Source organism: Manacus candei, unplaced genomic scaffold (assembly GCF_025592945.1).
Source record: "Manacus candei isolate 608988 ecotype Guabito, Panama unplaced genomic scaffold, ASM2559294v1 h1tg000065l, whole genome shotgun sequence".
Lineage (NCBI taxonomy): Eukaryota > Metazoa > Chordata > Aves > Passeriformes > Pipridae > Manacus > Manacus candei.
In genome coordinates this window covers 6845816-6917904 of record NW_026138113.1, presented here as the reverse complement: position 1 = coordinate 6917904, position 72089 = coordinate 6845816, and the positions used below count along the sequence as shown (strand labels likewise).

At 39.4% G+C, this 72089-nt stretch overlaps 1 protein-coding gene across 1 annotated transcript; it reads right to left on the bottom strand.

Moving 5' to 3' along the window:
• Positions 1–22859: 22859 nt before the first annotated feature.
• Positions 22860–55672, bottom strand: MMP2 (matrix metallopeptidase 2). The gene is made up of 13 exons (XM_051805868.1): positions 55339–55672; positions 51637–51863; positions 50116–50264; positions 47886–48014; positions 46113–46286; positions 40274–40447; positions 38279–38452; positions 37053–37208; positions 35146–35299; positions 29924–30060; positions 27993–28152; positions 24590–24699; positions 22860–23874 (listed from the first exon to the last, which is right to left on the bottom strand). Exons 1-13 carry the CDS (start codon positions 55480–55482, stop codon positions 23771–23773), a joined length of 1992 nt encoding a protein of 663 aa, XP_051661828.1. The 5' UTR covers positions 55483–55672; the 3' UTR covers positions 22860–23770.
• Between the last annotated feature and the right edge of the window lie 16417 nt (positions 55673–72089).

The window sequence follows — 72089 nt, the reverse complement described above, 5'->3', positions numbered from 1 at the left end:
CTCACTGAACCCTTGCCTATAATGGAAGCTTGATGAGTGTAGGATTTCCCTTGGCTGGTTTCCACGCTCTCCCTCTGATTGCCTGTCCTTGCAACCAGCACTGTCCTCTCTAAAACCAGAGAGCTGTGTAAGAACCAGATCAGCACAATTGTCACAGAGAGTAAGGCTAGGGAGTGCTCCAAAGGAGAAAGATCAATTCTACCTCCATCACTCTTGATAGATGATTGTACAAGCTCTTTTTAAAACCCCATGACTTCCCTAGCTGATCCATTCCAGCACTTCTCAAGTAATGCCTTTCTCTGTTATAAACAGACACAGCCTTTTTAAAAGTGTATGCAGCTTTATAGTTTTTAACATAAATTATATATATACAATTTAGAACAGACTAAGACCTTTGCCTCATCATAGCTGCCTTTGGGACAGTTTACTCTCTTCCTGTGTTTTGTAAAAATATACTCCAAATTATCTTCTTATCATAATGATTTTAATGTTTATAGTAATTTCAAAGTAATTCCATTAGATATCAACTCTGTAAAATGTGGGGTAGGCAAAATCATATACTGCAGAATATGAAATCTTTGCAAACTTTTTTTAACTCTTCCATCAGTAATTCCGAATCTGAACGAGAAGCTAAAAGAAGTTGCCCTTTTTAACATTTACCTATTCAGTTTTTCTGATTAGGGCTGGTTTTTTACTTTTAAAAAGCACACATACAAAGGCATTTTTGATATAGAAATTGAAAACCTGCTTGTGTTTGACTTGCTCCCTGCTGGCGTCTGACAAAAATCCGCCATCTCCTGGCACAGCCGTGTAGTGCTGCTGCACGCAGCAGGTAGGGCAGCACTGGAGTTTTCATTTAACGTTAAACAGAACTGAAACACCCCGAAATCTAACCTTTCTCCTGGGTATTCCTAAATATTTTCTATTACAGACATTACTTTCTCCGTCTCTTTCCCTTCTTCCCTAAATATTAGACTTTCTGTGTTAGTGTTATATCCCTTATATTGATACACATAAGGTTCACAGTGTTTGCCTGGTAAGTTTTCAGTTTGAGAGTTGTTTCTAGCTGTTTTTAACAGAGAGAAGTTGCTGTCCCCAGGCTGTTAAGCATCCCAGCCCACAGGAGCAGGTCAAGTAGTCCTAGCATGCTGCACCAAAGAAGGAAACCTCATGCTGAGAGTTCCCTGAAGCTTATTCTGCTTAATTCCTTTCCCTGGGCACTGCTTAATGGACATGAGGCAAGTAAAATCAGAGGCAAGATCCTAATCACTTCATTTAGCAAATCATGCCTGATAACGACCTCCGCAAAGGGAAGCACTTCAGTAAGTGCTTGGCTTGCACGGTGTTACAGTCTCAGTGGAGTAAGCAGGACTTGGTTAAATTTTCGGTCCTAGACAGGCAGACAGATTGCTGAGCCAGCTCTGTTAACAACTCATGAGAAAATAGCATTGGCTCTTGCTGATGCTGAGTGAAAATAAAGGTAGGATTATCTCAGGGAGTCCATTGGGTATGTCCCCTTGGAGAATCCTCCTTCCTCACCTGAGCTGGCTGCAGAACTAGACAACTTGACAAGAATTTCTGTTCTGCTCCTCTGAAAGCTCTTGACTGATGATGGGGGATCTCCAACTCCCAGTGCTCTCAAACTGGCACCTTACCTGATTATTGAATCCACTTGAAAACAAAAGAAAAAAGTAGACTTACAAGAAAAAGAGAGACTCCAGTGATTTGTGTGAGAATGAGATATAAAATTAACCGTTGTTTTTTTTTTCCTTTGAACTGAACCCAGGAGCCTCAGTAAAGTTTACCCTTTTTAAAGCATTAATTAGGGAGCTGACTGTACATAAAGATAAAACAGAACTCTTAAAAAAGTCTCCAGGGACTCCAAAAAACCCAGGTTTGTCTACATGAGGCAAAAGGATTTTAATTAGCAGCAACTGAATTGAAGTGAACTGATATGAGCAACAAAAAGAGAATTTATCCCACAATGTATTCAGAGAACATAATTGAATGTTCATTAGCTAAAAGTTATATACTGACTGTTAATGAGCAGAAATGAATATGTATTATTTCTTATTAAGCTGGAAATGTATGGAACTAATTGCATTTAAATATAGCAGCTATAAAGCTGTGTTTATTAAGAGTCACTACTAAGAACAGGAAAGACATAGGTGAATTTGTATTCTTTACTGCAGTATCATTTTAAATATTTATTATGCTAAGTGGTATTAATACATAGCTTTTCAGGGAAATGGTTATTATGTTGTGCTAGAAGGACTCAGTGATGCCTTCGTTTGGGCAGGATTTATGCTTTATTTATTATAAATTAGGGAAGGCAGCACATTCAAGACAGAAACTCTTGGATTCCTCTAAGACAGTGTTATTCTTGCTTCTCAGAGTGAGGGTCCTCTGTTACTCATGATCAAATGGCACTTGGCTTCTTGATATTATGTCTTGATACTAATCTCAGGAGAGAGTTTTGGTAAGGTTTCCTTGTTGCAGATGTACAGGAGAGAGCCACCTTGTTATTAGATGTGGTAACAGAACAGAATGAATTTGTGTTAACACAGTCAATATTCTGTGCACACACCCAGGAAGGGCCCGAGCCAGCCTGGGTAATCCTATGGGTCTGTCACAGGCTGAGCCTGAGAGGAAACTGGTGGGGGATTGTGGGCACTCTGTCTGATGAGGGAACATAGAGAAGTGTGTGGGAGTGAGCAATAGCAGAGTTATTTAGGTTGGAAACGTTCCCTTTAGATCATTTAGTTGGTTAAAGGGTGCATGAAGAAGGGCAAAGCAGAGGGAAGGGATGATGTAGCTGCCCAGACTTAGTTTTGTCAGATGGGGGGGGGTGGCTTTGCCTGAATATTTTATGACTTTTACCATGATTTCAGTGGTCTCTTGGGAAAGGAGAGGGATGGTAGACAGAGAAGGAGAAGGGAAGGAGCAGCAACACCCTGAGTGGGTGCAGAGCAGAAGGGAAGAAAGAAATGCCACAAAGAGGAAGATCCTTAAAAATAACTCAGTAGAGGTCCAATGGCTTCCCAGTGCTGAGTTAGCCTGTTTTCTTCTGGAGCTGCAGTGGACTGCTGGACCAAGGCACCTCCTGACTGCGAACTTCACAAAAAAAATTTGCACTTAGGCCCACGATTATTTATTGCAGCTGAAAGGCCATATGTTCTGCATGGCAAAACCCGATGTTTTCATCCTCCTGCTCACTTTGACTTTGAAGGATGTTTTGGGGTTGCAGCCAGGGAGGGTTAGCACACCTTCGAGCTAGTCTATGCCGTTTGACATCAGTGCTTTAGGCAGTGATTTTGTGGAATTTAGATTGCTGTCTTCCTGTTTAAATGGAAAAAGATCTTGCTTGGTCTGATTCGATTTGAATTCTTTTCTGTTTTGCAATTTATCCTTTTCTGATAAAATTATTATAGATTATTGCAGTAATCAGTGGTCCTACCTTTAGTAAGGATTTCTGTTTATTAGTTGCACAGATGTGTTTTTACTACGGGATTCATTAGTAGCAGCAACAATTGCTGCTTTCATTCTTGGAAAGGTTGCAACTTTTTCCCTATTCACAAGAGGGCGATAAATCCCCAGTCATCTTTATCCAGCTTCTATTAAGTGATCAGTACCTCGCTGCAAAATGTCATGAAGAGCAGCTCGCTGCCAGAAAGCTGATATATATATATATATATACTGATCTCTATAAAATATTGTGACACCTTTTGTTTTGGTTTATGGGAAGTTTAGGCTATGCTCTGTTCACTTCATCCCTCTGTAGATCCTCCTGTTGGTAGAAACTAGTTCTGGAAAAGTTATTTGTAATATCCCCCATTCACACTACAAGTGCAAGTGTTTTCTTTATGGTACACAAACAATTATTAAATTTAGATGAACGTCAAGTGAATTTTAAAAAAAAAAAAGGCGATTTTTAACATACCATTCAGGAGGATTTCCCATAGCCTAAAGGTTGCTGACTATGTTTATTTCTTCCTCATAGTGAAACCTTCTTTGGTAATCAGAATCTTCTATTTCTTAACTTTAATCCTTTGCCTGAGTTAAAGTATCTTTTCTCTTGAACCTCCTCTTTAAGTACTATGTTATTTCATCTAAATACAGGCCTTTTTATGATGATAATATCAATATGGAAAGCTGTTATTAGCACTGTAATTTCTCTATATGTGTAGACAATTTTGTAGTTTATTAGTACGCTATTATATTTTCAATATTTAGATTTATTCACTTTCACATCCATTGTCTTAAGTAGTTTCTGTTTTACATTGTATAATGAGAATAATCTCAGGAGTTTTACATGGAATAAGAAATAAGGGAAAAAAATAAAACAACTGGTTCAGTGTACTAAATTATTTTATGTCTCTGTTGATGTTATCTGAGTTCGTTCCAGCTCCTGTGTTTGAAGGAGCTGGATTTCTTCCAACTCTAAAGTTTCATGACCCAGCCCATGCAATTTTTAAGCTGTCAGTATTAGAACAAATTCTTAATAATTTACATTCTGAAGAATGATTTCACTCTGTGTTGTGATATGAAAAATAAATAAATGCTGAAAGTGTCTAGCAACTCACTAAGGCATTTGCTCAAGGTGTAATACAGTGTCCAGCTGAGTTTAAGAGCCTCAAATGATGTAACTTTCAACGTATCCCTTAAATAATAAGACAAGTCCATGACTCCTGAGTTCCCTTCTGCAATCTGAGTGGAGTTCTGGGGCTGTCTCAGATAGCTGAGACAAAAACACCTTTATATGGTCTTTCAACAACTTCAGCTGTCTTTGGTTGCAGCGACTCAGTCTTGCCTGGCCCTTTGCCCAGTCACTGATCAGCTCAGGCCTGCGGTGTGGGGGAGCTGTTGGAAAGCAGGGCTGCCAATAGCTTATTTATTTTGATATTATCTCGCCTGTAACAACCTTCACAATTCACCTCCACCTCCTCCTCACCGCCCGTGTCTGCAGGGGCTGCACCAGTGCAAGGGCAGCGTTGTCCTTGGCTGTAGCACCAGTTCTTCTGTGCCACTGGCAGCTGTAATGCATGACTGGGCAAGAGGTGGAGCTTGGAAGAGATGCAGATGGGAGTTTTGGGAAAAAAACCTTTATTCTATTTCAGTGAAATTAGAGTCTGCCCCATTCCTTTCCTAATCACCAGACGAGGTCAATGGCCTCGTCACTGGTTTTTCTCAGCTCCAGAGCCAGTGTTTTAATGGGTGTCTTGCCACAGTCATTAATTCCTAAGTTGGAAGCACAACTTTAAACACGAGCTCCTTCACAGAGGTTCTCTCAGTACAGTCAGGCATTTTGGCTATTTTAGTAAAGACCAAAATTATATAACTAACCCATGTGACTGTGTCTGTTGGTTTACTATCAGCTTTCCTCTGGACAGCAGCAGAGTTCTGTGTGCCCCATTAAAGTCTCCTCACTGCCTTGGCAGATGCAGCCCCAGCTCTGCTGTGTGTAGGTGGGTATGAAAGTCTTAACAAGGCACATTCAATTGTAAATATGATATGCTTCACAGTAATGTATAACTCATGTCTTTCCAGCTAAGGAAAACAAACTCCTCTTACCACAACTATGTGCCCTCTAGAACTCCATCCCACATGTCAGAAAGATACGTGAGTCATATTTTTGTCATATTATTTTAAATTTTAAGTACACCACTTAAAAGGGAGAGTAAGTGTGCAGACGGGCCAATTCTTTTTATATATTTTCAAGAAATAAAGAGGAGTTGAGAACGAACAAGCAAGAGCCAGTGAAGCATTTCCAACAGACTCACTAACTGTGACTCACTCTAAAGTGGAAGGCATGCAATAAGCCTTTTCTATCTAACAACTGTAGGAAGATGTTCTCCAACTTTAGATGATTTTTTTTTTTTTTTAAGTTTATGGGCTTCTTGCAGTGGCTAGGAAAGAAAACCATCAAGAACTTGCTTTAGCAGTAGAAAACTGAAGATTCATTGGTGTCACTGACTGAACAAAACCAGTGGGAAGCCCGGGACACAGCATGTGTTGCACCAAACCATGAAGTCCATTTTACCCTATGCATTGATGTGAGTCTGGACACAACCAAAGACTGTCCATTCTGTGGTGTTAACAGCTGTCTGCTTTGCTCAAATCAGTTTCTGGATGCCTTTTTTGTTGCTAACACTGAGGCCATCCTGATGCCGTTAATGTGACAGGTGTGGCTTGTTAGACTATAATGAGAGCAACAACATTCAGGTGGGTGAGCTCAGCAAAGCTGATATAATCTGCCCCGAGCCACTCTGTCTTTCAAATGCTGCAGGTTTGTTGCCAGTGGTGAGCACGTTGGATAACTTAAAGCAAGAACTGTTCTGGCATTCAGGATCCATGAAGATCATGGCAGTCTCTCTTCTGCACAGGTACTCACAGATAAGGTTGATGTGACATAGGGACCATCCTAGAATATTGCTATGGAGCACATAGCAGAGATCTCTCATGAGCACTGGGGTACAGGTTAAAAGAAATGTTTTTCTAGAGGAAAAGGGCAGGAAGGGTGGAAACAATGACAGTCTTGCAGAAAAGGAGTGGGTACTAGGAAACAGGCTTGATATAACTTGGCAGTTTTCAGAGATGTGCTGCTAGTTGTGCATGAAGAATAAACATTCTGCTTTTTCTGCTGACTGTAGCCAAATTTTGTGGCCAATGGAAGCTCTGAGGAAGTGGGTGCGTGTAACAGAGACGTTTCAGATGCTCATTACAGGTGCTTTGTTCAAGTGTTTCACTCTTTATTTCAAGAAATGTGCTGTAGGATTAGGAACACTGCTTAAGCTCTACCCAGCTGGCTTGGAGAAGCTTTTGGAAACTGATATGTGAGGTTCAACAGACTGGGAATGGGCCTTGAACAGTAAAACAACTTCTTTTTCTTCTGTGGAATCAGATCACAGATGTGGATGTTAAGAAAGGATTATAGAGCTGTAGCTCAGTTCTCACGAGGAGAAATGGTGATTAGTCACAGGGCTGTTGCACAGTTGTGAGCTTACTTTCCAGCAGAGGGGCATGGACCCTCAGGGGCCGAGGGTTGGAATGTCACCCATGTTCCACTGGGCAAGAGACAGCAACTCTGTGCTGGTTTTCCAGTCTGGTTTTCCAGTCTCTTACTGGAGGGATTGGAGGGCATAATCACACGTAAAATGTATTGAAACAGAAAGTGCTATCTCAGTGCAAAGTGGTTTTATCTCCTGCTGCACACCCAAAGGATTTACTTTTGAGGTGGAGACACATTTCTTAATGCCTATGATGTGTACTGAAACAATAAAGCCTTGGGTTAGTGGTGTTGGAACCTTGTTCTTATTGAGGTCAGTGGCAATTCCCATATTGATTTCAGGAGAAAGAAGATCAGGCTTCTTTATCAGGAACCATTAGGTAAACACAAGAGTTTCCAAGACTGAGGACCTGGGATTTTTGGAAGGCTAAATTGTGCCATGCCAGTTCTCACCCTGGTATTCCAATGGTACAGTCTAGACAATCCATGTCAACTAATGACTCAGGGATTTATTAACTTGAAATTTTTAGGAAACTGCTATCTTCATTTCTGTCTGCAAACAAAATATGCAGAGTAAAGAATGTCTGAATATCCTAGGCATTTTGGCAGAAAGTGAACATAGGATAAAATATGTTAATTGAACAGAGGACAGTAATTCAAAAGGATGTGTGCCATTAAAATGGATCACTTGATTCATGAACAAACATAAAAATAAATACAGAGCACCCCTGTTATGCAAACTGAAAAGTGACAGTAGATGGGGAGAAAACAACAGAAAAGAAAGAAATAGAAAAAACTACACACAAAAAAAACAAACAAAAAAAGACCTTGTGGAGATTTATCTTGACATAAATCTGCATGAAAATGTATTGATATTTGGGAGATACCTCTGACAGTTATGAACTTAAACAAGAAGCATAGCTTTTGCTCTGAAGAATTTCAGAGTGTGTAGATCTGCTAACAATTTATATATCAAAGCAGTCACCAAATGGGCTGGAGAGGCAAACCAAAAAATCATTTCCAGAAACTGCCATTATCAGAATTTAGAAGTAATGTTAATCTCAGTGTTGCTACAAAAGTGAATATTAATATCTATATTTTAAATAAAATGTGATTTTGATTTTGGTTTGGGGGCTTAGAACTCCTAGGAATGGATCTTGGAAAACTGTGCTGTAGCCATGTCAGCTAGAGTTTTTTGACGTATAAATGATAGAAATACGGAAAGTTTTCTAAACTACATGTACTATCTTGTTAAATCACAGTGCAGTGTTTCATCTGACCACTGAAGACCTCTACTGTAAGCAGAGCTAACAGACATGTGCACAGGTGACTTTCTTATTAAAAACCAGACTATTCCTCATTTATTTCTGGTGTTTTTCTAAAGGATTTGTGCTTCCAGATGATTTTATGCCTTTACATTCATTTCTTATTTTGGAAAGGAAGATCTTTTAATAATGTTTAGCATCAACCTCTCCCACCTGTGCAATTTACTGCTATGGTAAAAGTGCTGTTTCCCTGCAAAAGCTTATAACATGCTATATGAAATGTCAGGAATGATAAAGCAAAAGAAAGAACCTCTGAAAATGTGCTGCCATGAATATCTGAAATCTACTGAGCCACTGCTTTATTATACTTAAATTTCAATAAACACTTTTCTTAAGAGCTTGTGTTTCAGTAGGCAGGGAGACGTGTTTCCCGTGTAAATAACAGTGTTTGCCTTTTCTTTAAAAACTGTATTCCACCTCAGTGGTAAATCCTACAAGCAAGCTAAAACACAGCTTAGGCCATGAGGTATGGGACAAAATCTCTGAAACCTCTCTCTGTGCTTGTTGGATTGCTAGTTATGGTCTTAGAGCAAGAATACCTCAGAGAACCACTTTTCACAATGTTTTTACATGTGTTCAAGTTTCAAAAATAAGAGAGAAGGGAGGAAGCCAAAACCCACAAAAGGGTGCTAATAAGTTCATTTTGCCTCTTTCTTTTTTTATGTCTTGCCCCAGATTTTATAGCTTCACTCTTAACAGAGGTGGTATGGCACAGGATTTATTTCTGAGCACTTATCACTCCTTGGTAGAAAGCATTTGTGTTTTTCCATAAGAATGCTTTCTATTCACATCTTCCTCGATAGCATTTTTATCGACTTTACCCTGAGGCATCACTTAGAGCACTGCTCAGAGGTTGGCAAGGGTTGGTGTAACCACTAGTGCATTGAAGTTGGCTGCTGGAGGTGTTAATGCTTTGCTGGCACTTGTGTTTCAGAGCTGCTATCTCATGTCAAAGGACTTCCTTTCCTAAATGCAAGGCCAGTGCTGTCCTTGTCTGAAGTCTTCCTCAGTAACTCTCCTAACTCTCCTAGTCAACATTTTTGGTTTCCCAAGAAATGAAGCTTAGAGACTAGAAAGTTTGAAGATGTATCTCTAACTGTTTTTGTAAATGTTTGTGAATCTAACTGGTTTTCTTTGGTGGTTATTTCAACATGTTTCATTCTCATCTCTTGAGGGCCAATTTAGAACTGAGTGGGAAGCAAATAAAAAGTGTATATTTTAACAGGCCCAGTTTGTGACTCCATCCTTTGCAAAAGTCTCTTGAATAATATTTTCAGAATGAAAGGCAGAGCCTCCACTTCAGTTTTATATTCTGCTTATGCTTTTGTCCTGCTTTCTTCCACGTGTCATCTGAGAGCTTTTGTGTAGTTTTGTAGTTGTGTAGTTTTTTAGGCAAGACAACTGTTATCTGCCATGCGGAGCTCTCGCTTTCTCTCCTCCTTCTCTCCAAAGAGGAACATTGTAAATAACATTGTACTGTTATTTACAATAACAGTAGTGCTGCCTGTACTACACTGAGTGATGTGGTGATTGTTTAGTTTCACGTTGACTAGAAAAAGGGTGGAGCTGCAGTGTTCTTGAATCTGCTCATGGCTTATTTGGTGAGGGTGAACTGAGTCTCAAGCTGGTTTAGGAGATCTGTTTCTTTGTGGTTAAAGTTGGCAGTTACAATGCTTATCCATGGAAGCAAAGTTTCTTGCACAGGTCTAAGGCACATCTCCCCTGGAGATAATGTCATAGAAAGAAGTATTTTAATGAAGGAGGAATGGAAACATTGGAGAATTCTTTGGGGTTTCTTTTGAAATTTTGTCTTCCTGTTCTCTATCTCAAAGGTAAACATTCTGTCTTTGCATGAGTAAGCTGAATTGGATGTCAAGACCTCTGAATATGTTTGGATAGCTTGGAACCAACAGGCTATGTCATAGTATGGTTGAGCACAAAGTTTGTGGCTGAGTTTAAAAGCTTCTGAGGGGAGAATAAACATGTTTAAGGAACTTTGAGATAAAAGACCAGGGATTTTAGCATGCACAGTTGTATAACAGTGCTGCAGCTTGTTGTGCTTCATTACAGAGAAAAAGCACACAGTGGTCTAATCAAATGCCACTGAGCAGATCCTCGGTCCAGTATGGGCTGAAGTCTTATTGAACTAAAGAAAAAGCTAATTGCTGTTGTGGGCCACACTGTTGCACGCTGGATTGATTGACTTATGCATTTGGGAATGTTTTTTGTAACATTGAAAACATACTGCCACATGTGCAGAAGTTCCCATCATATTTTCTGGAGAGAAATCCAGTAAATAATTGTGTAATTTCTATCAATAAGGCTGAATGCTGGGTACCCTGACCTGGTCTTTCTGAAAGGGAGGCTGTATTCTGTTGTTCCTACACATTCTGCAAAGACAGTCATGACCCCAGCTAGATTCTTTAGAGCTGCTGGATTTTGGGCTAGCACTAGTAGTCTACCACTAGCTGCCCATAATTGCACCAAAATTAAGAAACTCCATAATTATGAGGAGTACAGTCATGCTTTCTTCTGCTCTGCCCTGCCTGTGGCTTCACTTCCAAGAGGGAAGGATTAGCAGATGCCTGTGGTTGCTCTGCCATCCTTCAGAGAAGGTGACATTCTGGATCTGGTGCCTCTTCTTATGCCAACTCTGCCTCCCCAGCTCCACAACAACCTCCCCAGCTTCCACAAGTGCCCCATGGGTTTATTAGTTCATGTTTATAATGTGCCTTGATCTAGAGAACGTGTTGTTGTTATTACTTAAAGATCTTGAACTACCTCTTGGTATAGAGATATGAGACTAATAGATTTTAATTACAAAAAGTGTGTATCTTGAGAATAACAATTCTATTGTCTGAGTTCCAGTGACTTTTTCTTTATGGTTTCCTGTTGCCATCCAGTTGACTTTTAAGACCATATGATTTTTAAGTGTTTTTTAAAAATTTAGAATGGAAGTTGCCTGACATTAAAATATTTAGATTTATTCTGATTTTGTTTTTAATTGCACACGGTGCTGCTTTGATTGAAAATATTTAGGCTGAGGAAACCCGTGCCAGTAGGCTGTATTTGTATTTGTGCTCAGCTCTTCAGGAAATTCCTTGTCTGTCTCTGCTTGGCTATAATGCATTTAATGAAAACAGCTTTTTGTTGTTTTTTTAGAGTAAATCTGGAAAGAAAATGGTGCTGACTTCCCAAATAATTATAAGAAAAAGAAAGGGGAAATCAATTTGTATGTAAGGTGTATTATTTCTCATTCATTGTATTGCTTTTTGTCAGAAGCCTTGGATGGGTTAGAAGTAGGTTTTGCTGGGGTAAAATGAACATGGATTGCTATGGAGTGATTGATAGTCTGTCTGGTTGAAAGTTATGCTTTACCCTGTCTGTCAGTCACATGCAATGCTGTAAGTTGATGAAAACAAGAGCTTCTTTTTCCTTTCTCTAATGAGCAGCCATTTCCTTAACTCTGAGTCTCACTGAACTTGACAAGTCCAGACCACATATGTGCCTTTGCATGAAAGGATGGGACACAGTAATGTTGTGGAAACATTTTTTAAAAAATGAAATTAAATATTAATAGTTGCATTATTTAGTTTGTCTAATTTAACTTCTGAAAATGTGAATTTAACCTTCTCAAATGGTTTGTTTCTAGGAAGACCAAGTAGTTATAGCTTCTGCTTAGGGCACCAGGGTTAGCCTGAGTTAGTAAATATTATAAAACAAAGTTTATCAATGAATTAAAGTGAAGCATGCTTTAAGAAACACATCTGCAGTCAATAATCTTGAAGTGTAAAGAGTGTTATGGACAAATTTGTTGAAAGCATGTTCTCTATTGGATGTGAAATTCTTGTGCATATGTATAAAGAGCATAATTCCTGGGCTCTGGAGGTCTGATACAGGGCTTTGGACAGACACTCAGCTACCAGGGTTTGTATGTTTGCACATAGTTCGTAAACAGCATGATTTGGAACCCAGTCATGTCCTGTGGTTTCCTCATATCCTTCATGTTGGATGAAAAATAAGCTGTCATTCATGGCATTGTGGAAACTGAACTACTTAAAAAGACAGTCACTGAATGTGGTAAATTTTCTGTTGTTTATAGCCCTTAAATCAAGGGTTGTTGCCTATCTAAAAGTGACTGTGATCGATGTGGTAATCAGTGGTTTGAAATTTGAGGGGACATTTAAGGAGATCAGGCTAAATTATCACAATGTTCCTTCAAGAGTAAAAGCTGCAAAAGCAATACTGAGCATATGCACAGTCAGAGTTTTATGTACCACATTTATGTTGAAATGAGTATCTACTGTTCTGAAGCACTGGGGGCAGGGGGAGCAGGAGGCCTTCACTTTAACCCTCCCTCTCCCAAACTCAGCATGAACACTGAGTTATTTTAAAGTGCCATGCAAATAGGAAGGAAGAAAAGAACATTCCTCCTTTATCCATAATGCAATGTTGTGTTTAATTCCAGGTCGATGTTTTTTTGCCAATAATAATAATATAATCTTGCATTTTGATAAACTGAAAGTGTGTTTATGAATAGCCACCAGTACTGTGACACAGATAAAACCTGTTCATGTTAATAGTACACACCCATCCCATCAGGGAAATGGAGAAGTCTTGCCAGTATATATTAGATTGTGATGGATATTAGACAGTAAGCGAGAATAGATTAATCTATATAAGCGTGAAGTATTTAGTAGTATTCTTCAGCTCCAGATAATAAAATGCCATCGAGGCACAGTTAAATTTCTGTTTATTGACAGGCATCTGCTGCAGTAAAGAGCCTGCCAGGAGCATGGTCTATGTTTTGAATTGATTTTATATCTTGATAACTCTCCATAGTTGTGTGAAACATGCCCAAGTGCTGGAATGGAATTCAGTAGTTCTGTCTCTGGTAATAATTTATCTGTTACCTTGCTTCTGATTATTCTTTTTTTGATGATCTGCCTTGAAAATAATAGCAAAAGGAAGACCTATGCTTTGCCCTTCTACTGACCAGGTAGTTTATCGCAGAGTTTTGAGCTGCTGAATATTTATTTTATACTGTCAATACTTTGTTAATGTTTCCATGATGCCTGAAGTTTTTATATCTACCTAACTACAGTAGCAGCTGTAACAGCTGTTTGGTCAAGAAGAATAATAATTTTTTGACTCAAAGTGTAACTTTGTGTTGCTGCCCCTCAGGTTTTGACAGTGAGTGGTGAGTAGGTAGGATGGCAGGGGGAGATGGGGTCAGGGCTGGCTTCCCAAGGGTGAAACAGAGCTGTAATCTCTGAAGATGAACCACATGGTCACTTAGCTCGGATATCTATTTACTCTACCACTTCCCTTGCTCTTTTTCTATGGCCATTCTCACTTGTGTTTTGGTTAATCCTGTGAAGTTACTGGCTGGTAGCTCTGTAGTATCACTGTTAATGTGAGACTGGATTGCACTGCCCTTCCTCCTCGGTTGCTCTCTGCAGTTGTGTGTTAGAGGTGTGAGTGTACAGCATCATCACTCCTAATTAGCAAGATTTCTCACTCTATCTCCTGTGTTCTCAAGCACATAAAGATATTCCATTCCATCACAGTATTTCCACTGTGATACCAGTGTTGTGCCATACCTTTAATTTATAGAGTCAAGGCCTGCCTAATTTCCAATTCTCTGGGCTGAGAACTTGACATGCCAAAACCTCTAGAAAAACTTACTTTGCAAAGGGAATTTTACAATTAAATAAACAGTTTCATGTGTTGAATTGCAGTGAGAATTGCAATGAGGTGACCTGTTCAAATTACATTCAGGTGGTATCAGTTTAAAGAACAAAGACTTTACCAATGTCTGGAAAAAACATAGATAATGGGTTGTAATATCCATGGTGTGTGTCTGAGATAGTGCTGAGACCTGGCCAGAGCAGAGACTCCCTGGCAGCACACTGTGCTGCTATAAAGATGGTATTTGCTCTTCAGACTGGCAGGAATTGCTGTGGGGGACTTACCTCCTACAATGAGGAAATGCCTTGAACTCGGCTCAATCCCTCCCCACCCTGTCCTGGCTGAAGATCGTGCGGCTTTGGATGACTTTTCTCCTTTGGCTTGAGGGGATGGTCACTAAAATGCAGAGCCTGAGGGACATGGAGAGGAGGGAGGGACAGACAAACTCAGGGAAAAATCTTCCCGTAAGTGAGTACCAAGTATGTATATATAGCACAGTGTATATGAGAGTTGTGGAACATGGTACAATAGTCCTCTCTCTCTGTAAAGAAATGCTTTTGTAAATGAATTTTCACACTCCCAACAAAATATGCTTTACCTCTGATATTTAAATACCCTTATCTTTTTGAATAGCTTGGTATTACCCCAAAATAACTGGCACTAAGAGAACAAAATCCTCCAAGCCTCCTGTTTGGCAGTCCCTTACCGTGCATCGAGGACTCGGAGAGATGCCGCTGTTTTCTGTGCTGCCCTCGGTGCAGGGGCTCGTTCCGGGGCCGTGGTTTCGGGGTGGGTTTGGGCACGGCAGGTCCGTGCAGGGAGTCCCTGCTGCCCGCAGGGGCCGCTGCCGGCCCGGCCACGGCTCCGGGGTCCGGCTGTGGGGGAAACGCACCGAGGGGGAGGAATTCCAGAATAACTCCTCAGATGTTTGCCTGTGACAGCCTGTCTGCTGACTTTGGAGCTAAAATCAAACTAGAAGCAATGCTGTGTCAACTGCAATAACTCTCCCTCGGTTTGCTTTAAACCCATCAATTATTGTAAAGCCACTTCTTGGCTCTGCAGAGGCTTTTCTCTCCTTGAACTTGAGGAACGCTTCTAGTTTACACCCACATTTCATAAATGCCCTTCTGAATAAGCTGCCTACCTTGGGATTGTATGTAGGGGTTTGGCAAGGATGCAGCCTAGTTCTAAACTTTAGGAGAAAGTAGGACTGTGGAAGGCTGAACTTTAATTGTCTTATTTCCACCACTATTTTTGCAGACTCCTTTGGCCTGTTCACAGCGTGCTGTGTGGTGTATCAGTTCATGACATAGTTATTCAGGTCATATTCCATTATTTAAGTATAATTCTTAAGAATTTTATCATTGGCAAGCAAGGGACCATATCTTATACGGAGATACAGGTGTTAAAATATTAAAGCAGTTTCTAGGAACTTTCTCTGCAGCAGTTGATTTTACTCATGTGTCTCCTCAACAAGAAAATGGAATAGAAATTCTGAATAGAATAGACATTCCAGATATACCTGCAAACAACAGTGCATTTCCCATTGGTCCATTTTGAGTGATTTCGAAAAACTTGAATGAATTTCCACAAAGAGTGTGAAATCCAAGAGGGCCTATTTTCTCATAAAATTTTGATTAGGAAATGTGGGAAGGTGGGTTCTCCTATGGGGCTGTATTATGCTGGTGAAGGCATATGTAGCTGTGAGTCTGGATTCTTTTATGGTTTTGAGAAACCTTTGCACTTACATAGCAAAATATAGTTAGTATTCACGGTACACTTGCAGACAAAGTCATTATCTTTAATTTTTTAAGTAGAGAAACCAGGGCCAGTTCAACACATGAAAAAAGGCTGAAGTTAATTTCAAAAATGAGCAACTAAATGGATGTTGTAATGTGTGTTTTTAAGCCCTTCAGGTTCCATAGAGCATAGCCTTTGCCAGCAGTGATTAAAATACTAATGAGAAAGAATGAAATATTCTGAAGAGAGATGAAGAAGGTGAATTAGGCTTGATGTTTACCTATAAAGTTTAAAAATGTGAGAAAGGACGTGTTCCCTTGACTCCAGGCCACTTCAACTTCATTAAAGAAAAATTACCAATAAATTCAGGACTTTCTGTATGTGATAACTTCTGAATAGACAGTTTTCTCACAAATACTTAAAGCTACCAGTGTGCTGCAGAAGCAGACTATATGTTAGCAATATTTATTATGATGTTACTTTTATTTTTCAGAGACCACATTCAGTTTTGCATTGCCAGAATTTCTGGAGCAGGACTTGTCAAGGACTAGAATTATTAAAAAAATATTTTCATTTTTCACACCCAGAGGCCTTGTGAGGTTTTAGAATCTACACAGCTTTCAATTGTAGCAACACTCTTTTCTGCGTTTTCAGGTACTTTTCACATTTGTGAATCTAGTTATGGCATTTCCCCCTGATTGAATCCAGGCTTAAATTCTGGAGTCACTTGTTCTGTCAATCAGTGTAAATGAGTTCTCTGAACTCACTTAGTGGGTGCAAATAGTTTTATTGAGTACTATCTGTAGGACTCTGTCTCCGGTGTATTTTGTCACACTTGGGTAAAGCATGCTGGGAAACTTATATTCTTAAGCTTTCCAAGAAGATCACAGGAGAAAAGCTCTCCATTGGGAAAGATAATTCTTTCAGTATCAGTCAGCAGTCTCACTCACTTGGTATTCCAGGTGCTTTTGGTCAAGCAACAGAATTGATTACACTTTTTTTTTTCTTCAGGTTGCCCATTATGTGGTTCCTTCTCGTCACTGTGGCTCTGTCCATAGTACAGAATTTGCACGCAAAAATGATGAGTGTATATAGAAAAAATACTTGAAATGTTCTTGTTTCCTGGAGTAGTTCTGACCTGATCCTTTACAGGATGACTACCTCCTCTCTGCTAATTTCTTTTGTTTTGATCCAAGTGTCTAATTCTTTATGTAAGAAACAAAGCTGAAAGAACAAGAGTAAGGAGGTGATAAAAGTGGAATGAAACCAAGACAAAATCTGTAAGGGGTGCAAGTGCTTTGATATGTTCTGCACTTCCTCAAAGGACTTGCCTGAAGAAAAAGCCCAAAGCAAAACCTGAAAGCAGGTGCCCTACCTTCTGGACTGGATACTTACTTCCTTTTAGCTTCAGGATGTTTGCAGATTGAAAAATACTGCATGAAAGTGAGAGGAAGTGGAAATTACCTGTTTGAGCATAGAATCAAGACAGATTGTATACACATAACCAGTGATAAAAGACAGGAAATTGAGGACCGAGACAGTGCTGTGCAGTGCTACATAGGAAGGCATCTAAATGTAAGAATGGATGAAAGGCATTATTCACAAAGCCCTGCAAATGAGGGTTCTTGAAGCCTTTTTGACAAGATCAGAAACAACAGAAAAGGGATTTCCAGTGTAGGTCCTCCCACTTCATACTTTTGAGCCGTTGAATGACAGAATTGTCAGTGGCCTTGAAAAGAACATTTTCTTAATGGAAAACCATGAAAATGCAAGAATTTAATGAGCCTTGCCAAGTATTCAACTAGTGAGAAATCGCTCCCCCTCCTTAGAGGGCTGGGTTCAGCAGTTAATACATTGACCAGGGAGAAAGCAGAGCACTTGTCTTCCTTTTGCGGGCAAGACTTGCCTCTTGTTAAATTGCTTTGACTTGATTTGCCTTATTCACCAGCCTGCTGCTCTCCTGGGGCAGTGAACTCTGCTGCCATGGGCTTCCCCTGAGCCAGAGCAAGGGAGTTGAAAGGGAGAGCAGTGGGGAGAGGCCATGGCCAGAATTGCCTGTTGTAAGTGCAAGCAGAGAAGAAATAACGTCTCCAGGGCTTAACTAACGGAATGATGTGACATTAGATGGGAGACCTATGGTTGGATTTCCTAATTCCTTGACTGGTGGTGATTAGAAACTTTGGGCAGTGGAGGTGCTGGGTCTGTGTCATTGCCTGGCACTCAACTGCAGAGTGTGAAGCTGCTTTCTAGTTTCAGCCCTTTTGGCAGCTGTGTTATGCTGTAATAGGCATAGAGAAGGCAGAGGAAAGCTATGAAACAGTCCAAGGTTGAAGCAGTGGTAAAGGCCCACTTGCAGGACTTATAACTTAATATTGTGAATTCCTGTCTTTTAGAAAGGGGAGACCACCTCCAAATAATTCCAGGGACGGACTGCCAAGCTCCAGGGTAATCTAAATTAAAACAATTATCCTCTTACAATTTTAGTTTATTTTGGCAATGCTAGCAAATTCTTAACAGCAGAGCAAGTTATTCTGAGAAGCCCCAGAGGAAAGCACTGGGCAGTAACAGACAGCTGAAAGCTCAACAGATTCTGTTTTGTCACCCTCTGGCTCATTGTGCAGAGCATCTGCACCAGGGTTAGCAAGGGGAATGCAGACCTGTAGTGACATGAGACCTTTTATTCTTGTGTCTTTTTTTCAGACTAGCTTGTTGCTTGTCTGGTAGAGTCTGAGCATCTGCATGGTGAATCCGGCTGAGGTTGAACTTCAGAAATGTCCTGGGAGTTTGGGGATTTCCAAAATGAGGTGAAGGAATGATCCAGTGATGGTATAGGCAGGCTGTGTGGATACAGCTCTCCCAGCCTTGGTCAGGCTGACCAACGTGGTAGTGGTGGCAGCAGCTGCTGTGACCTGTTGAATGGCCTCTTATTCAGCTATTGCAGCTGTGGAGACATTGTCTGAGCAATAAACCAAATTATTGGCTGTTATCTCCAGTAGTGCTGCCAAGGAAGAACACCCCTACAGATTGAATACTTGTACTTTTATCTCCTTGTGTTGTCCTTTGCTCAGACTGTGGCATATTTTATGGAGAAGGGAAAAACTGGTGTGATGTGTTGAGGTCAATTAGCATTCAGACAGGTGGACTAGATGATTGTTGTAGGTCCCTTGAAACTCAAATACTCTATTCTAATATCTATATTAAATCCTTAATATTAGATAAGATATTGTAATATAGCCATGAGCTATTTCTTTGTGTGCATATTTGCATGTACACTTGCAGGCATACATTAATACAGAATTTAAAAAGCTATCATGTGTACTTAAAATTATAGAAATTAATTTCATAGTTGAAGGCAGACCAAGACTAGAAGAGACCATTGGTCCACTTAATCCACTCCCTACTTGGTCCAGACCAGGAAGTTTCTTTTCCAAATATGCTGTATTAACACCAAAAATAAAATGTCTGATGAAGGATGTTTTACAAAAAGGCAGGGAGTTTTGGATGTGAAGACAGAAAAACCTCAACACAAACAAGCAAAACGAATGCCCTTCACTTCTTTTGGTAGCATGATATACAGATTTATTGTTTTTACCACTAATAAAGTGTGAATTTTTTCAGGTTCTGTTATCCTCTAGGCTACGGCTCTCGCCAAGTCTTTCTCCCTTAGATTAAGTTCTGAGATAATAACAGGGTTTCTTAATATTTGTCTTGATTAAGAAAAAAACTGGTCAGAGATATTATTAAAAAACACTTTTAAACTATGAGAATGAATGAATGTTTTTGAATTGTCTTGCTCACACTGAATATCATGTCCCTGGAAGAGCTGAGCCCATATTTTCTGCAGGTAAACACTTGCAGTTGGGATGGGGGAAGCCGTGTTCCCACCTTGCTGGCTAGTTGTGTGTGGAATCGTGGCTGTTTGTGTGCAAGTATAAATCTCAGAACTGGACAATTTACCTTAAGATGTGATTCTGTGTTAAAAGGCAATGCCAGAAGGAGTTGGATTTCAAACAGCAGGATGTGCCTCTGACAGGCTGGGTGTGCAGAAACCTTGCTGGCAGATTTCGAGATGCCTTCAGTTATACCCTGACTGTGCTATTTCTCTGACAGAGTCTCAGAGTTGTTGGTTTTGTTGTTTTAGGGAGTTGTTCTGGTTTTGTTTTTGTTCTTACTGGAGTTCCCAACCTGGAAATACCTTAATACTTTTGAGTGTCTTACATAACCCGTCTGTAAAAAGTCAGTTTCCCCTTGCACATACAAATGTCTGTGTTTGCAGTGATCCCACAGAGCCCAGTGCCTGCTCATTTGCTGGCTCCAGCTCTTTCAAAAGCAGAAGAATGTTCGTTCACCTAGTCTTTGCTGCTAAAAACATGCATGTCTGACTTCATAAATAGAAATAATTTCTCCAAAATGGGCCCAAAGGACCTACTTCCTCCTGATTTAAAAAACAGCACAGTTACAGTCAATTGCTTAAATTTATGGGTAACTGCTGCTTAGTAAAATCATGACAGAGTAGCAGGAAGAAAATGTATTTTTAACAAATACAGAGTGTTAGTGAGACACAAACTCTTAAGCATGATTCACAGTTCAGGCTGCTCTGTCTATTAAGTGTTTAAGCTATGGCATTTCATTATAGCCTTGGCTACTTTCTATGTATTGTGACAGAGGGGTTACTAAACCACTGCCCTTTGCTCTATGGACTGCAGCTGCCCTGCTGGGTGCCTGCAGCCTGTCCTGCTCATAACTGGTAGAAAATTTCTTTCAGTTCAAGTAGAAAGTGTATCTGAGCCCTCTCCTTGTTGCAACAAGCCCCTGTGCAGACTCAGGCATGTGAGCGACTCTACCCTGACATCCAGAAGTCCTAAGTGAACCTGACTTCAGTTTAACAAAACTCTAGAAGTAGAACAAGTTACATAAAAGTTTGATAGAGTTTTGTGCTGGGTTTTACATGGCCTTGAGATAAATAGTTATGCTTCTGGCCTTTGTTTCTTCTTGTGTAAAGAAGGTAGGTAAAAACCTTGCCTCGTTCTAAAAATGTCTTGGGACAAGCATGTTGAGGGCAGGGAAGGCAAGGGCAGTGGCCTCAGTGACAAGGGCACAGTCTCAAAGTGCCCAAGAGAGGTGAAAAGAGAGGCCTGGAGAGGGTAATCTGGTTTAGCCATAAGTCTAGAGATCAAAAAAGTCCACAGCATCGGGACAGACCCAAAGTTAAACAGGGAAGCACATCATGGGACATGGACAGGTACAGGCAGAGCTGCAGTGCTGCTCAGGAAAGGACTTTCCATCTCATGGTTAACTTATTACAAACAGGAAAGGGAGGGAGGTTTTACAAGTGGCTATCAGTAAGTGAAATTAGACCCAAAGTGTTTTTCAGGACGCATTCTGTGACTTAGTGCTTCACAGGTCAGATGTGAAAGGTTAATGAGAAGGGTCAGTATACTCCTACAGCTTGTCTGATGTATGTAGGTGATAACCTGGCAAATGTTACAGCTGATGAACAGAAACAGATGTATTTAAAAATGACCTGTGTTAATCTTTAAAAGTTGCCAGTCTGAAACTGAACTGTGCTTTGGTTTAAGGATAGAAAATTTATTTCTGGTTTTGTGCCAATGATTTAGTCATTGAAGAATGGGTTTACATAAGCAAGAACAAAAGGAGAAGCTGAGCAGAATTCCTTAAACCCACCAGATGTGCAGAGTTTTGTAGGATTATGGTGTTATTATTGCAGAACGTAGGATGGTAGATTTGCCAATGTTGCAAAACATGCGTAAGTTGTAGAGGAAAAGGAAACTATTTCAGTCATCAGTAGAAATGTGATTTAGCAAGTTCAGAGCTGAAAGGCCCAGTGCAAATGTTCCTCTAGTATTTCTATGTTTCAAAACCCTTGCATATTAAATACAGATGCTAGAGCATGCACTTTGGGGCAACATTGACACAAAAACATAACAATCTTTAAGGGATGGTTACTGAGGGGTCTTAAGACAGAGCTTAAATTATTGCAACACTCAAAAAGAATGCCTGGCAGTCATTAAAGCTAGCCAATATTTTCAACACTGGTACGGGAAGATGTTTATGGTCAGGACAGACCATACATCCCTGAAATGTCTCAATAGATCCTGCAATCCTGAGAAGGCTGCCAGATGTTTGTAAAAACTGCAACACTAACATTTTGCAATTACAGCTGCTTTGTTTTGTGCCTTATTTTGTTGGCTCTGGTGCGGGACTAATTGGGAAGGCGATTAATGGTTTCTGAAGAGAATGAGGATTCTGAGAAGGAGACAAGCCATCTTTTCTTTTGGCACAAGTAAAAGTAGTCCTGGTTCATCCAGGTGAGGATTGTCTGTAGTAACCAACAGCTCCCCAAAGGGGGAGTTACATCTGAATAGGATGCCATGGAAAGGTTATTTGGCGAGTGCAGCCACATTAGAAATTGGATCTTTTCAGAGTATCATAGTAAAAAACCCTCTGCTTAGAACAGGAAAGCACTGAGTGTAAACATGAAGTTGTAGAGGACGTGAGAAGAAAACAAATGGATCATTGGCTCAGATGTTGGTTCTAGGCAGTTCTGTGAATCATGGACTCAGTGTGAGAGGTCTGTTGAGAAGGACCTGGGCTGACCACTTGGATGATGCAGCCCAAGGAGGCTCATGAAGTGTGTCATGTGCATGGAGCTGGATAAGATCCTTGGCCAGATGGTGTCTGCTCTCATGGGCAGGATTAAGGGTTTACATCTCTCTTTCTCAAGCTTACATCCCTATAGGATACATGTACTATCATGTCTGTGATGTCTCTTCCTGCCTGGGTTGTGCTGAGGCAACCTGCTGATAAGCAGGAAGAGCATGGATAACAGACAGGCATTTGAACTGTTCAGAGAAGGCAGTGGCTCTGTGGAGACAGGGGGCCATATCATCTCTTCAATGTAAATTGCTGCAGTTGCATCTTAGGACTAACAGAGAAAACAGCCTAGGTTTCTAAAGAAACCCAGGAAGCAGTTTTATACCGAGGTCATGTTCCTTTCCTTTGACAGGTATTTTGCTTTAACATGCTACTACATTTCTAATTTCAAATGATACAAGGAAGCCTGCCCATGAGAAGTGTTGACAGTGTAATTTGATTTTATTTGTATTGTTGGCACTTCATGTGTGGGACATTCTTTCCTGGTTTATTTTTTAAATGAGAAACATTCCATCAAATTGTGAAAAGAACATTTTCTGTTGCCCAATGCATAAGCAAAAAAATCTAATTGACCAAACCCCCAACATTATGAAGAACAGAAAAATAAAACAAGTTAAACAATAATACTTGACTTCTATGTATAACGCATTGTCTTCAAAAATCTGAGTCGTTTCCATCCATATAAACAAGTTATATAGTAGTAACAAAGTGCATGAAGCAAATTGCTAAATTTAACTAAGGTATTAAAATAAAAAGTACTTTAAAACAATACTTTAACACAGTTTCTTGCCATGATTCCATCATGCATCAACACAAAGCAGATCCTGAGGCAACCTGTGCCTTTGACAGTCTTTCTGTATTATTATGTAAATAAATGGAAGTAATGATCAAACTCGCAAGAGGGTGAAAAACATCAAGACAAACCATCTATTTATAACAGAGTTGTACTTAAAAAAAAAATAAAAATCAAAGTGCACTGCTGGTACATCTCATTTGGGCCTATCTGGTATGTGTATAACAGAGGGGTGTGATCCAGTCTCCAGAGGTTTCAACGCTTTGTTTAAGCACCAAGGGAATACAGAACGGTGGCTGTTCTGTTAGTAGCACTACTATGACTAGCATGACAAAAATTGTACCAGAATATATACGTAAACATCTTTTGTATACTGAGGAGGCAAACACTCTTAAATTATCTGATGTGTACAGTACTGGTACTTAATGTTTTGGTGCCAGTACCAGACTGGTCCAGTAATTAGCATTCAGATCTATTTCTAATTACAGATAAGGCATATAACAAAAAAGTAAATATTTGGTTATTAATATCTCATAGGGCTCAGCAACCCAACCAGTCAGAACTTATCTTGCCAATTTTAACAATCTTCAAACTCTTGTCTTCCATTTGTAGATAGTACTGATCTTTGAAAAAGTAGGTGTATCCTGTGAAGATAAATAAAAAGGCATGATCAGATTATGGATTCTTGATCAAAGCTTTTTTATCTGTATGATTTGATGAATCTCAATGAACTAGAAGACTTATTTCTCAAAATATTTGCATGTAATTGTATTTGTATGATTAAAAAAAGATATATTTTTAATCTACATTAAAATTCCCCTCCTGTAGAAGAGAGGTCTTGTTAAATGGAGCCTTAGTCAAGTTACTACTTTGTAAGCCAGAATTTTCTTGGAGAAAATGTTTGTTGGCAAAATAAATGTTGAAAATGTCACTGAGCGGAGACTCATGTGATACCAGTGGTGCTTTCAGACATTTATGCATATCTGTGCAAAATATAAGGCCCCTTAAAACCAGGGCCAGGCTCTCAGCTGCAGTTGATAGGAAGTTAAAAACATTACAAAATAAAACGCAGTCATGGCTGTGACCAGGGAGATTATCATACTGAGTTCTGACTGTGCTAGAGCAGGGTGGTGCTCAGATGGTGTTGTGACAGTGTGCTGGTATGGAGCTATCAAAGAATTGGGAAATTTCCAAGCCATAGGGAATGGCTTGGTTGTGCTTTCTGGTGTTAGGACATCCTGTGCATCAGGCTCAATTTGGCTCCTACTCATGGACCACAAGAAATTAAGGTCTTCAATAAGTTTCACAGCAGACAAATAAGAGAGCTTGTTAGTGACTTAAATCCAAATCACAGCTTACCACTGTCAGCAAGACCCAGGACAGCATCGAGGTTATCTGGAACACCATTCCATGAGTCAGCAATGAACTTAGGGGATGCAAGCTCCATTTTCTTCTTTTCTTCGTTGTACCTGAGGGAAATTATGTCTCTACATTACAAATCTGTGTTTAATGTTAAAATGCAACATAATTTTTCAGGGAGTCCTCAGCAAATATGGCTCTATAAAACAATCAAACAGAAATATAACATCTGAGATTGCAACGTTGTTTCTATTTCTTTGTTATTATTCCTGGCTCCTTTTTAAAACCCTGTGAAATTTTACATCTTTCCTTTGAAAATGCAATTCCTGCTGAATTGAAAAGAAACTTTTTAGGGAAATTTTTTTTCGGAAATATAATTTGAAAATTCCAAACATAATTCTAGGAAAGGTAACTTTTTTCAGACAGCAGTCAACATCTAAAGATAGCAGATTTTAATGTGAAATGACTGTTTTTAAAATTTTATTTGAAATATGCTTGTAGTCCATGCAGTTGATAGATTGGTATTAAATTACTAATTACTTTCCCTAACATTCCATTGAAATCCCCTGTTATTTTCACATAGTCGCTCTCTCGGTGATGATTGATACACAAACACCAAGTTAAAAATATATGCTTTTCTGGAGGGGGACACACCCCCTCAAATCCACAATGGCTTTTGCAATGTATATTTTAAAGGAAAAAACCCTCAGCTGATGTAAATCCTTGTCAGTCCACGGCAGTGAGATGTAACTTGCCATGTGAGGGGGTCTGTCTGTACCCACATCCACAGATGATCAGTTGTTTCCTGCAGTCCCTGTGCTTTCCACTGCAGAATGCACAGATAGCTTTGGGCAAAGCCAGTCTTACACTCCCCCTAAAAAGTAATCCAGGATTTTCCCTTTCATATGTAGGTAGTAAATGTCCCAGGCATGCAAGACCATTGACAGGGAAGGTGGAAGGAGCAGGGCTGTTGCCTGGTTTCCCCATGTTTCTGGTTCTTAGGCGGGTCAGTGCTAAGCAAGAGTGGAGTTGTCCTGAGGAGCTGTGGTGTGGGATATAGTTTGGACCAAGCTTCCAGTGCATGTGAGGCCTCAGTCACCCCAGCAACACCTCTTCAGGAGCACTGGACTTCAGACAGATCATCTTTGACTAGTACTGCAGGGAGGGAAGCACTTATGTTCCCGATTTCTATTTATCCATGACTGTGGGTATCTCAAGTTACCTTTCCCTCGCTGCTGTATGGAACCACTTGGATTACATCCAAAGTTACACCAGTACAACTGAGCAGTAGATGGCCAAGATCAATTTAAGTTATTAATTTACATTCCTCACTATTTTATTCCGTGGATGTTTAAAGAAAATCTAGTACCTTGCTGGGTAGTTTTAAAACTTCATCTGTGGAATCTGAGCCAGCTCCTCTTCCCACCCCCACCCCCCCCTCACAAAACTTTGCTATGCTTAGCAGTCTTGTTATAATAACACTAAAATAGCTTGTGGCTGGAATGAGGGAGGGAGAAGGCTTCCAAAAAATCCATTTAAAGTAAGTGTGATAATGGCACAGGAAGGGCTATGGTATGTAACTATTTTGATTCCATGTGACAGAGTCCTTGTATAAAATGTAACAGCCACATACTTAAGGGTTAGAGTGTCTGTTAAACAGAGATGCATTTTTTCCCTGAAATGTTTGTCAACTGCTTGCTTTCTTCTTTACACAGATAGAAATCACTTCAGCTTATTTTGATTCCTTAACAATAAATTACGCATTCTGCAGCAACTGCAACGGATAAGGTACCAAGATAGAAATACTGCCTGTGATTAGAGTGATGAATTACTTGGAGGCCTTGCAGTACAGCTAATCAAAACAATAGCTTGCACAGAGGAGACCAGCAGCTTTGCTAACTCATAGTCTGTAGGTTTTAGCAGGAGCCTGAAGTGTTGCAAATGGCTGTATTAGTACTGCTTGCTAATGCTTAAATGATCTCTACAATACAACAATAAAAAATTAATAACATTCTTTAGCTTTTAAGTTCTTTTTCTTTTTTTTTTGATAATGGAGAAGATTACTGTCCTCAAAGTAATTGAAAGTTATGATCAAGTGTCAATTGTGAAAGGATATTTTATTTACTTACAGGAATCCACAGCCATTAGGATATAATGAAGACAGTCATTCAGTTTGATCATAACATGAAATTATTGTTCACATAAAATGGACTCAATTATAGTGAGACCTCCTCTGATATTTTAGATGGAGCATCTCTCAGAAGGAACTCATAGATTGGGGAATCTTTTAGGATTCTGGTGGTTGTTTCTGATGTTTAACTTGCTTCTCAATTGTCAGTTAATGAATGGGTCCACTTTCAGCTTGTTGTGTAATGTCTGCATTCCTGAAGTAAAGTCCTGTTCCTGGAACAGGCCTCTGACAGTGACCACAGGGTTAGTGTCTCTCTTTTGTTCTCATGGCATTTTGATAGTCAGCATGGAGGTAACTCACAAAGTTCCTCAGAGCACCAAAGTGCCTCTGCTTTTTAAGGTGATCTTTTGTGCCAGATCTCTCTGCCAATTATGATAATGAGATTCTATTAAATACAATTATACAATTAGTAGACTCTCCAGGTGTAACTGTAGGATACTTTTCTACCACAGTAATAGCCTTGAGACATTTTAAGGACATTCTTTCTTAATCTAAGAAGATAAGAGTGTGGTAGCAGGTCACCTGAGTTTCACAGGAAACATGAAAAGGATTTAGAGACTGTCAAGATGAATTTAAGTTAAGATTTTTCTCAAAGTACTAACAGATACACTTGTGGTTTGTTCAGATTCCCCCTGTGCCAAATACATTAGTAGAGCAAAGGTGTGAGTGACTGGTGGATCAGCTGCTGAAAGGATTTACAGTCAGCCCCAGCATGCTTTGCTAGTCACACTGCTGTTTCTTTTCAATACAGAGCCTCCAAGCCTGCTGGCTTACTGAAAGAATTTCAAAGGCAATCTGGTCAGTCTTTGGATTCAAGTGATTGGAGATCAGTGCATTTTTAAGAAATTCCTCTCAGAGTCTTCTCCCAGCATTTGTGAGCTGACAGGAAGGACAGCTTGCCCCTCTTAAGAGCCTGAGATCAGCATGGAGCAGTTGCTGGTACCTGGGGGCAGAGGGATGGGTTGGTAGTGGTGAGCAGCCTGACAGGCATTCCCAGCTACCGTCTTCCATTGCAAGCTGTTTTCTCAAACAGTTTGCTGCTGCTGCACTGAAACCCTTTCCTGCTGTCAGCTCTGTTCTGGCAGCCCTCATTTTGTATTCTCAGAGGATGAACCCCTGTGTTTGGTCCCTGCCTCCTGACCCTCAGCGTGCATTCAGCCCTAGAGACCAAACTCTGCCAACAGCATCCTACCACCACTCACTGCATCTTACTTCCAGTATCTGTCTCCAGCAAAGATGTATGTCCTCTTGTTTCTGCCCCAGTTAAAAGCTGCATCGACTCGTTGCACATCAGGGGGCAGTCCCAGGCTGGTGAGTTTCTTTGGATAGCCCCTGTCCAAGTTGCTGGCTGAATAAACCCAGTACTCATTTCCTAAGCAGGGGAGAAAACAAAGCAAACAAACACTGTTTGTTAGTCAGTAACAGAGGTGTATTTCTTCTTTTTTTACTTTGCTATGTGACTTTTTATTGCACTCACTGTATTACTAGTCTTTCTAGTACTTTACCATCTGTGAATCACTAGGTCACAGTGCAGGTGTACTATGATTACAACTGGTTCTGCTACTCAAGTGTTGCTTGCCTCAGAAAAGACATCACTTCAGTGTGCTCTTGCTTCCTCCCTTCTTAGCTGACTCATCTTCGAAGCAGACACTATCTTGGTACATTGGAATTATGCTAAAATAAATAGTTTATACTGGTAACTTTTTGTATTATTAAGATGGTCTGAAACCAGGCAGAGGCACCTGAGTTTCAGACGCAGCAGCTCATGTTCACCCTCTGTTTTGTTGAGCAGTTCGACTGAGTGATTATCAGGAAGTTTTTGCTCAGAGTTGCTGTTGTCCTTTGTCATGCAACAGTTTTTAATGTCTCTCCAAATATGTACTAGTGGAAGATGTAGTAGTGTTCTGTGTTCTTTACATGGAATTACAATTTACTTAGTAAATACCCTCGCTGGATTCACTGAAAACCACAGAAAGATTAATTCATGAAAGGACATTTTTTTGATTCTGTACTAGTGGGAAATAAATAAGTGAAGTATTAATATGAGAAAAGTGTAAAGAGTAGCATTTGAGATCCTCAGAAGTTATTATTTCGCCATTCAGGAGCAAAGGGTAGGTCTCACTAATAAATATTTTAAGATAGTTGTATTATTTTCAAACCAATCTTTGTTTTTTGTTAGTTCTTATTTATTTTTTAAAAAAGCAGTTTAGTTATGTTTGCCTGTAACTTATAAAGAAAGGGAGAGATTTAGATGGAATAAGGTTAAACACAATATATGCAATATTTAAAGTGTTTTGACTTGCCTGAAATAAAACATTTTTAAGATTTTTTTTTTTTCTCCTCCTTGTAAACTAAAGCAAATGGTCTTTGAGACATGTGGAATAGATTATCATTACTTTTTTCCCTCCTGTACTGAAAATGTACAGCAGCTTTGGCCATATGGTTTTTACATGATTGGAGATGTTTAGTCATGTTTTTAGTGGATACTGGAGCCCATTTTTTGCTGGCTCAGTTTTTCATGTTGAAAACAGGCTCACAGCTCTGCTCATTTGGCCACTCCAGCTGAACCATGTGTGACATGCAACAGAGCTGTGCTTCCTGTTCTCCTTCTCTCCCATGGAGGCAGCTCACACGGCCACCTGTATCCTCTGCCTGATGAGCCACCAAGGAAGATGCTTGGAAGCCAGAGTCAAAGTCAGTTTTTGGCAAAAGAGGAGGAGACAAGGAAATGCATGAGGAGAAAAAAAAATGTAGTCTTCTCAGGCAACATATGCAGAGACAATAGCTTAAAATGGAAGGAAAGGGCAGAAGAACAGAGCAGTGATTGATGAAACAGAACTCCCACTGTTGTTGTTGCTTTTCCTTTTAAATAATGACTCTTGTTTAGTCTTGCTTACTGTTGGATGTCTCTTCCTAGGTCCTTATAGCTCCCCTTCTGTTGTACTGGGGGCTCAATGTTGTTCAGAGTCTTTCAGATTCAACCTTTTGTCCTAAATCCTCAGCATGAGAATATGGAGATCTGTCACCCATACTTGACGGCTCTAATGGCTCTTAGACAGGCTGTTCCCTGGCCCAGAGGAAGCTGAGCTCGAATGCCACATTATGCAAATGGCTACTTACATTTTGAAACTTAAAACCAATACCTGAAAAAAACACAGCCTTCTCATCCTGAGGGGCCTCGTAGACAGCATCAATTTTCTCTGGCAGATCAGGCCAGAATGTAGCAACAAGAAGAGGACCTGTGGGTTTTCCTCGGGGGTTTACAGTCCTCCACATGAATCTGAGCAGAACAGAAAGTTGTATGAGATTTACAATGAACTAATTCACCAGCACATCTGTTTCTCATCACTTCTGGCAAAGGCCACATAAGCCTGCGTAGACACACATGTGCACACAGACCTTCACAGCAACACACATTGGTGACTCTTTTCCTACAGTGACTGAAAAGTCAACACATTTATTTAGGAGTATGTTGCTTGAAGGGCTGCACCTTAAGCTGGACTGGGGAAATTGCTGCACTGATTGCCTTGGGCTTCCTGTTGCTTTTTGCATCAGAGCAACATTTATCCTGTGCTTTGAGTATACAAATAAACTCGTTTAACACGGCATTTAAACTGTTGGAGCTCTCCTGCTGCTGTGTCTGGAGCAGATGGATGAATGTTTGACAAAAGCAGAGTTTTGTATTCCATGAATTGCTCTTGCAATTACTATTGTAGTGACTAAAAGTTCAAATCTAATAGCGGTATATCATACTGCTGGGAAGTGAGTTTGGCTATAAAAGAAACTGCTGGCACTAAAAGTGTTCATTAGAGAAATGCAAAGGGTAATTTATTGGCTATTTTATGTATAAGTAGGATCATCATTTGATTTAAGCTTTAAAAAGCTCTAATTATCTCTACATGGCAGAGCTTTGTGCTGAGGACTTTTGGTATTAAAAATGGCACTATTTCCTCCTTCATAGAATGAACGAATTTTTCCCCAACAGAACAAAAGTTTTGACATGGTCATAAAATGAAAAATCAGCAGGCTGGTGGAATGCACCAGGCTGTTAAATTCTGAGGTCAAACAGCTTTTACCAGCAATATGTTTCTGAAGCTCAAGGTGCTACTGGCGTCTTATTTTTTGCAGAGTATAAATTGTCATTACCCATTCCTGCCTAGAATACCTTTGAGAAACCCAAGATCTGAAATTGAATTTTAGTTTTGCCTGGAACTCGGAGGAGCAGTCCTAAATTCATTTAATAAATTGCTGTATTTTTATCAACAGAAGTTTAGCTGCAAACATAGCTAGCTAGGACAAATAAAATATTTTGAAATGCATTTGCAAGTGTGATCAGTTGCTGTATGCTGAATTACAGTGTTTGTTATGAGGAACAGTACAGCTGGCAAGTGCATTGTTTCTTTTCTCTTAATTAAAATTATGTATTAATTTAACCTGAGGTATGGTACTAATAATTAAGATAGTAGTATGTTAATGTACTCCCATTTTGCATGCAGAGATGTATTTTTAACGTGCAAAAATATCTCTGAGCATGATTCATTATAATTTTCATTTATTAAAAAAGAGGCAAAGAATAAGTCATATTCTAATTTCTCTTTCCCTTGACAGTGTCTAAACACATATGAAATGCTGTAAAAGGTAAAACCATTTGTGTCATGAATCTCTTTTTAGACAGAAAAGTAGATCCAATACGATATGGAATGGAAATTCATATAGAAAATCTTTAATATTGCATTCATGAAAGTAACTCCTTTAAAAATCCAAGTTACAGAATTCTAAGTCAAATTTGGCCCTGATTTATGGCTGAATCAGCTCTAATAATTGCTATCTGCATGAATTCCAAACTTTTCAGAGCCAATGGAGACTTGAACACCAGGTTTTTAATAAACCACACATTTCAAGGGTCTTGTTAAAATATTGAGGTTTTCTTGTGGAACGGGAAACTTCGTCAAAGCTGAATTTTATTTTGTTTTTGAATGAAGTAGGAGGTATTTTTATATCTACTCATTGAGGAAATGGTAAAATAAATTATAAAATAAATTTGGCTTTCTCGTTTCACTTTGAACATGATAAAATGTTTTTTACTCCTCTATATTAAATTTTAATACTACATTTATAGACAGATTTATTAATTTTGTCACATTAGATATTTTACATCATAGTTTTACATAACCAACCTTTGCCATTATTATTATTGCGTGCAGTTATCTAAAGGGCCTAAATCAGTACATCTTCTTTAATGTGTTGGTAAACTTCAGAAGTATGAATTTTTTTCAGTCTCAGAACAAAACCATCTGTGTAAATGCTGTTCTCCAGCATTTTGTGCCCAGTGGAAAAGCTCAGCTCTTCTCTACATCCAGCAGCACCTTCAGTAATGCAATAATTTCATTTCCTTGATTTGAGGAGGGAGGGGAAACACTTTTTTTGAAAAAATTAATCATACCTGACCTCCTTTTTGCTATTTGCTCTCTTTGCCTGTACCATGTGACAGTTGGATTCTGCACTTATTTTCATGAATCATAAAAGTCACACGACACATGACAGACATTTGTTTCTTGAATTCCAAAAGTGAGTCATAATGCTGTTTGCCTGATACTTGGAAAGCTGCAAGACTGATAGGCAAAGCCATTCCAGAGCAAAACAATTCAATAATTGTCTGCTTTTGCTGCATGTTAGATAAAGCCTGAGCCAGTCTGAACAGATTGTTTTGGTATTTGAATACTTCTTAGACCAACTGTATCTAAATGGAAAATACTTCTGTTTTGTTGGGATTATTTAGAGTACTGGATCACTTTGCTGATTTAGGAATAGATTTTACCTTGTTCCTCTGCGTGACTACCAGTTTACAAAAGCAGAAGCAAGGTGGAAGTCTGGCAGAAAACCAAGGCCCACGAGTGAGAAGAAGAGGAGAATGGGATGGGAATACTGGGAATACTGTGGAACTTGAAAGGGGTTTTACTGCTGTGAGAATGACTTTGCTTTGAAGGCACTGAGCTGAGGTGAATACTCTGATGCTCTTGGGTGGCTGTGTTAGCAAACATGGGCACCAGTTTTGACAGACTTGTTGGGCTGGGGTCGTGGGGCTCTTGGTGGAAGGGCCAAGTGCAGCTTTCTGTGAGGCTGATCTCTTGGTACTCTGGGGACATTTTGTGGCCAAAAAAGGGCTGTTCCTTGCCAATAGGGATCACTGGAATCTTAGCCTGCTGCTGACATGGCCAAGAAGAAGAGTTTGAAAGGTCTCAGAGGTGTCTCTATAGCCAGATCGAATGAACTCTTTGTGCCCCAAGGAGCTGTCATACAAATGGAAATATTTTGTTCTTGCAGTCAGAAGCTTTAAATCCCATTTCTGCATTGCTAAAATACAAAGCCTATGAAAAAGATTAAGTCAAACTTCAACCCCAAAGCGCCATTATTCTGGTTATCACATAGATTGGGGCTAGAAGCAAATGCACTGAAGGAATTACTGTAAAATTACATAGCCTGTAAAATTACCCAATTGACCATGACTTTTTGTTACAAAATTCTGGTGAATAGAGCTAAACCATGCAGCATAGTAATTAATTTTTCATATCTTCTAGCTGAAAATTTCAATCTGGAGTAGATGATGGGACTCAGGTATATCACCAGGAAATAGAAATAAGTGTTAAATTGCTGTTTTGTGAGGCAGACTTGTTTGTTGGTTCTTGCTTCCTTTTAAATTTCCACTGACATCTGGCAAGGAGCAATGAACAGGTGAGTTGCAATACTTCCCTTGACTTCAGATGCTCTGTATGTTTTCATATGACAGGAGGCAGTGTTTGATTTAGGCAAGCTCAGTGAATGTATGTGGGCTCAAATCTTCAATGGTGTTGGGAGAGTGTTCAGTGTAACTGAGCATAAATGATTTCAAATTGGGCATTGATTTATGGCAGGGAAAAAGGAGCTTTAGTGTCTCTCACCATGGTGCTGCCAAGTCCCATACTCCTTAGGAGATGCTCTTCATTGCTGAGCAGCTGGGTAATACAGGCCCTGGCAAAAGCAGTGGGAGCTGCAGCTGTGCAGCCACCACGTTTTATCTGGAATGTCTCTGCTTTTGCATCAAAAATGTCTTTGGTATCTTCAGACTTGGGGGCTTTGCACACACAGAGCCTGTCTCAATCACCAGTGTCCTGGGTGTGTTATTACAGCAGCCATGAGTCGTGTAACACTGTTATTTAATGATTTTGGACTCAACCTGAATTAAAAACAAATCAAGAACAAAACTTTGCTCATGGATTTCCATGATTTTTTTTCTTTATGAACGTGGGAAAGGAACAGATCCTTTTTGAACTAGCCCATCATAATGAAAGTTATGCTAAAATCCAAGATTTGCTAAAACAGTTTCTCCATTGTAAAAGAGTCATTTGAGAATATTGCCACTAGCTTTGGGTGAACTACTTTTTTTTTTAGGAGTATTTTTAGAAGTTGAGATTGGAAATTTTTCTGTAATCAGATATGAAACCTCTGTCCAGAGTACAAACTGTATGAAATGAAATCAGAAATAATAATGCCTCCCCTGAAAATGCTGGGATTTCCATTGCTGAATTACAATCCATTTTGAAGTTTGCATGTGTCTCACAACTACTTCACTGTTTTGAGCAACCCTCATGTGACTTCACAGACCAGCAGAGCTGGCACCAGGGTTAATTTTTGCTCTCCAATTTGTAAAATTGGGCAGAAAATGGGAGAATGGGTCTTTTTTTTTCTTGTGGTTTTCTTTTGTTTGTTTTTTTGGGTTTTTTTTGAGGTTCGTGGCATTTCCTTGTCCTGACTTTAACTAGAACTATCACCAGCCCAGTTGTCATAGCATTTTGATGTGCACAGTCCCAGTGTAGGGCAGAAACCAGAAATTAAAAGTGTCAAAAAACTGCCTAAAATAATGACTGAAGTTGAAAATTCCAGACTCTCAAATAAGTTTGAGAGTATCTCTAAGAAAAGGTGAACTTATGACATAATTATTTCACCTATGAAGTGACAGGAACCTCATGCAGATCAGCAACAGGGAGTTCGAGGTCCTGCATCTGGGGAGGAGCAACCCCAGCACACACTGGGGGCCAACAGGCTGGAAAGCAGCTTTGTGAAAATGGACCTGGAGGTCCTGGTCAAAACCAAGTTGACCCTGAGCCAACAGTGTACCCTTGTGGCAAAGAAGGTGGAATAATTTACACATAAAACCAGAATTTGCCATCTGCTTCCCTTAGGAGTTGGTTAGGACACTTTACCATCTCTGAACACACAAAACAAAGGGCAGATATTGTATCTGATAACAAATTTCTAGATTTTGATGAATATGTCTCACAGAGTCCTTCACTTGAGACCCCATTGGTAAGCAATTTATCTCACTTACCTGTCTTTGAAGAAAAATATTTCTCCTCTAATTTGTGCGACTCCATCAAAGACAATGTCGTGCTTGCAGAGCTCTGGAGTGACAGGTCCAAGGGTTGGACGTGGGCCTGGTCCTGGTCCTGGCCCTGGCCCGGGTTCAACATCAGGTGACACTTCTGTGGAGGTGGACAGAGATATTCTGTTACACTGGGATAGTGCTGCATCAAGAACACAAGCTACCGTGATTTCTAGAAGGGGAATCATTCAGAGGCAGTGCTTGAAGGAGAAAAACTTATCATAAAATCTTTTCAGAAGGAGGGTGGTTGAGTAGAGCTGAGGAAGCCTTGACTTCCAGTCCTGCGTGAATCTGCTACATTGCCTCATTGGAGACATTGTGCCTGTGTGTGTCTGTGCTGAGCTGCCTATTTAACCTGAGAGATATTCAGAAGTGACTATACTGGGTTCAGAAGTTAACATTACAATTTTTGTTTTACTGACTTCTAAAAGGAAGAGAAACGCATTTCAAAGTCCTTCTACTCAGAATTGTCAGCAACTCTGCTGAGAGAGTAGTCAAAGAGGATTTTTCTTTTTTTTAAGGAAGTGCCAATATTTCCCTAGTTACAAAGATGAATTTTGAGCCATTAGCATGCTCTTTCTACCCTCACCAATAATCAGAATGTGTTTTTCAGAACATGAACTTTTCCATCTGGTTTATTTTGTTTTATTATTTGGCTTCTGCTATATTGCCATATGACTCTTAGGCATCAGGTTGGCTTACTGTATGAAAAAAATGGAGTGTAGATGATTTGTGATAATACTAATAAGGGGAGAAAACAAATATTTTTTTTAATTATTGGTTTATATAGAAAGCAGTTTGTAAAGGGTTATATCAGTTATAAAGAAGAAGGAAAGGTAGTTTTGTCTTGAAGTTTTGTCTCAGGTCTTGAATTATGCCTTGAGACAACTGGGTTAAATTCTGAACTCTTATCAAAGATACATGGCATGAGCTTAGAAAAACTCACTTAACCTTGCCCATGTCTCAATTCCCATTCCTAATTAAAGCAGCTAAGAACAAGGAAAAATGAAGATTCAAATCAGATTTTTGTGTCATGTGATAATCATTTTGGTATACTCTTATTAAAATTTCCAAAGTGTTGAATACTGTAGAATATAGTTCCAGTCAGGAAGATCTCTCAGTAGAAAAATGAAAAACACAGAAAGAGTATATAGAAATGACTGTAGTATACTTATGCCTCTGCAAGGTGGAAAATATATACATGCAAGGAATTTTAATCCTAATAATACTTATGCATTTTACTAACACTATTGGTGGAGAAAATAACAAATTTTAAAGATGTAGCAATGTAAAAATACTTAAATCCACTTTTTCTCCAGGAGCTTGCCAAATACATTTACATTGAAGTTTCAGCTCCCACAAACTTTCTGCACATTATTGTGATGGTACAGCTTGAATTGTTGCAGGAAGATAACATGAAATGCTTCCAAGCTGGGACACAGGAAACAGTGTCCTTCCCCTCCTACCAGGAGTTGCTGTCTGGGAAGCTCAGGGTGTTATGGAAAGTAACATCCAACCCCAACCACATCAGGTGTTTCTCGCTAGAGACAAACATGGAATTTCATTGACCCAGTAAAGGTACTAGAAATTTTCATATAAAGGTTTGGTTATGGGGCATTTTGGAGCTCCTTCTCTTTCAGTAAATTTAGTGAGCCCCCATCCTCAAGTTATGATATTTGATTGAAGTAGAAGCCCTGCTATTAACGTGAAAAAAGCAGGGAGAAAGGAACAGAGGGTGTTTCTGGCATTGATGGGTTTGTGCAGTTTGCAATTTACTGCAAGTTCTGAGTCCCAAATTTCAACCTGTGCTGCATGCTTTTCTGATGAGTTCTGCTGATGAGGGAGGACTTTACCATATAGTTCCTGGATCCCTTTAATATCATCCTGGGAAAGTCGAAAGTTCTTGGTGTAGGTGTAGATAGGGGCCATAAGAGCTCCTGGATCCTCAGAGTGCTCTAATCCCATGGCATGGCCAAATTCATGGGCAGCAACCAAGAAGAGACTGTATCCTGAATAACACAGTAAGACAATGTTAGCTGTTTTCCTGTAAATAGAATTGTGCCACACAGGTTGTTCACAGTCTTACAATTTTACTTTCCTCATTGCCCATTAAAAAAAATCTCTCAATAGTAAACATAATAATTAGCATTTACAGCCTGCAATGGTGAATGTCACACATACTGCCAGTAATGACATTTCATTGGAGAGATTCTAAAACCTCTTTTGTAGATGATGTTTGCTGCTTTCTCCCATGCAAGTGACTCTGACTGCAGTCTTAATACTTCTATGAAAAAAAGGAAGTGTAGCAAATAACATCAAACATCCTTTTTAAGCACCGAAAAATTAAACTTGCAATCTAAATATCAAATCTTCCTTTTCACCATGAAATGGCTTGTAAGTGATAAACAGATGTGTAAGTCTGAATCAGTACTGGTGTACCAAATACTGTTAGGTTAAAAATCATAAAATGATCTTTTATTAATTATGCCCAAACGGTACCTGAAATTTGGCATTTTTTTTCTTCCTCAAAGTAAAACCTGAATCTTACATTTATTTGTAAATGTCAAAAAAAAAGCCTTTTGCTACACTTAATTTTGCCCATGTTAGAAATAAGGACAAATATTAACCAAAATAATTTTAAATACCCTTATTCACCATATGAACTTTATACTGTCTCACTTCTTAAACATGTTTTTCATCCTTGGTGGTATCAGTCACAAATGTATTGGTTTTTTTACATTTAGCATTTGTTCCTATTTTGGCCAATATCAGTGTACTGAATGCTAGTGAAATAGTATAGTACTTGTGGCTTTTAGCTTTGGAGGGGAAAACTGTTGGGGAGAAAAACATCAATTTATTTGTTTATTTGGTTGGTTTACATTTTGGAAAGACACTTCATCATTATAACCTCAGAAAATCTGTTCATTTCATGCGGACGAGCTCTGGGACTGGCTCTTTAGCTGTAGCCTCACATTTAAAGGCAGGGATTTGTCTCGGATTTTGGGCTGGGGAGAAGGTGTGATGCCACCACTGTGGTCACTGTTCAGTTGCTGTTTGTTGCTCTGACAAACTGCGTTACCTTGATCCGGACAAAAGCCCCACTTGCGGTCGTCGTCGTAGCTGCTGGTGGACGCACACCAGAGCTTGCCATCGTTGCGCCCTGCACTCGTACAGGAGTCATATTTATTCCCAAGGAAGATGAAGGGGAATACACAAGGAGCTCCCTCTGAATTTCCACCAACTGTTGACATGGCTGTGGAAAATGAGGGGAAAATGCAGTGAGAGGGGGGATCCCTTTTGCGTCGTCTCCTACACTACACACTAAAACCAGAGAGCGAGGAGAAAAACTGCAGTCTTTTAAAGAATATGAAGAGCGAGATTAAAAGTAATATTTGAAAATTGTCTGACAGAGAATAAAAGAGTCTAAGCATTGCCATTGCAATGAACTAGCCAATAGTTTTGGCTGGGAGTAAGAGCGAGCCCCAGACTCACGTTCACAGCTCTGAGACAGCAGCAGTTAGCAGTGTTTTGTGGAAGGGGATTGCCTGGCAGGTATCTTTTGGTGATCTTTCCTGGGGATATTTTAAAACTGTCTCAAATAGATGGAAGGTAGGATTAGTGTCAGAAAGGTTAAAGAACTGTTGAGTATCCACCTGGCTAGTGGGTGTCCCACTGAACCTTTTTATACCCTGACAGCAGGGTGCATTTTAAACCCGTATGATTTTAAAACATTTTCTAAAGAAAAGAACATATTAAATGTGAATAACTTTTTTTTTTAACAAGTTTTTCTAGAGGTAAGAGGGTGTAATTTTATGTAAATAACAGTTTAAAGTAGGTATCATGAAGAGGATATGAAAAGAATATAAAACTATTTAAAATTCATTTACACAACTACCTGGCAATTACATTTCCTTTCAAATTATGGTCTATATTCTGGGAAGGTTCATGAGAGCAATACAGAGACAAAGCTGGTTGTGACCCTAATTATTTAATAGTATTTATTTATCATTCATTATTACTTATTAGTAAGCCATAAATTTAAAAAAAAAATCACAGTTACCTCAGCCTTTTGTGCTGAAAAAAAGCAGCTTAAACTAAGTGTATTTCTTGGTTTCAGTGATAGAGACTGTTACCTAGGACTTTGAATACATTGATTCCAGATATACTGGTTCTTTTATCTGTTGAAAAATCCTTTAGAATTTTCTCTTTCTAACTGTGCAGCAAGTTATCATGAAATTGATCCTTTCTTTTATTATGATTTTAATCATCTGATATGTAAGATTGAAGTGCTACACCTGGTTATCAAAAGTAACAGGAAGCCAAATACCAGTTCATCAAATCTCTCCTGAAAATGGTTAGGCCATTTTCAAAAGATTCCAAAAAATCAAAAAGCAGGATGCATATAGGTTGGAATGTATCTTCAGGGGGCTACAGGGTGATTATAGCTTCCCCTTGGCTCTGTTAAAAGCCAGAGACTTTAGAACTGCCATAGCTAACTTAGACAGTCTCAGTGCTTGTGGCTCTAATCTGTATCCTAAAATTGAACACCTGCCAAGCATTACAAGGCTATAAATTATTTTTTGCTCCTTTATGTGGTAAAACTCAAAAAGTACAAAAAATTGTGAAGAAAGCTGAAATCTATTTTTGTGGCTAAATCATTTCACTTAATTCTGAATTGCTGAAAAGATCTATTAACACAAGCTTAACATACTAAACAGGATTTCTTTTTTCAAGTGTAAATGTATTAAGCTAAAATATTATTCATGCTTTCTTCTGTCACATGAGACTTCTCTTCCAGGGCCATTAACAAATTGTAATCAGCCTGTAATTATCCCACAGTGATAGCCATGTAGCCAGTTCAATGACATTTGTGTATCCCTGATAAACCTGGTGTGCTATGACATACAATGTTTACACAGATTGCTCCTGTTCCAGTGACTTCCTTGGCCACCTCTGTTGAAATTGGGTCTAACTCACCAACTTTTGTGTGCTCCGGTGAAGGTGTGCAAAATGAGACTTGTTACTTAAAAAAATGGCAAATTAGACTGTGTTATGCAAGCAACATTCCTCTTACCAGTCTCTGGACAGAATCCGTACTTCTTATCCCTATCATAGTCTTCAGTGGTTCCACACCATCGATATCCATCTGTCCTGCCTTCTGTTGTGCACTGGTCATAGGATTGGCCTTGGAATTTGAAGGGAAATTTGCATGGCTGCCCATCACCATTGCCACCCATCGTAAAAAGGGCTGTAGGGAGAACAAGAGAGGAGAACGTCAACACACAAGGCTCAGCATCAACAGGGAATCACAGTGTGCCAGTGGCAATGTGTGAAGGTCTGGACAGAGATTAGACAGCCATCATATGTGGTGCAGTTCACACTTAGAACCTCTATTTTACACCAACACTGAAGTGCAAGATAGGTCAGGGATGTTACAGTCTCACAAGCATAGAGAAAAGAATGACTGATTGATCTCTATAAGTGAGTTGGGAATGAAGAAAATTCTACCAGGCTGTTTGAATGTGATTTTGTGTATATCCTATAGCCTGCCTCATAACAGAAAATTGATACTCCTTCTTAAAACAACATTTAGAAAGAGGATTCCAAGAAAATCACTCACGGTCCTTAATCCTCTGCTGACTCATCTACCTTGTGTCAAAGATGTTAGCTAGAATGGCAGACTTTGGCCAGAGTTTCTCTAAAATGCTGTCATACAGTGAAGTTGGATAATAACCTGTAGGCTCTTCCTCTAGGTTTGCATCCCATTTCTGAGAATCCCCAGAGCTGGGCACAGGCACTCAATACATGAGCAAGAGAGGACAAATAGGCTGCTCCAATAAAGCTGAACACTGGAGGCTTCTCCTGCCTTTTGCTTGGTCAGTGTTCCTGAAGGTTGTGTATTAGTCTTGTGTTGTCTGTCCGTATGCACAAACACAGCCCTGTGGCTCAACTCTGAGAATCAGAAATCTCTCTTGTGGATGAAGGAGTACAGACTAAATTGACTCAAGGGTTCTGGGATCTCTTTAGTATTTTAGTAAACTTTTTGGAATTTCTAGATGAAGACAGATAAAATCTCATTAAAAAAATATATGTCCAAATTGAATTCCATGGAAATGCAGGTGGCTTGGAGCACCTGACATCTTGTGAATCTGCCAGTGTCTTCTCCTGGCTGCTCTATCTGTGGGAATCCTCGATGGCAGGACAGTGAGTGCCATGTGCTGGTGAGGAGAAACTGTGAAGGAAACAAACTGCTCTAGGCCTTGCACTGAACAGAGACAAAAAATCCTTCATGCAGCCATGTGCTAATTCCCCTTGAGATTTAAGAATATTTGAATTCCCAGTGTAAAACATGCATGATTTGGACTTTTTTTGAGGTGCCCAAGGGCACTTTGTCCCTCTCTCTCACTCAGTTAAAGCTGCAACTATGTATGTGGGAAGGCATACAGGTCAGTTCTAACTTTGCTGTTGTTTTTGGTGACTAACCAGCCATTACAGCCTCGGTGTCTTTGTGTAGGATTCGAGAGGGTTTACCTTTGCTTAGTCAGATACATCAGTGGGAAGTGATGTTACTTATGGGTGTGCTCCACTTAGAGTAGCAGTAACTAAAACCACCAGACTTTCTGTACCCTAAGGGTGACTGGGAAGGGTTCTAACAATGGGGTATTGTGACACAGATGGTTCATTTTGCCTTTTCCACTTAAACTAGTAACTGGCCACAGCATCAGGGACATGAACCAGCAAGTTACAGAAGTAAGTTCCAGTCCCACTAATGAGAGGGCTTGGAGTTTTGCAGTCCTGGCTCACATATATGAGCTCACTGAACTTCTGATCTGCCTGAGAGAATGCTTCTATCCTTTTGCATCCTGGGCATAGAAACAGCTGCACAAAGATCCTGTCTCTAGGCAGAGGGAACTGCAACACACACTGTGCCTCCCCGAAAGAGCAAGTGGCAAATACTTGGTTTTGTCTCAGATGTTGTACTAAGTTCAAAAAGGTGCATTAATTAGGACTGTTGTTGTTGTGATTGGAGAAAGACTTTATTTTTTTAATAAAGAAATTATAGAATTGGAGGGGAAAATTAAACTGAGTTGTTTAGATGACTCATTTACCACATGAGCTGCTTCCAACTCTGGGTCTGGCAAACTCTGCATTTTAATAGCCTTTTTTTATGTTGGTTTACATGTGGCTAAGTTGCAAAAACCATATGGAAAGTCGGTCTCTTACTGCTTTGCATGCAGCCTTTCTGAGTCACAGTCAAAATGCAGCTTTTCATTTTGCTTGAGGCAATATCATGTGATGGTAACAACAACGGTTTATTAAGTTTTCAATCCCCCTGCCCTCCTGCCTTAACTATAAAATTGCTATAATGTAAATGAAATTTAAAGGCAGAGACTGGGTCAGTTTCCCCAAAACAAAAGCCTCATTTATGTGTAAGGGGATCTTAAAGGGCCTGACTCTTGTTCTGCCTCATGGCAAGCTCAGCAGTTTAAAACTTGATGAAGGCACATTGATGCGAGAGCAGATTCGGACTGGGCATTACTAATCTGTGAGCTTCACTGTTAGCTCTTCCTAGAAAAATCCACCAGTTGTGATGTCAGGAAACCTCAGTCTGGAAGGCTGCTAAAACCCCTGTGGCACAGATCCAAGCTGGAGGTAGTGCAGCTTCATGAGGGTTCTGCCTGGGAGAGCAGGCGGGCAGCAGCCTGTGAGAACCGTGGCTGATGTGAGGGGGGTACAGGCAGAGAACAGATTTCAGCAATGCTATATTTTGGAGAATCAAAGTAAGGAGCCTAAACTGCTTTTAGTGTCAGTGGAGTTGAGTTAAGAGAGAGATTCAAGATCCCTTGATCCCATATGGCAAAGGGGAGGTTTGGCACATCTGCGCGGGATTTGTGTAGTAACTTTCTGCTCTACTTTCTTCTGCTTTGACAAAGGATATTTGAATCAGTTTACAAAATTAAGGTACTGATCTGGGATTTACTTTAGAAAAGCCTGATTCAGTACCATAGCTTTAAAAATGTTTCCATGCATGCACCATGGCTATAATGAGAAGAATTGAAACTCACTTCAGTGAGTTAAACATGACAGAAACAAAGACCAACAACTAGGAATGCTGCCCCCAACACAGACTCTGATGTAAATCCTCCTCTATCTGAATTTATTTGCTGTGGTTTAGCAAATGGTAACTTGGAATAATGAGTGAACAATGCCACTCTGGATTTAATAAGAACCATCTGTGAATAACTGTTCGTGGATCTTGCAAAACAATTACATCAGAAACAAAAGGCTGTTCCTTCTGTTCTGTTTCAGAAACCTTGACACAAGCATATCCAGGAACTTCACTTTCAGAATGAACTCTCCCTGACAGTGCTTCACTGCTTATTTATTCAGCCTTGTATGACTTTAGGATTTTACAAAGGTATAATTTAGGGTACATGGATCTCCATTTTTCCATTTACCTATAATTTGGGCTTTGCTCTGACTGTATTTGAGTATTTGGAGTATTTTAAAGAAATAAGCCACATTTTTCTCTTTTCTGACTGAAAGGATTAATCTGAGGGATATAAGATTTGGGGAAAGCGGGAAATGAAGGAGGTAGCAAAGTTTCAGGACAAGATTGTGCAGGTAAGTGCATGTGCATACATATAGTCTGCTGAAGGAAATCGTAGGCTAAAGAAGCTACTTCTGAAAGTCATGCAACTAAATGATAACTTTTTTTTTTTTTTTTTTAATTAGCTGAAGTCTGTTAAAAGTTCACACTCCCGCTTGTTCATCCTCTGTGGTTGTATAAATAGCTGCCATCGTGGTATATCCCAGCTCTAGATGTGATCTGTACCAGGTAGTTAGGGGTTTGGAAATTCAAGAATAATTTTTTACCATGTTAGGGCTAGAAGACTGACATGTTCTACAACAGATTATCTTTGGAAACTACTAGCATCCCGATGCAGAAAATCTGTAATCTTGTATTGGAAACTGTAGAGTCTTGCAAGCAAGCTTGAAAAAGCCCCAAAGCCTGTCAAGCAGGAGTCCACTTAGTGCTTGGCTGCAATAGGATACTGGAGAAGTTTGGGAGACAGAGCACCTGAACTTTTTCTACCTACACATACCTCGTGCGTTCTTAGCAGACACGAGCACATTAACACACGTACATGTGTTATAATACTTGTGAGGCTTCTGGGACATGCTGGGCTGTGCTTGTGCCTTCTTGGGCTCACAAACCCCTGAAGATGTTTTGTTAGCTCTGCATCTTAAGCACCACTAATTATCTTCCATCAATCTCCGTTCTCTTTCCTTGTACAAATTGCATGTAGCCATAATATTATAGGTCAATTTAGTACTAGTGTTTTAAGTAGGATTAAAAAAATCAGGAGTCTGAAAAAAGCACCACTGCTTTCTGGTTTGTTCTCTTTCATAACTCTCTTATTATTTGTTATGACCCAGCATAACAACAAACTCTCAGTAGGCAGGAGTTTTAGAGACCCTGTGGGTCCACTGCTTGATATGTAAGGTAAAAGATGAAGCACTCCCTGCTGATATCTACCCAAAGCTAATAGCAGTACAAAGGGAAATAAATGAATGTGGGAAACTGCAGTTCTGGGAATGTCTGTTAATATATGTGCCAGGAACTGGCAAAGAGGAGATGGAACAAGTGGCTAAAAGCAGCTTACCTCCTCTACTCTTCTCACTGCTGATTAACCTGCTCAGTAGGCTACAGCCAATTATACTTAATTGCTTCTCTAAAGGTTTCCTGCTGTGTGATGTACAGGAGATGAAATTCACACTTGTACTAATAAAATCTCTAAAATGTTGTATCCTCGAGATGTAAAGACTCATCAAGATTTTCAAGCACAGAAAAATGTGCTCTTGTTGTTTAGCAGGAAACATATTGTCGTAATTTCGTTTGAAAGATAATAAACTTGTGTATACTTTTAAAAAGTGTTGACTACATAAAGGCATTATACACTTTGTCCAATCTTTAAATGAGTGTTTCCAAATGTGAAATCATTTGCTTGTGAAACAGAGGATTCTGTTCACATTCCAAAAAGTTAGAAATTAAGTACAGTCATAGCTTTCCTAGACCCTCTAACAGTTTTGTACAGATACTGATGCAGTGTTATGCTTTCTGAAAGACATTAATTCCCATATCTAAAGTGGGCTGTTGTCCCTGCTTCATGAGGAGGAGTCCTAAGGCATGCATTAAAAATAAATCCCTAAATTCTAAAAATGCAAGTGCTCTCCTGGCTAGCAATTTGCAATGTACCAACATATAAATAATTTGTACTGGCACAGATATTAGCTTGAAAGTTGGTAATTTTCATTTTGAAAAGCAGTATGAGATCATTTAAAGGGTGATTTGTGACGATAATAGTGTCATGTTGCTCTGCAAGGGCTCCTGTGCAACCTGGGCCACCAGTTGGTAAAATTGGTAAGCAAAGCTATGGAGGTTTGACTTAATGGGTTTCATCCTTAATAACTCATTTTTCTCAACTACTGCTCTTGCAGAAGATGCAATTTCAATTGTTTGTGGAATGGTCTGCAATTTAGGGAGAAATTTCTGTCATTTAGTGTCCTCCATCTCCAAATTTTGCCCAATCCTTACTCTCAAAGGTCTTTCCTTGACTGTAAAACTCAACCTGGAGTGTCTTTGATGTATATATGGGGCTGACATGGCTTCAGGCACACATTTAATGTTTGTGTGTTTAGAGAAAGACCTTGGCCTGGTTCTTCATCAGTTACAAACTCTTCTAAACCAAGGGAGAGTGTAATGGGTTTTATCTGCTTAGAGATAATGAGGAGCTGTAAATCTAAATCTGCCAGAAAGGAAGTGGGAAAAGTACAAGGAGAAGTGGATGAGCAACTAAGAAGGGAAAAGTCTACCAGGAAAAAAACAGTAGAAACACTGATTTACTCACATTCATGGGGACAAAAGCCATATTTGCCATCTGCATCAAAGTCTTTGGTTGTGGAACACCAGAGGAATCCATCATTGCGTCCTGCATCTGTGCAGCTGTTGTATTCCTTGCCATTGAACCAGAAGGGAAATTTGCAGTATTCACCATCTGCATTTCCATACTTCACTCTAACCACTACAAAGAGAACAAATGCAGTGGTGAAATTAGCTACCAACTGATATAAAAAATACAGTTTCTGGACATCTTCTTTTCCTGGAAGATACTGATATAGAAATGCAGTCTGAATTTCCACTTTGAAATTCAATATGCTGCTGGTCTCTCTATTGGCATGATGATCAGAGCTGAAATAATAACTGGCAATTTTAAAAGAATTACATGGATATTACTCACAGTGAAGTGCTAGAATCAGCCCAGAAAATATATATGTTGTTACCATGGCAAGGCAAAGTTATAAACATGCTGTTAATACATTTAGTAATTTAATTTTATTGGTAATATGGTCTGAAATGTTCAGTATAGTTCCAAAGGTTCCAGGCAGCAGCTGAACATGAGCTGAACATGCCTCGTGCCTCATAAACCACTTGGTTATTTCCAATGTGACTTGAATGAGATCTGCTGGGAACAGGGGGACAGGGTGGAAATGTAGGCACACCCAGATCCGGGGATTTATTACAGTTTATCACATGTGGTCTTATGGCTACAGTATTGGTGCTGTTATATATATATATATATTAATATAGATAATTCACTTATCCATAGCATTTCTTTCAATGTCAGTAACTAACTGTTTGCTTGTGTAGGATTTTCACTTATATGGAAAACAGTTTCCTTCTGTCTCTGGGGCAGAGATCCAGTCCAGGTAGTACAGTTACTAGTCAGTGACTCTACTAAAGGTAAAAGACAGCCCAACAGAAGGAAGATGACTATTTTGGTATTAAAGTTCAATTATTTTTTTCATGGGAGGACAGATGAGAAAACTAGAACATGAAATGAAAGACAAACATGACTTTTCGTTCTTATTCTAAGTGTTCCAAATTATTTTACAGTACAGGAATTATAATTAGTACTATATGGTTGTGGAAAAGTTCAAACAGAAAAAGAGGTTCCAAACTACTAATACTTAGTCTTGTTTGTCTAGGTCAGGTGATATTATCTGAATTTCAGTTGTTTCTTCTAAAAGGTGTAAGAACTGCCTGTTAAAGATTCTTGGAGGTGTTCTTAATCCACTGTTTGATGTCAATTTTGTTTCACTTATCAGCGTGAGTGATTTATATTCCAGTTGTTTTTTGATACTGTGAGTATATAAAAACCTGCTCAGGTGGATGGCTCTACTTTTAGCAACTGGAGCCACAGATTAAATAATATTAAAAAGGGTATGTCAGCAGAAAAACATTGACCAGTCGGCCTCTTACAAATGAACTAAAAGGTGGTGTAGTTTGAATGCCTGAGAACTGGAGCATTCAAAAATGTAGTCATGGCTTTGTACTTTTACCACAATTTGTGAAGGTTATGCAGCATCAGGCCTATTGTTAATTCAGTTTTTCATGAGGCAGCAGTAGAGGAACAGAAAGGGAAATCCTTTGTGACATTTATTAAGGAATTACATAAAATTGTTGTAGAGAATGATTTAAATCATAAAAATCATATAAATGAGTTTTCACCTCCTAATATTTACTGACAGTCAATGAAAACATTTAGTGCAGTGCCCTGAAACAGCATTAAAATACAGCAGCCAGCAGGCTATATGTTCTGAAACATTAAAAAGTCTGGTACCTTGTCCCTCTCCAAGAGTCCACAGTTCATCATCATCAAAATGGGAATCTCCTCCAATTCCTGGCCCCGGTGCAAAGGCATGAGCCAGGAGACCGTCTTTGCCATCAAAGGGATAGCCATCACCATGTTCTGCAGGAGGAAGCAGACAAAACAGAGCAGTTTCTAATGACCTCAGCTCTGTCAGACTCTCTACATGAATGATGATTATCATGTGCACTTCCCTATTCAAGACAGCAGCAGAATACTCTAGTGAGGGAGTTTATTGGTTCAGGTTGTGCTGGCAAGACTGAACCAGAAGAGAAGCAGCCAGTTCTTACAAAGAACATTAAGTGTCAGTACTGCAGTTGTCACAGCATGTTATTTTATATCTCATAAGTATTGTGGAAAGGAATCAAAGATTGTGAAGAACAGTGAAGTATTGTGCATTAGATGTATGACTGCATGCACTGCTACTTCTCAATGGAGACTGATAGGGAGCTGTAAAATAAATATTGTAGATGAGGGATACTTTCAGGTAATTTGTATCAGTCTCCAACACAGAAATTGGAAAGAGAAGTCAGATTCAGTTTGCAGGCTACTCTTTTCTTTATGCAGAATTCTCACTACTTCAGGCAGGAAAGCAAAGCTGTGTCTCAGCAGTGAACCTTGAGAAAACTTGATCTTACTTCCTGCTCTGAGTGCTGAAGGAGCCTATTCCTCCTCCACATCAGCCACCCTGAGGCTCAGGCAGCTCACAGGGAAGCAGCAGGTTAAGTAGCTCTCCTGTTATTACACTGTAGGCTTTTCTTGGAAGTCCACCACATGTGGGTAAGGCAGGCTGGCACGGGCATAGCCCTGGTATTCATAGCCTTCCCACCACACTGACCTGTGCATCAAAGCTGGCTGCCAGCATCTCTAGTTGCATCATTTCTGGCCTTTTGGTCTGATGTCTTGCCATTTAACAGAAGCCCTAAATACACAGGCCTGATTCTCTACTCTGCTACACTGATTTCGGGCTGGTGTCACTCTCTTAATACTAGTTCAGTTCATTCATTGCAGGAGAGTAGTGTCAGTTGTCAAGGAGAAGATTTTAACATACATTAGATGCTTTACTCCCATTTATTTCAAAGCAGATTCTTTGCTTAAGAGAAAGGTTAAAAATGAAACAAACTTGGGGATGGCTCAGCTCCTGTGGATGTGACATTCAGTAAAGTGATAAGAATGACTGAATGTGCAAGGAGCTCTTTGCCCACAGTTTCTGAGCTGACTATAACCAGCAAGTTCTAAAACCAGCAGAAACACTTATGCTTTTATAAGTCTTCTTTTTTTTTTTTGTGAACCGAGCTGGCCTGGATGAGGATCTGAAAATCTGAGTGTACAGAATCTCTGAAGCTTTTGAGGTCAACTCATCAGTAGCTAAAGCAAAGAAAACCAGCTTGAAATGAAAGCTTTTACAAAGAGCTCAGTTATTCTTTGAACTGTTCACTTCATTTCCAAAGTCTACCTCCCAAGTGATTGGCTGTACAAGTATCTTCATTAGTATTAAAAATTCCGTGACTGTCCAGAAGTCAAAATTCCCTGTGTTTACAAGGAAAAGCTATAAACATTCTTTCAGAGGAAACCAAAATTAATTGAGAAGGCATGTACAATGAAAATGAATCAAGTCACCTATAATTAGCTGCACTCAAATCATAATTCAGTTTATGATCCATGTTTTTAAATTCCTCAAGACCAAAGAACACACTGAAAGCCTTCATTCTGCTACGCTAAAGAATGGAAGCCAACTATGGAGTCAAAATTGAAATCCATTTTTAAGCTCCAATATGTTACAGCCTTCAACACTATCAATGGAAAACAACGTACAGAACTATAAATAAAAATGGTATGATGACATTCCATTCTCTTCCATGGCGGGAAGCCAGCTCACATCATCTGAAGATCTGTACCAATATTTCTCAGTTTCATTTCTGATTTGTAAATTTAAAAATAAAATTTTGCCCCTAGCAATTCTCTTTTGGAAAGATAAATATAGTAGAAGGATATTGTAGAAATACTTCTCTCTCTCTCGTGTATAAGTAAGGAAAAAAAACCTTGTGAAATTAGATTTTAGCTTGTATAAGCCAAGTGCGAACAAGGACAAGATTTGCCAGAAAGGCTCATGGGTGCTACTTATTGAGGGTGGATCATTCCAATACTGGGGATTAATGAAAGGAACAAAACCAAAAACATATGTAAAAATAGAAAAATATACCCCATCGGCCAAAATTAATCATAATGTCTGCTTCTCCATCGTTTATTCGGTTAAATCTCAGCGGTGTGACATCACTCCAGACTTGAAAGGCTCGAGCAAAGGCATCATCTACTGTCTCAGGATCCAAATCCGGGGTATAGCCTATAATCCTTAGAGGTAAAAGCAAGAGTTAATTAACTCACACACCTACTCCCTGTGCTAGTTGTTTACGTGCTGAGTAGATTCAGAGGTGAACCAGTTCAGAGGTAACACTGCTGCACATGAGATCTAAACACCTTCCTTTGGATTAGAGATGTGTTTAGGTGTGGCTCTTGTTATTTATTTTATTTTGGAATTGATGCAGCAGCAAGAAGAAAATTATATATCCAGAGGCTGTAAAGCCTGCTTGGCAGTGAGCCTTACACAAAATATTCTGGGTTTTGCATCAGCACTGAGATCAGAAAAGGAGCTCAGTAACATTCTGAAAGTTTCAAGTGTGGATGGTTTTGCTCAGAAAAGCAGCCCTTCTCCCTCCTCTGTCACTGTGTGTTGTTTCATCCTGTTGAATGTTAATCCTTTACTAGTGTGTAGGTTACGTGGGAAATAGGAGAAAAAAGCACATAAGATAGAGACATAGGCCTGATGTGAGAAAGGGACAAACTCTGAAGTGCGTTGCTTTCTTCTTCATATGTTTTAATTGGACTTCCTTGTGCCTTATTTCATAGCCCACTGTCCTCTATATAAAGACCAGTTTCCAATTAATTTCTGCTGGGGCTGTGCACAGTGAGGGAAACTACTTTGTACCTAAGGAGGATGAGGAAGGGTCAGAGGAAGCACGTAAGCAAGTGGGAGCTGCGAGGGCTACCATGTTTTTTTTCAGTGTTTGTTAGGTTAGTCATAGCCTGAGGGATGCTTTGAGCCAAAACTTGTGAGGGAGCAGCAGACTAAGTCAAGCAGCTAAGACAAATCTGCTGCTTGTTCTCATTGGTGCTAAAAGTTTCTTCTTGGGCCACCTCAAGGTAATGATTTTTTTGCTATTGACTGTAATTAAAGCTGTATTGGTCCCTCACTCTCTAGCTGAAGATGAAGAAATTGAAATGTGCCAAACTTATTGTAGGAGACTTGCTTTAACTCATGTCTGTATATACTTGAAATATGATTGATTTTAAAACTTATTTGATGATCTCCATTTTTAGGACTGCTGAATGCAGATGAGCTTGGCCTCTGCAATCAATAAGTACTGTGAGATACTCCTGCTCCAGCTCCCTCAGGATGCTTGCTGCAGAGCAAAGAGTAAACCCCAAATCTTTTTAGTTTCAACCAGAACCACAGAGTTGATCTTGAGATGATTATTCCTGAAATATTACAGTGACAGAGGTATTTGTTAAAGCATCTGGTAGTTATCCAAACACAAGGGGATTCTCATTCTAGGAATCCTGTTTAGCCCTCTAAGCACCTACTCCAGTGCTCAGTGGCTTGTCTGATTGGTTCTTGAGAGCACTATGGTTATTGTGAGCAGAACCCACCATCACCAGTCAGTACCTGTATGTTATATGATTCTTTTCCCATTTTGGCTTTCTTGGAAAGAAGTTGTAATTGGCTACATCGGGGTTACCACAGCGGGGTTTCTTCATTGTCTCAATAGTATTCTGATCCAAGTCTCCTGTTTCAGGCAGCCCAAAAAATTTCTGCATTTTCTTCAGGGTATCTTTCAGGACAAATAAATTGCAATTGTCTTTTGGGCACCCATAGTATTTATTCAGGTATTGCTTTGAAAAAAAAACAAAACAGAGAACAAAGACTTTAACATCCATAAAAGGAACAGTTAAACATCACAAATAAATTCTGTAATTTGGTGTTACCTTTCCATCTGTAATTTGCAAGTTTTCTTTTCAAAATTAGTAACTGAGGCAGTAGCAGAATCTCCTTAATTGACACAAAACATCCTTGATCACGCAACATTGCTAATTAAGCAATCATTTCCATTATTAGCTATCACCTTTACTTAATGAATTGCTTTTAGTAAGTAGAGCATAGAACTTTAATGTAGAACTACAAAGTAAAAATGGGTTTGTCTTTTTTTTGTTGTTGTTTCTTTATGACGTTTAAACCTGCTTACAGTTTTAGATTCTGTGTAATGTTTTCTTGGAAGAATCTGGATTATTGAGAAACTTGTCAAGGTATCAAAGCAACCTCACAAATGAGACTGCATTATTTTCAAAGAAAAAAACCCATTTTTTGTTCAGACTGCACAGAGCTATTTGAATGTTTTGTGTGTTTGCTTTTGAGTCAAACATTGCTAAGACCTGAGGAAGAAGGTGTTTGGTAACATCTCAGTTGCTTGGACACTGCAGACAATCAAGATCCAAGTACATAAAACTCCACTGAATGCTCCAGCACATTATGGCCAGACTGATGTTTCTGATACAATCGTGGTGGCAGTCCACAAAATTATCTCTCATCAAAAAAATAGTAGTCATAAGAGGCCAAAAAGACGGGACAAATCCCATTATTTTCTTCTCTTCCCTAAAATGATACCCACTCAATCTCCTCTCTTTCTCTCAAGTATGGGTTTATGATATTTGACGATATTTGATGCTGAGCTGCCAAAGAAATGTTACAACCCAGTCAAAGGGCAGGTGTTCCCAAACTGCTGTGCAGGCCACCCAAATGGCAGCTCAGCACAGAGCTCAGAGGTGCCCTTGCCCATGGTGCTGTTAGACAAGAAGACTGCAGGTTGGTGATCTTTCTGGTAAAAATGGTCTGTAGCAGGGGAAGGAACATCCTTCAGGTATTGTATCAAAAATATTAACTACAGGTAGGAAAACAACTAAATAAGGTAAAGCTGCCAAAAATATATCAGAAGTATCAGGGAGAACTTATTCAAACTGAGGATTACAAGAAGCCTGACAAAATGACTGAACACTTAAGTTCTTGTGCCAGAGAGTATTCTCAAGGGAAAGCTTGCTTTATGTGTCTAATTAATTGCTGAAGTTCACCCAGGAGACTGGGGATAAGACCACAACATCAGCAAAATAAAGTGAAGGATATTTGATGACTGTGGTTGGTCAACCCTGAATTTCCCCACCGTCCTCACGAAGTCCAGGGGAACCTCATCTGCCCTGCATAGGAAATGGTTCAGGGCTTACTCAGAAAAGGATTTAATCAAAATGTTACACCATTTCCTTCAGAAAGTTCTCCATCCACCGTGATTAAGCACAGAGTGGGTCTAGTTTTTGTGATTTCTGTAACTTCTGATATGGTATTTCTCCAGCAGAGACTGTGGCACTGGCAAGTAAAGGGCATAGAGTGGTTTCACCTTTGCTTCCACTTAGCTGCTGTCTACACATAGTTAATGGGGCCTGGTGGAGATTATGTGAAATGCCTTAAGAACATAATCAAACAAGCCAGTTTGGAGGCTCTGTTCTTATCCCAATTTTCTCTTTGATGTAGTTTGATAGATTTTCTGATGCTTCTGCTTGCATCTCCCGATGAGGTACCATGATGTCATATAGACTGTACATCAGAACTGAAGTTTAGTCAAGAATCAGGCCTCTGCTCTTGCTAGTTTAGGTTTGGGAGAGAGATGTATGACCAAATATAAAATGAGGCATGCTAAAGAATTTTAATTGCTAGGATTTTAAATTAAAAAGCTAACTCCTTTCAATGTTTTCTAAAATGGAAATTTTACTGAAGATGAGAAATGAACATGACCAGCTGTTCTATTAGAACAGAATTTGAAGAAAATGTAATGTCTATGTAAACCACATCTTGGCCAAGGCTGTGAAATGCAGTTTCCCCAGAGTCAGCAGGGAGCTGTGGTGATCTGGAATTTTGATCCAGCCCATTAATGAAACAGGGTCCAGCTGCAGCATAGCAATTTGTGTTCTGATGCTGAGTGTTGGGGCTGTTCTGATGGAGGGTGTGAGGAAAGGCAGTCAGTTAGCATTACCCAAGAATACTCCAAGAAAGACAAAGAAGAACTACAGACTTAAACCAGCTTGTAATTTTCCTCTGAGTACACATAATAAATAGATTGTTGGAAAGAAACAGATGAGGGGAGATGTGGATTGCTGTTATTGAATAAAAGCCTGGCTGTGTCTAAGAAAAGAGATTATCTAAGAGTGGTTAAATTACTTAGACATGTGGGACCCCACTCTCCTCTCCCAAATGCACTGGCCCCTTCCACCCCCCCATCCCCTGGCTGCTGTGCTGCTAAGGCAAAACCTTGGGTGAATTTGTTTTGTTAAAGACTGAGGAGTGCCCTTTTTGGGTCAGTTTGTCTGTTTATCCTGAACTCTCCAACACAGCTGCCATCTGGAAATTCTCTCTCTACCCTCCCCCAGACCTTCTTTAACCTGGCAAGATTTCCCAAGATGCACACAAACTCCTAGAGAAAAGTGACCAACTTTCAAATCTCTATGCCCTAAAATAAGAATAATTTATCTCAATCTTCCTTAAAATGGATTTACTGCTGAAGAAGAGAAATGTCTATAATTTACATGCTAAAATAAGGATAATCCATCTCAATCTCCCTTTAAATGGACTTCTCCTTAATGTCATTTTTATGAAAGTCCACAGGGCTAAAATAAGGTTAGAATAAAATGCTGTAGAGTTATAGCTATAATTTGCTAATATCACAGAAATCCAGACTCCTTTTTCTGTTGCAGATAGGATTTGGGAAAAAATATTTCTTTAAACCCTTGATGAGATTTTTTTTCAAAGTCAAAACTAGTCACAATGGCTTCTGAAATTCAAGCCTACTTTCAATTGTAATGTCCTTTAAAACTGTGTTTATGCAACACACGGTAAACACTCTGGAAAATACACTTCTGAAAGCTGTGCTACATGCATTAAGGGAGTCTCAACAGCCTTCACTTCTATTTGATTTAAGTAAGAAAACTAAATGTCTCTTATTTGCCCTTCTCCCCTCTTACTATTGCAATCTTTTGATCATTGTCTCGATGATTTAATGAAAATATTTTGTATGTTCAGACTTAAGGAAAAAAACAAAACAAAACAAATCACTTTCTTTGCTGGCTTTAAAAATTTTAAGAGAGGAAACATTACTTGGCTCCAGTTGTAACTTTTGAAAGCTGATACCTTTGCTAGCTAGCTAGCAGTTCCAGAGACTCCAGGGAGAGAATGCTACAGTCATTCCTTAGCCTCAGCTGAAACAAGAAAGAAACATCTGCTTATGAAACAACAATATAAATCTGAAGCAAAGATGAAACCAACACTTACCACTGCTAGTTCTTTGTCTGTTTTGGGAGTGCTGTCTCCAGGAAACTTAATGATTGGTGATGGTGCAGCTATAGTTTTGTTAAAAAGATATATTTGGATGAATAGTACTTGAAAAACGAAGCCACAGCCAATGTGAGTCTTCATTCTGCCTAAACTTGTGCTCTTCTCTTTGGAAAAAGCTTTTCCCCACCGTCTCTCTGTTACTTTAGCTGCACGGTGCACCAGTTGCTTATCTGCACATCTTAAGTCTCGGCACCGTTTTCCCTTTTGCTTGCTCTAGCAATTCCTTTGTATGTTTAAAACATCCAGATGCGCAGTCTCAAGCTACCACAAGAGGAAGTCTGAAAACTAGTGGAAACATGAGAAAAGGGCAGTTACCAGATGTGATTGCTGTGATTTTAAGGTAGCAACAGGCAGATACTTATTATTGCTGAAAGAGGCCACATTTTCTCCTCATTTGCATACATGAAAGTGTTTGCTTATGCCAGAGTGCAGGAAAAAAACTAAAATCTGGCTTTCTCTTGAATGTGGAGTCCCATTTATACTTTAAATTAAAAAAAAAAAAAGGGAGAAAGAAATTACTAAACATTATTTTCCTGGCTAAGAATTTTTTTTTTTTTTTTTATTTTTAGCCTATTTTTATGTCACAGACATAATGATATGCTTTAGTCATGTGCAGTCACGCTCCTACACAGTGCCTTACAGCAAACATTTTGATTATGGATTTGGGGCAGACCCTGCACAGGCCAGTGCAGGCGAGTGAGGCTCCTTGTCCCATTCCTGCTGAGGCTACGCAGGCTGTGTACACAGGGCTCACCCACACTTGGTGTGAGCCTCACTCCCCCCTGCTCTGTGCAAAACGTGCAGAGCTCTGAACAAGATTCTTGTGGCTTGTTGGGTTTAGAACCAACTGGAGGTTTTGCCACCAACAGGCACAGTGTATCACCTTAATCAGGGTAAGAGATAATTAGGCAGATTCAGAAATAGAAATTAACTTCAGTAACTGATATCAGGGGAACTGTACAAAATTCAGGATTTGCTTATAATGGGGGTTAGATCTGCTGGTGCAGCTGCCTTAGTCTGAAATTTTCGTGTAAATATGGACATTGTCATGGACAGTCTATTTATTTTGTCATTCATAATATTGCCAGCTTTGAGATGTTATTACAAGTGGAATATTTTTTTAGCTGAATACCCCTAATCTAGGGGTTTGGCTCATGACTTTTCAAGATGGGAGGTAATTTTCAAGATTCAGGCAATTCTGCATGAATGCAAACTGTGTTCTGGCCAGCCAAGTGTCTACAGTTTCTACTGAACATGAGTCCAGCCATGACAGTTCCTCTGGGTTTTATGTCACCATAAAGGTTGTCACAGCTTAACTGGACGTTAAGTGAAAGTTTTCCAGATATGACTCCTATTAACATAGGACTGTTAATGAAAAGGAGATACTTGTCTGGTATTTTGTGTTTACTGGTAATATTTGATTGTAAATAGTAAATACTGACAGTTCTTTGATTTATGCTAATATCAAGCTATTTTGCTGACTGCACCCCATCATCCATGAACTGAATAGCCTTACATAAAGGCGAGGGTTTCAAAGAGTGGGCTGAGGGGCTCAGGGAGAAAGCATTTGCAGGAGCTTTTGTTGCCCATACAGTTCCACTGACAACCCAACACAGCAGCTGTATGCACGGCTGTGGGGGGAATCAGCCATGGGAAATGACACTTAACACTCAAGAGAGAAAAGGGAGCTACGGGAACTTCGTGCATGAATGGAGCTTTCTTTGTAAGCAAGTAGCTTTGTCTCTATATCCACTCATCCTTCCAGGAGTGTAGCCAGTGTGGCTTGACTTACAGTGAACAACTTTCCTCCAATGGTTCAGCTTTGAAATTACACCTTCTTTGTCAGCTTTTCCCCACCAGCAAAACTCCATGGTCACTTAAAGAGTTGCCTTAATGAACAGCAGTTCTGAAAATATGATCCAGTTTTTCCAGAGCCCAGTACATATTTGTGGAGAATGACTCTTCTGCTTTGTTTGTGATGACAGCTCATATTTGTATCTGGCCATGTGACACTGTAAGAGAACAAAGGCTAAGAAAGCCTTCACTAGATGTGCCAAGTTGTTCTTAGCTCTCCTTAATTAAGCAAGTAAAAATATTATGTATCATGTTGCAAGATTCTGCAGTTATCTCTGTGCTCTGTGTTAGGTCAAGGGCTGCCATGAATCTTAAAGCATAAGAACCATGCCACTTTCATAAGAATTTTAATGTAATTTATGATAGCTTAGTAGCTTTCATTTAGAACAGTACTGTGGTGAGGTCATTTAAAGCCAAATGTGTCCTGGCACATTCCTGTTGCACTCATAAGCCTCATTGAAAACTAATGAATGCTCTGTTCTCAGTGTGTCCTAATGAACGTCGGATCAGAAATGGATGAGGAAACTTTTGAATGGACTGTGAGGTCTGTGCGGTTTGAAAATCTCCCTGTATTTTGTTTATTGTCTTTGCTCACAGTGAGAGTAGGTTGAGGTCACCTTCTAAATGCACTTCCTAAAAGGAATTGTCAAAGCAATAGAAACCATGCAGTGATGCATTGTTTCTCGCTTTTGTTTGCATTTTGCTGGTAAATTGCTTTGTTGATAGCACTTCAGTGAGGGAACAATTAAGCAACTTATGTTCAATTAGGAAACATAATACATAATGGAATACTGGATTTACAGGTACTGGGTGAACCAATAGATTGAGTTTCTGAGCAGTCAGTGAAAGGCACTCGATTCCATTAGCACCTGAAATCAGCAGCTGCTTATGATGTCCTGGCTGAGCTGCCCTCTTTCACATAGGCAAAGCAAAATAAATGGTGGTAACAGTTATTTGTGAGAGTAGAAGTCCTATTTTACTGCGAATGAATTTGGAGTGAAATGTTTCTTATCTCCTTATATTTGTCCTTAAGCTCTATGGGATCATCCTGTCCCTAGTATGCTACAGAGGTGCTGCATTTACAGGCTGGGAGTGCAGTAGTGCTAAATCCTGGAAGTAGGGACATTGTGCTTCTGGCTGTCCTCTGCTTTGAGCCAGAGGTTGGGCTGAATGACTTCCTGAGATCTGTTCCAGCCTGAAGTACTCCATCATCTACCACTCTTGCTGAATTTGAAAAAAACATGGTATGATGTGTTTTCTCAGACTAGATAAGCTTAAAATCAGGGAGACAGACTCTGAAGCATTCGAAGGGATGCATTTTGACAGTGACAGATTGACAGTTAAAGTGCTGTTAGTGTTTAGTGCATAAACATTCCTCAACACTCCATACTCTGAAGAGATTGCCTCTGACATTAATTAGTGACTTCTGTATGGATTCCCTGAAAGTAAAACATTAAGGAAAGAAGCAATATAAAACAAAGAGAAAGAAGAAAAAGCCCCCCTGAGGAGAACATAAGGCCATTTACCAACGTTATGGAAGAGCTGAAACAGTAACCTATATCTCCTTTCTCTTACCTTAGTGCTCTATAAGATATTTTGTCTACATACACAGACACTACCTCTGGATCAGCTACAGGAAAAGAAACACAGTTATAACTCCTTCTACAGCCTTGATGTATTTGTGGGAAAAAATTATTTCCATGTTGCATAGAGTTTCTATATTCAATATTTATTTGTGATATATGCATTGGTTCATCTCTCCTGAGTCATAAAAAGCTCCTCTCTAGTTCTGTGTTTGTTTCAGGTTAGAACCACTCCATACTGAAAATTTTAAACCATCTACTTTATGAGTCAGAGGCCAGATTTACTTTTTAAGTGCCTACTTTCATGTATTAATAGTTACTGTATGGCAGAAACCACACAGTCTGAGATGACAAATGCCTCTTTTGAGGACATACTTCAGTAATAACAGTAAAAAAGGAATCATGATATCTTTTGAGCTGTAAGCTACATATCTCAGAAGATCTGACTGTGATAAGAGACACATGAGCGTGCACTAACATGCTGTTTTTATCAAAGCATTTTTCTGTTTTGGAAAATTATTTTTGAAATTATTCGGGAGCACTCAGCAGTTTCAGGATTAGAGGTCAGATGGTGTCCTTGGTAACTTGCTGACAGAGTAGTCATCCCTCCAGAAGTGCACTGTAGCAATTCCTACTGTCACTAATTCCAAAATTTTATCAAAAGCTGATGATTTCCTGGTGGTTCCAGAGGAGTATGTTAGGCAGAGTGTCAGTGAGCACAGGCCGTGGGACGATGATGGATTTATTCCTAGTGGGGTTTCATATTTTAATTTGAAACCTGTTGCTAGGCTGAAGAAATAAATAATCATCAGGACAATTAAGATCTTAAGAAAGCAGCTGATCCTCTGATTACCGACTCAGCTGGCTGGAACTGGGTGCAGTGGGATGTGTGTCCGCAAGTAAACTGTTGTGGTACATGTAATATAACCCCTTCTGGTATTTCTCACTTCTGGGTTATGTGCTGCCAGTTTATAGCTTCTAGTTCAGGAAGCAAAACAGAAGTTTGATTAATGTAGATGGACTTTCATTGATTGTAGCAGGATTTGTGAAAAAAAGAAATGACCAATTGAAATTGTCAGAGCCAATGTGGTGTTTTCAGAGTGTTTCAATTAGAACTTCTAAGGAACTGGAAAACCTGAAGCTCAGATGACGGAAAAGTTTGCCTGAGCTTCAGGAAAGGTGCCAATGCAACTAACCCAAGGTCCAGTTTATCCAGGCCTTTGGCTCCTTCATGGTTTTCCAGGGTTGGTTTGTGACTCATTCTCTTTGCAGAGATCCCATTCTGTAATTTCTCCTGGATCATCATTCCAGAGCCTTCTTTCTTCCTGTCTAAGGAAGAGAAGTTTCTAAGTACAAGGAAACCAGAGAGCTTACAGAAGAAAGCATAGGACTGGACTATGCTAAAGGAGGAATTTTGATGCCTTTTGCCACATGTCTGACTTGTAGGGCACTGCGGTGGAAAGGCAACCAGCATGGTGCCAGACTGGGGCCCCACTGAAACTGAGGTGCATAGGAATCATTTATCTACTCACTGCTTGCTTAGTGGTACCTCTGCTGAAGATGGACCATCTCTCCAAGTAACAGTACTGATATACTAAGGGACTACTTTCTTTCTGTTTGGCACTGGCAATTCACTGAGCTCCAAGTACTGTTCAGTGCCTACAGCAGAAATAGTGGCTGTCTCCTGCAGTTGATTGATGGAGACGTGTGTCCCTGTAGGAACAGAGGAAGGCATGATATTAGCAGTTTATCTGTTTTAGCAAAGTTGTCTCCAGGAAGCAGTAGTTAGTCAGAGCAGTCCCCACAGGAGTTTAAAAGGATTAATAACTTCAGTGAGAACTCATTTATATTGCAGGCAAGTGAGCTCATCTAAGCCCTGTATGTTGAAGGGCTGATCCCAACAGAACGTAAGCGTTAAACATCCCCATCCTGTACTGTGTGGATGTGCTCTCTGCCTGCTCAGCATCTGGCTCAGACTCCAGTGATCTAATTCACCATATCTGACCACCACATGAGGGAGTCTTTAAACTGCTGGAAATCAGTGTGTGTGTGCACAAGGGGGTTAAAGCAGGACAGTGTTGTTGACAAAGGGTCAATAGTTGGTACCAGATGTGATTTTCGGAATTTAAGGTAGCAATTATATTTTAGCTTTTGTTTCTCTCAACCCTTCTGTTTTGGGAAGTTAAGTCCTAAGGATGTGAAGTTCCGTTGACACATGGATTTAATTTGTTAGCTTGCTACTAAATTAGAAATGAATTTTAAGCAAATCTGTTACTCTCAACGAAGCATTTTCCATTGCATTTGTTCATTATGCTTCTGCCTGAACCAGAAATTCCTGCTTGTGTCTTCAGCTGGTGTTAATTGGCATTGCAAAGCTTCTGTTGGGCAAACTAGTTCAGCGGAAATACACTGAACTACTTAGGGCAAAACCCCAGGCCAAGTCTGCATGTGCCACCAGGACAAACTTTGAGCCTTCTTAATGCTGCCAGGTGGTCTAGAGAAGGCTTAAAATTCAGACTCCTTTTATAAATTTATCTCTTCTCCCTACACATTTTCCCAGTCTCTTTCTGACCTGTTTTTAACTATTTTGATTTCAAGGACCTGGAAGGATAAAGTGACATCTGATGAGTTCCTGTAACTTGAATTTGTTGTGTTCTGATTGCCCATTTCTTGTGAGCATTCTGCTAGAGAGCTAGTTCAGAAATTATAAAACCTTTGTGAATTTAGTTAGAAATAATTTAAAATATTTTTGTTTGAAGTTGTTCATGGCCTGCTTGTCATCTCTGAATTTCAGACAAACACTAGATATAATAAAAAAATGGATATTTTTGGTATGTCCATTTAGAGACTTATTATAGTATGCAAGATATGCCTGAACTGCTAACTGTTAAGGTTACTAATTGGAATGTGTCTTCAGTGAAAATTATGCCAGTAAAATATCAAATCTAATGCTTTCAGTAAAAATGACATAGTTTAATACTCCAAGGGATGGGAGAGGGGAGATACTCCTAAATGAGCATAAATGGAACAAATATAAGGCAATTCCTTATGGTGGAACTGTGAAAAGAGAGAAATAATTTCTATGCAAGATCAATAAATTAAAAATAGTGGTCACAAATTGGACAACTACTTTAGAATATTGTGAAAGTTTGTACTGAGAATGTTTTTCAAAATGAGTCTGAAGAACTCCCTTCTAGTTTATGGGCCTGTTGAATTTAAAGGAAATCAGCATGGTCTATTGGTCAAGACAATCTGCCTGAGGAAAGAAAAATTCAAGATGGCTCTGACTTCCTCAAGGGCCTCATTTGTTGGCTCCAGGGGCATGGGCTGCCCACACACCAGTGGTCTGGGGAGAGAAAACTGAGTTCAAGATGCTCCTCAGTACTGAGGGGAGAAAAAGCTGCAGAGGAGTAAGAGGAAACCTTTGTTTTGGAAAGTGAGTTGAGCTGATTTCGTGTAAGGATCTTTCAGCTTTGAGTTATCAATATTCTCTGAGGACCATGTATCTGTAAAGGGCCTAGAAAACCTAAGTTGTTTCTGATGCAAACCCAAGCACCTGGCTTAAAACTTAAAGAAATGCATCAGTTTATATTATTTCAAAGAAGAACGTAATGACTATTTGTGTCTGACGTGGTATTTCCTCTTTTTCTCCCTTTTCACATACTGGCTCTTCCTCGTATTTTCAAGCATCCTATTCCACGGCAATTTGCAAATTCCACTTGCCACGGGATTTGCCCAGCTGGTTGCAATGTCTGAAACCCACTGAGCTGTTTTATGTTCTTTTGTACTGCATTTGTAAGGTGTCTAAAAAAACCCAACTTGCAGGGATACTTGTAGGGAAGGGAGGAATGTCTGGTCAATGGCTTATCTATTTGAAAAATAACTGGACCTTGTATATACAAGATGCAGAACTAATCTGTCTGTAAAGGAAATTCCACACACTGATGGCTCGGCAGAGGGATGAAATCTCGGTGCTGCTGTATCTGGTTAAGCTTGGTAAAGTCAGCATGGTCATTAGTATCTGGGGACAGATCCTGCCATCCACATTGGTGTGGCCTCGTGTCATATATTGTCAATGTTGACCTCTATGAGGCACCTTGCAGCGTAACATGTGAGTAAAGATGATGGGATCTAGCCCTGAGCTAGTAAGGTGGCCACTACTACCCACATGGTAAGAGCAAGAGCTAAACTGATGTGATTGCATGATCAGCTCCTAAGCCCCACAGTACAGAGCTGTGGCATTTGTGCCTTTCAAATTTCAGAGCCAAACCCCAAGGAATACTGCACTGAGCGACCCATTTCTCCAGCTCTGGGAAGAGGCACATTACTTACAAACAGTGCCACACCAAAGACTGGCTGTTCCCCACCACTGTTCTGTTTGTATTCATGGGAGATCTCTTTGCTCTAACAAGCAGCAAGTGCAATCCTGAACTTGTCAGAATAATAGTTCTGCTTGCTTTGCTGCTGCTGCCGGGCAGCCGCTTGTTGATAGGCACGGTACATCTCACTTGTCATTGTGGTGTTAGCATTCAGACACCGAGGGGCCTTAATTAATGACTTTGAAGATATGGTCTTTTATAATTCATGGCAGAACTTTAATTAAAATCAAATATATAGCAGTTGAATTAGCAAAGGATTTAAAGTGCACAATCTTTGACGAAGACAGTGATTCCCTCTGACCACTGGTGATGGATGCTGAATGCAAATTCCATTTCATCACAGCAGACTCAGAGAACAGAATGGGCTTTTTTTTTTTTTTTTGAAACAGAATGGTCCCTGTAATGGTAAGGTCAAGGGGCCTGCAGTCATTTGCCTCCCCCTGCTAATCCCATTTCCTCATGTATTTTGAATGTCTCTATTGGTAGGGAAAAAAAAAGGACTTGTTTTTGTATGATGCTTATATACTCATTTATTATTTGTAGAGCTGATGTGGAAAGATGTTGTGTATGGTTCAGGTATTCCCTCCAGAACTCTTGCCAAGGCAGTAAGAGAATTCTTATTTCACATAAAGGGAAACTGAGGCAGTGCTTTCATTTGGACAATGTAGGAGAAGTTCATGAAATCTTGAAGAGTTCAGCCTGGTGCATTGATCAAGTGCATGTCCTTCTGGCCTGTGTTAGGGTAGCTGGACTTAAACATGTAGAAGAATTTATTGCTGTAGATTAAATCTGTTGTACCAGAGAGCATAGTTTTCTTATGACAGTTGATTTTATTTCAGTTTATTTGATCTTACTGTATGTCTTGATTCACCTAAATTTCTTATAAAATATGTTTTTTATCTAGGGGACTTATACTGCTATCCCACTAATGCAGTGACTTCCATGAAGCTCATGATCTTGCTGGTTATTCTACCTACTAAGGGCAAAGATTTAGAGGATATTTGTGGCTTTGATTTTACAATTGTGGATTGTATTTTAAGTTTTATCATGTCATCTGGTTTGCTAAGGGATGGGTATTTCTTTCTGTGGGACTAGTTGATTGTCTGGGGTTGCCAAATTTCCCTGTCATGTGATCTTACCATCATAAACAAACAAACAAACAAACTAACTAACAAGAATAACTACTTGCTACACTTACAAAAGCTAATAAATTAAACAAAATTTACAATGTAATATAGCTAAGGGAAATTGGTCAATAAGTCACATCAAGGTCTTTCAAAAAAATTGCCTTGAGAGGGAGATGAATAATGGAAAAAATTGCATTTGAATAAATTAGTGGCTGCAAGCTGGCAAAAATTCAGAAATGTCTTATTTAGTAGCTATAGAAATGTTTTAACAGGAAGAAAATACAATTCACAATTTTTCAGCAGTTTCTGAAAAATGTTTTTGGTAAATACTGAACATCATTCGACCATCTGTAGTTACCATGTTTACCTTTACAGTGGCAATAATGTCTTAGTTATAAAAGTAGAAATATATCTTATAAATATGAAATAGCTTCCCTAGAAAGGAGGCATTACTTGATTTCTTCAGTGCTTGCTCTTAGTAATGTTGCAAAAAATTCATCAGTTTTATATTAATAACTTTTCAAGTAGTACTTCAACCAAGTGCTAAAACTACAATTTTTTAACTGTTAAAATGGAATTCCTGGGCACAGTCACGGAGGATTTTTATCTGGAATTTTCTTCTTTCGTTTTTATAGCCAATTTGCTGAAGCAAATTGTTACTCACATTTGATTATCTAAGGCTGTTTGGCTGGCAGATATATTTGTATATGAATCTTAACAGCACTGGGCTGTTTCTGCAGGCCCAACCATTGCGAGGGCAGCTGAGGCTGGGCTTTCAGAATGCTGAACCAAAGTAAATGCCATCTAGTTACAGGCTCCCCTCTGGCTGAGCAGTATTTCATGGCATCACACTAGAGAAGCTTTGGCTTATTCTCAAGCTCCAGTATGCAGAAGTTAGCTCAGGGTCTACACCAAGGCTGCTCAGACACTTCATGGCTCTGCAGGAGGGCAGGAGCTGTTTGAGGAGGCTGTTCAGGAAACCAGCTCGTGACTTCCTTGCTGGTATAATTAGGTATCAAGGTCAGCTTCTTTCCTTTAACAAGTCGCACCAGGCGTCGCTTCATCACGGAGATCTCAGGAACAGAATCACGGCCTCAAAGATGCCAAAAAGGAGAAAAATCGAAGGGGACCATGGGAATCCCAAGGGGGGGAAGTGAGGAAAGCTTGCCGGCCCGCAGTGCTTCAGTGGGAGGTATCGAGTTCAAAGGGAAACCTCCATTAGTGTGGGAAGCTGGAGGAGCAGCACCCCCTGCCTGTCCTTCACAGGGCTCTGCTGGCTCTTAATGGGAAGGGCTGGAGAAAGGCAGCATTTTAATGGGCACAGGGAATGTTTCTGTAAAGGGATTAAATTCCAGCTTTTTGTCTTTCAACATTTTTATTACTCTTCCTATGCTTTTTATGAGCCGTTAATTTCTTTCATACTTGACCATTATTAATACAGGGCAAATAAATGGCTAAACTGCTTCCAGAGGCAGCTTGATCGACCGTACAGCATGTCTACATTTTCCTGTCAGGAAGACTGATTCTAAGGGCATTTGCACAAGTTCATGCTGGGTTTTATTCCTCATTTTAAGATGATATTAAGCAATATGACTACTGCTGCACACAAAGTCTGGATCATGTAGTTTTTTCTCGGTTTCAAAGAATAAAGTGCTTAAGGTTTTACTCTGAAATTTAAATGAAGATTTACTTTAGTTTCATTTCTTTATTTCCTAGCCTCCCCCCACCTCCCCAGTCTGCTGTAATGTAATAGATTTGGATTGGGAATAATGATCATAAGCAAATCAATAAATGTTTACTGTTGATAGTAAAATAAGCAGCGGGAACTTCTGTTTATGGTGATGGATTAACAGGCATTTCTGAAAACATGCCATTTTCTATGGTGCAAAGTTGTGGTTTTTTTTTTTGTTTGTTTGTGTTTTTTTTGTTTTTTGTTTTTTTTTTTTTTGTTTTTTTTTTTTTTTTTTGTTGTTGTTTTTTGTTTTTTTTTGTTGTTTTTTTTTTGTTGTTTTTTTTTTGTTTTTTTTTTAGCATTACAGTCTGTGATGGAGTCATCTTCCTATTCCAGGAAGGGATATACTTTAAAATGCATCGAGTTGTCCTGCTTTCAGCTGTTCATACTGAGTGTCTTTGCAACCTCAACAGTTGTAGCTGATTATTTTTTTCTGTTTGATCTCCTGAGTAGCTTTGGGAATGGCAGTCACATGTCACCTGAGATGAGACATGATGCTTTACCCAGAACAGTGATTTCATTCTGGATGCTGCTTTACTGAGCCTTTGTTCACTTCTCTGGTGCTTGTACCTGCAGTCTACAAATCTCTCTCAGGTAATTCACTGAGCAGAAACCTGTAACCTTAAAAAATTCAACTTTCTGAGTTCCCAAGGGGGAGGTAGGACATTTAGGCTTCTTTGGGGAATGAAATAAGTGATTTACCATTTATTTTGGTGTACTGAGAGCTCATAAATTAAGACAAGGAGCTTTTCCATACTCTTGGTCCAAGATCCAGTCCTACCTCTCCAGCATCCGTTTCTGATCATAGCGACAGAGCATTTGCTGCTGCCAATTTTAAGTTAATCTTAACCCTATTTCTGCAAGAACTGATCAAATATCTTTCCTGATGACAGAATTTAACTTTTGCTTACCTTAATAATACCTAAGTTTGAGGGAAGGAGGACCCTTCAGGTGTCCCAGCTTTATTAGGTTTTGCATCGCATGCCCATTGGAGATTTTTACACATTAGCTCTTCCAGTTTTCTGCCTAGATTTGCCTCTCAGAATTCACCATTTCAAGAAGTGTTTGCAAGTATGTTCCTCATTAATTCAATCTTGCTATGTGCCAGGCTCTTTCATAGGTATGTTAGCTCAGATGAACGGAAACTTCCATTTTCATTTCACTGAAGTTCATCAAGTCTGTCTTCTCAGTAAAGCTGATGAGATCATTCCAAGAATCTCCCCAATACTGTATGCAAAAGGGAAGATAATCTTCTGCCTCTGAAGTCAGATGAAATCCTAATAATCTGTAACGTTGCAGATTACAAACTGATTGTCACAGTGAGATTGTGACCTAATACAACATCTCAAGAAAACCAGTGTAGGTGAGCTCTGTTTATATTACTTTCTGGTTTATTGCAGATAGGCATGAGAACTGATTCATAGCAGCCATTTGTTATTAATGTGAATATACAGATTGGAATCAATGAAATATGCATGGATACACTGCATGTTCTCTAGAGGAATTCATGAGTTATAGCTCAGAGACTGCACACATCTCCTTTTACTCTGGATCATTGATTGTGTAAGGAATATAACTACTACTGAAGTGGAAAACAAGAAGACAGCAGAAATGGTTAGAGACATTGTTGGTATTTTAGATTCTTGTAGTTGTAGGAAAGGTATCACACCTGATAAAACCGCAAAAATAAACCCAGTCCCTGTGAGGATGATGAAAGGAAGAATCTTCCTCTTCCCTCAAATTTTCTAGACCTATAATTAGTGTTCCTTTCCCCTCCAGAGTTAGAACAAGGTGTAACAGGGAATATTGCAGTTCTAGAGGAACAATCAAAACTATGATGGGAAATTATTTTCTTCTTATTTGGTTTTTTTTAACCCGTGTGTATAGATGCTACACCTCATAAATTTGGGTGGGATAGCAACCAAAGTATTGATAGTTTCTCCAAGATTTGGAAGAGAACTTTTTTCAAATTAAAGACTTCAACTGCCAATTGCTGCTTATTCTTGCAAAAACTCTTATGTCCTCAATTTGACAGAGCACCTGAGCACTTGTTTTTACTCAATAGTCATGTGAAACAAAAGAGATTAGTCTTATGCTTAAATGCTGGATTGGAATGTATTTGCTTGAAGAAAATTAAATGCATTTATCATTGCAAAGAATGTAAATTCTATATTGTCAAATTCTAATAGGCTGAAGTTCAGTCAAAGAATAGCACTACTCATACACAGTATGAAGAGGAAAGCAGGCATAACAGGAAGAAGAATATTTAATACTTCCAAAGCACCTTTCACCCAATGAGTTCACATTGCTCTGTGCATAAAAATGATCAACATTTCAACACCTCTGTGAACTAAGCTGAATATCTCTTTTCTCAGATGGGAAAGTCAAAGCACAAAGACTTTGAATGATTTATCTGCATGAATTGGTAGCAGAGCTAAGAATCAAATCTTGGCTTGCCTCAGTCTGCCATGGTATTATTACTCATACCAACTATTCAGTCATTTATACTACATAGAAGTGACAAGCTCTGTCATTCAACTGGATAAAAATAATTTAAAAATATGATTTCAGTACAGCTCTTATTTGCCATTCTCCAAGATCTTTTTATAAGAAGTTTGCCTTTTACTCTCCCATGACACCAATCCTTGGATTTAAAGTTTACTGCATTCATTCTGCTTTTCACTTCCGCCAAACAAAAAGTTTGGGCTGGCCAAGTCACCTTGACCAGTGTTAGGACACTGCTATAATCAAAGTGGGGAAAGGCAAGGATGTGTGGAAAAGTCATTTCCCTCTTACTGGTATATCATACTAGATGTGGAGTTTGTTCCTTGCTTCTCACTGGGACAGCTATGCAGCAGTGTGTATTTAGATGTGTGATGTGCTCTCCTGAAGCATGGGCAGAACCTTTTCTCATACAACCCAGTGACACTTCTCTCTCTCCCAGCCCCCGTGGGCTAAAGTTGCTCCCTCTCCTCTCACTGAGTCATGCAAATGGGTCATTTACAGTCCTTTTTGTGTCAAATGTAATGCTAAAAATAATTCTGTTCTCATTATGTAGCAAACTGGAATTTTTAGATCCTAGGGAAAATTGCCTAAGAAACTTAACATTATGAGTTCTTTACAACCTACGTGTTTTGACCAAGAACTTTTCAAGTGCAGTAAAACAAATAGCTTGTGCTTTACTCCTGGAAGTTTTGATGGTGGATTCTTCCTCTCATAGACCTTGGAATGTTGGTCATATGCTTCCCTGGGGAACAGGACAGAGTTTCTTACTTTAAAGACCTTTAATTACGTTAAGGTTTAACATTTCTATTGTATAGAAGCCAGATGCTTTTCTTAGTTCATCTGTCTCTCACACAATGCCCACATGCACGTCTTCTAGTTTACATGCTGCAAATAACTTTTTCTTAAATGCCATTACAGTGAGGGAAATGACTCTAAAACAATGGCACTTGCCCCCTAGACCTGCTCCCCATATGTCTGACATATCCACTTACTTAATGGAATCGAGCTTTTGCTATTGCCAGCAACTAAGAGACAATATAATTGTGGGAAAGTGAGCTGGGTTCTGCTCTGTCTGGCACATTAACAGCATCACTCTCAGGTAAATTTCGGTTACCAGATTTTTATTATTGGTGATGATATTTGAGCCCTTACCATCAGACTTCTCATTCCAGTTTGCATTTGCAGAGCTGGAAGCCTGGGGAAAAAAATGAAAGAGATTGAAAAGAAAATCCTTTGCCTCATAAGTGGAGTAGACGTAGCCTGAAAGATATTGAGAGACACTAATTGTTCATTAAAGCACATTTTCCTTATTCTTAATCTGAAAAAAAAAATGGAGGGGGAGCAAAGACAGTTGTTAATGGTGCTTGTAGAAAAAAAAGTGTCAAAGTATTGAGATATCATGATGGATTGTGGGTCTTTCTTTTTAAAAGGTATGACATGGTCTTACTCTGTTGCCTGTTTTATGATGTGTTTCTCCTCTAGGACTTCAGCTTCATCCCACCATCTGGCTGCACACACAAGCTCCTCTTTCTGCCCCTCCAGCACACTCTCCAGAGTCACAGCTCACTCGTATAAAACTTCCTGCAATGGCATTTCTGAGTACCAGAATGGTCATGCTGCCTCTGCTTCTGGTTCAAGAGAACTCTACGACTAGCACTTTGTAAAAATTAATTGTTTCTTTATTGCGGATGAGGTTCATAGTACAAAATAATTCAGATATTAATTAGTTGTTTCTGCATAATTAGTTATTTCTGCAGATTTGGTCTGAATGTTTAGCAGCAGCTGAAATAATGAAATCAAAGCTGTTGTGGTTTAACTACTGGGTTGTTGGTGATTTGGGTCAAACCACTTGCTAAATGGTTGTTAATGTGAGTCAGGGGCCTCCCATCCCATGGTTTAGCCACATCCCAGACTTTCATTTCCCCACTAGGGAGTACCTGTGATACTGGAAGGGCTGTAGCATGCAGGTTTGCTCATTAGTGTGTTCAGTTCCTTTGCAATGGACAGTGTTACGAGCAAAACATGAACTCTTAGTATCTTCTCACTAATCCATGTTATTCAGGAAAAAACAGAGAACTCTGTTAGTCAGCCTGGTGTCTGTAGCAGCTTTGGGTATAAAGCAGTTGGAGAAAGGTCACTTGATACAATAACAGATGATTTCCTGTGGACTTTCAACTCTTTGCTAAGTATCAAAATTCTTCCTTTAATGAGACATGAGATTACTGACTGTATGACTTGGTTTGTTATCAGAATTAGAATACCATCATGCTTCATTTATGAGTATTTGCATAAATCAACACATCTCCTTCTTTAATAGGATGTACAATGCTAAGATCTTTACTTAGGCTAGAGTTGCTTCTTTCCTCATATTTTATGGAGCACATGGACTTGATTTTTAAATTTTTAATTCTAACACATCTTATTAAACGTGCAGGCATAGAGAAGCACCACCAGTCAAAGACATCATTATTATATGCATGGAGGGTTATCTTCTGCTTTTCTACCCTCATCATTCATTAATGATGCACAGAGGCTTGTCATTTGTCTTTTCAATTCTTTGACTTTATTTTATTGCTCATATTTTATGACACATGGAGAACTCTGTAGCAAGAATTCATCATCAGCCTTACATGTCTATGGAAATATCATCTCTGTTAGGCCAGGAAAAAGTACCTTTTGTTCTCTTTGTATTTTCCTTATGAACTTAGTCTAACATCACTTTCTTATTGATGCTGTTTCTTGCAGTCTTTAATTTTCTAGGAAAACTACTAACACAGCTCTGCTGTGTGCTGAAAAAGCAGCTAACCCACACAGCCTCACCTTTATCTGATTTCATAGCTGCTCCTATGAAACCCCACTCACATCAGGTACATTCATTGGAACCTCAGTTGTAGCTCCAGTTTGGCATTTAGATAGTGACCTTAGATATGATTAAGATGCTGCTTAGTCTTTGTAAAACTGCCAGAGAGAAATCTCTCCTGCCAACTATGTTGGGTGTGTGTCTTTGCAAAGCAAGCTGTGGTCCACTGGGAACAGTGAGGAGACTATTAAAGCAGTTCTGACTTCTACGTGTCGCTTTGGTAAGCCCCCCAAGATACTCTGATCAGAGTCTTTGGAGTGTTTTAAGTTTTTCAAGTTCAGTTTAAAGAGCTTAATCAAACTTTCTGACACAACTGGCACACATTAACATTTTTCAGCTGTAAACACACAAACCCAGGAATTTCTAATTGCCAGTAATTAAAGTGTGTGGTTGGTTTTGAAATGCTTTCCTATTTTGAAGAAGTCTGAAGTGGTACAGCTCCCCAGTGATGTTCCCAAGGAGACAGAGGCCTGCCTGAGGCTGCCTTGATGCCTCTCAAAAGGTAGTAGGGAAAAAACTGGGCTGTGTACTCATCTTGCATAAACATTTGAGCTGGGGCTACTCTTGTGTGTTCACAGAAAAAAAAAATTAGTTGGATAACTCCTTTTTATTAAGAAATTAATTAGTTCACCATGCCAAATATCACTT

Coding starts and splice junctions, on each gene's coding strand:
- MMP2 (XM_051805868.1), bottom strand. CDS start 55,482: ATGAAGACTCACATTGGCTGTGGCTTCGTTTTTCAAGTACTATTCATC. Junction 40,448..46,112: donor TGGCTTTTGTCCCCATGAAT/GTGAGTAAATCA, acceptor TTCTCCCTACAG/CCCTTTTTACGATGGGTGGC. Junction 23,875..24,589: donor CCTGGGTCTTGCTGACAGTG/GTAAGCTGTGAT, acceptor TTATCTTCACAG/GATACACCTACTTTTTCAAA.